This window comes from Moschus berezovskii, chromosome 17 (genome assembly GCF_049115385.1).
Source record: "Moschus berezovskii isolate FMDL1 chromosome 17, NW_MosBer_1.0, whole genome shotgun sequence".
Lineage (NCBI taxonomy): Eukaryota > Metazoa > Chordata > Mammalia > Artiodactyla > Moschidae > Moschus > Moschus berezovskii.
The window spans coordinates 49472647-49533594 of NC_142476.1; the positions used below are offsets into that span (position 1 = coordinate 49472647).

At 44.3% G+C, this 60948-nt stretch overlaps 2 protein-coding genes and 1 long non-coding RNA gene across 6 annotated transcripts; 1 reads left to right on the forward strand and 2 right to left on the reverse strand.

The window, feature by feature from the left end:
• Positions 1–13264: 13264 nt before the first annotated feature.
• On the reverse strand, positions 13265–29160 carry LOC129551088 (uncharacterized). Its single transcript, XR_008684986.2, has 3 exons — positions 29082–29160; positions 16012–16187; positions 13265–13550 (listed from the first exon to the last, which is right to left on the reverse strand). It is a non-coding gene; the product is annotated as an uncharacterized LOC129551088 (long non-coding RNA).
• A 7287-nt stretch (positions 29161–36447) lies between these two features.
• TARDBP (TAR DNA binding protein) lies at positions 36448–51006 on the forward strand. 4 transcript variants are annotated; one of them, XR_008685097.2, is made up of 8 exons: positions 36448–36562; positions 37528–37775; positions 39541–39704; positions 40173–40313; positions 40941–41111; positions 41489–42698; positions 43679–43712; positions 44477–51006. XR_008685097.2 is itself a non-coding variant. In XM_055419553.2 (6 exons), exons 2-6 carry the CDS (start codon positions 37538–37540, stop codon positions 42017–42019), a joined length of 1245 nt encoding a protein of 414 aa, XP_055275528.1. In that variant the 5' UTR covers positions 36448–36562; positions 37528–37537; the 3' UTR covers positions 42020–43412. The 4 variants fall into 4 exon arrangements, 1 of the variants encoding a protein (XP_055275528.1); XR_008685095.2 differs by having other exon boundaries at positions 43433–51006; XR_008685096.2 differs by having other exon boundaries at positions 43679–51006.
• MASP2 (MBL associated serine protease 2) lies at positions 46105–60366 on the reverse strand. The gene is given in 9 exon segments (XM_088845440.1): positions 46105–46871; positions 48097–48171; positions 48673–48938; positions 51227–51309; positions 53123–53241; positions 56616–56763; positions 56837–57033; positions 59113–59244; positions 60013–60366. Coding segments are annotated over 9 exon segments (2061 nt in total). The 5' UTR covers positions 60287–60366.
• Between the last annotated feature and the right edge of the window lie 582 nt (positions 60367–60948).

The window sequence follows — 60948 nt, forward strand, 5'->3', positions numbered from 1 at the left end:
ACTAGACCACTAGTGAAGTCTCAGAAGCCTGGATTTCAGTTTTTCTCGTTCTCCCAGCGAGGGACCGGGAGGCCAAATGCTGGTGGTCACATGACTGGTAGTGCCAGACCTGGGGTTGGACCTGGATCCTCTGACTCAGAGTTCAGCACTTGGTTTAGTAATGAAACCAGCACACACAGCGTGTGCCAGGCCTGCCTTCAGGGATTTGTGTCCATGACATTTAGACGAGGAAACCGAGGTCGAGGGGAAGGAATGGCTTACCTGAGTTCCCACAGCAGTGAGCCAGAGGATTTTACCCCAGCGAGTGAGGCTCTGCCGCCACACCAAATAGAGGTCACTAGAAAAATAGCACGTCGTGGAACTTTCCTGGTGACCCAGCGGTGAAGACTCTGTGCTGCCACTGCAGTGGGCCTGGGTTTGATCCCTGGTCAGGGAAGTAAGATCCTGCTTGCTACATGGCCCAGCCAAAAAGAGAAGTAGCACATCTTTGTTGAACACTTATTCTGAATGTTGTACGTACATCGTCTCATTTTATCTTCTTGGTACCCAAGAAGCAAGATGCTGGCTCAGGGGTCCCCAAGACTAACCTTGCTTTTGACACGAACTTCAAAAGGACTCACAGAACTCAGAAAAGCTGTTACATTCATGGGTCTGATTCATCACAGTGAAAAGATACAGATGGAGATCAGGCAAAGGAAGAACCCAGAACACAGAACACAGAGCAGAACCCAGAACAGATTCTGGTACAAGCATCTAGTCATCTTCTCCTGGTGGAGTCATTCAGACAGAATGACCTCCTTCCAGCAACAATGTGTGACAGTATATCAGGGTGCTGCCAACCAGGAGAGCTCACCCCAACCTTGGGGTCCAGATATTTTACTAGGGATCAGTCACAAAGGCATGGCTGACCACCTGTGTGGCTGACCTTAGTTTTCAGCCCCTCTAGACGCTAAACTGATATCATGAAGTTCAAGGTCCCCTACCATATATCACATAGTTAGCACAGAGTGTCTTGTATGGTCCAAGGCCCCCAGGTAGACACAGAAAGACACTTACTAGGTGAGATAATCCAAGGGCTTAGAATTTATCTCCCAGAAACTGGGGGCAAAGGGCCAAACCTTTCCATGGGCAAATTAGTCCTTTACTGAACATGTGCCCATTTAAAAGGTTTATTGATTTATTTTTGGGTGTGCTAGTGGTTGTGATAAGAGGGCTTCTTATTGTAGTGGCTTCTCTTGTTTCAGAACACGGGCTCTAGGCATGTGGTCTTCAGACATTGCAGCACATGGGCTCAGTAGTTGTGGTGTGCGGGTTTAGTTGCCCCGAGGCATATGGAATCTTCCCGGACCAGGGGTTGAACCCGTGTCCCCTGTGTTGGCAGGCAGATTCTTAACCACTGAACTACCAGGGAAGTCTGAACATGTGCCTATTTTGCACAAGAGGAAATGGAGTCTCAGAGATGTTAAATAACTTGCCCAGGTCACACAGCTATATCCAGGTTCTGAAACCTGACAGTCCAACCCCAGGGTCCCATGTATCTTTATTCTTTCCAGCAGCTTTAATGTCTCTGTTGAGGGAGAAATTAACCCAGGAGATAAGATTTTTCCATCTCCAGATTTCTCCAGTTGTCAGATAAGTCATGTTTAGAGTCTATTTAATTTAAGGTCTCTATCAACTCTATGCATTAGGGAGGCCTGGGCAAGGCTCTATTTGAGGAACTACATTATGTCCAACAAGATTATGCCATCTCATTTGGTATTGTTTTCCATGTGGTTACAGAAAACTGCATGTATTTGGAATGAAAAACATGTATTTAACATTTATTTACAGGCACTGGGCAAGGGATTGGAGTGCTATGGTAAATAAGTTAGACACAATTTATGCCTTTTCATGGAGCTTATGTTTTATGGGTCAGGGAAAAAAGGGAAATAGACAAATCACCAGACCATTACTTTGTCCATCATTCCCTGTCTTCTGGGCAGACTAGGCTGCAGGCAAAACCATTTACTGGAGAGATATTTACTAAGCAGCTACTGTGTGCCAGGTGCTGGCCTTGGGAATAGAGTGTGAACAAGATGGTCAGTCACTGTGCTTCTGAGCTTGTTTTCACTTGAATGAGAGACGAGTTTGTCTGCACCTTTTGTTGTTCAGTCGCTAGGCCGTGTCTGACTCTTTGAGACCCTATTGACTGCAGCACACCAGCCTTCCCTGTCCTTCACTAACTCCTGGAATTTGCTCAAACTCATGTCCATTGACATGGATGGTGAAGCCATCCAACTATCTCATCCTTTGTTGCCCCCTTCCCCTATTGCCCTCAATCTTTCCCAGCATCAAGGTTTTTTCCAGTGAGTTGGCTCTTCCCATCAGGTGGCCAGAGGACTGGAACTTCAGCTTCAGAATCAGTCTTTCCAATGAATATTCAGGGTTGAGTTCGTCTAGGATTGATTGGTTTGATCTCCTTGCTGTCTAAGGGACCCCCAAGAGAGAGTCTTCTCCAGCAACACAATTTGAAAGCATCAGTTCTTCAGCACTTAGCCTTCCTTATGGTCCAACTCTCACATTGCACATGACTACTGGAAAAACCATAGCTTTGACTATACAGACTTTTGTCAGCAAAGTGATGTCTTTGATTTTTAATATGCTGTCTATGTTTGTCATAGTTTTTTCTTCCAAGGAGCAAGCATCTTTTAAATTTTGTGGCTGAAGTCACCATCTGCAGTGATTTTGGAGCCCAAGTAAATAAAATCTGTCACTGTTTCCATTGTTTTCCCATCTATTTGCCATGAAGTTATGGGACTGGATGCCATGATCTTAGTTTTTCGAAAGTTGAGTTTTTAAGTCAACTTTTTCACTCTCCTCTCTCATCTTTATCAAGAGGCTCTTTAGTTCTTCGATTTCTGCCATTAGGTTGGTGTCATCTGCATATCTGAGTTTGTTAATATTTCTCTCTGCAATCTTGATTCCAGCTTGTGATTCAACCAGCTTGGCATTTCATATGATGTAATCTGCATAGAAGGTAAATAAGCAGGGTGACAGTATACAGCCTTGACATACTCCTTTCCCAACTTTGAACCAGTCCGTTGTTCCATGTCTGGTTCTAACTGTTGCTTCTTGACCTGCATACAGATTTCTCAGGAGGCTGGTAAGGTGGTCTGGTATTCCCATCTCTTTAAGAATTTTCCACAGTTTGTTGTGATCCACACAGTCAAATGGAAGAAAAGCCATGACCAACTTAGACAGCATATTAAAAGCAGAGACATTACTTTGCTGACAAAGGTCCATCTAGTCAAAACTATGGTTTTTCCAGTAGTCATGTATGGATGTGAGAGTTGGACCATAAATGACTTATATCCCTTATATATGAAATTAAAAAAAAGAAATGATACAAATGAACTTACGAAACAGAAAGAGATGCACAGACTTACTGTTACTGGGAAGAAGGATAAGGGGAAAGGATAGTTAGGGAGTTGGGGATAATTATAGACACTTGCTGTGTTTAAAATGGATAACCAACAGGGACCTACCGTATAGCACAAGGAACTCTGCTCAATGTTATGTGGCATCCTGGATGGGAGGGGAGTTGGGGGAGAATGGCTACATGTATACGTATGGGTGAGTCCCTTTGCTGTTCACCTGAAACTATCACAGCTTTGTTAATTGGCTATACTCCAATACAAAAGAAAAAGTTCAAAAGAAAAAAAAGATTACTTGTAGGGAATTCCCTGGTGGTTCAGTGGTTAGGACTCAAGGACTTCCATTGCAAGGGACACAGGTTGGATAGCTGATCAGGGAACTAAGATCCCACAAGCTGTGTGGTGCAGCCAAAAAAATAAATAAAAATGACTTACAGGCAAGAACCTAAGGAAGCTTTCTTTAGGGAAATTCAGAAAGTAATCCTGGAGCTAAAAGCCAGAAAGAAGGACTGATTCCAACAGGAAGAGACAGCAGGATACAGTGCAGTGAGAAAGGTCCTGCCTTCTGGTGGGAATGAGAGTGGTTTGACCAGTTTAGGAGCCTGATGTGTGTGTGCGGAGTTAGTCAGTCATGTCCAACTGTTTGCGACCCTATGGACTATTGCCCACCAGCCTCCTTTGTCCATGGAGTTCTCCAGGCAAGAATACTAGAGCGAGTTGCCATTTCCTACTCCAAGTGATTTTTCTGATCCAGAGATCGAACCCGAGTCTCTTGCATCTCCTGCATTGGCAAGCGGATTCTTTACCACTGTGCCACCTGTGGAGCCCCTGGGAGCCTGGTAGGATCCACACATACCTCCACCCTTTGACCTCCAGCAATCCCACTCCAACAGAAGTGCAAACACATAGGCACCAAAAGACACAGAGAAGAAAGCACTGCAGCACTATTACTTCCTAACACCAGAAACTGCTCAGATGCCCGCCAGTCCTAGAGCAGACACAGTGGCTGTTGTTCAGTTGCTCAGTCGTGTCAGACTCTGCAGCCCCACGGACAGCAGCACGCCAGGCTGCCCTGTCTCTCCCCATCTCCCAGAGCCTGCTCAAACTCACGTCCATTGACTTGGTGATGCCATCCAACCGTCTTATCCTCTGTCATCCCCTTCTCCTCCCGCCTTCTTTCTTTCCCAGCATCAGGGTCTTTTCCATTGAGTCGCTCTTCGCAACTGGTGGCCAAAGTATTGGAGCTTCAGCTTCAGCATCAGTCCTTCCAGTGAATTTTCAGGCTTTATTTCGTTCAGGATTGACTGATTTGATCTCCTTGCAGTCCAAGGGACTCTCAAGAGTCTTCTCCAACACCACGGTTCAGTAGCATCAAATTCTTTGGTGCTCAGCTTTCTTTATGGTCCAACTCTCACATCTATACGTGACTACTGGGAAAACCATAACTTTGACTAGATGGACCTTTGTCAGCAAAGTAATGTCTCTGCTTTCTAATATGCTGTCTAGGTTGGTCATAGCTTTTCTTCCAAGGAGCAAGCATCTTTTAATTTCATGGCTGCAGTCACCATCCACAGTGATTTTGAAGCCCAGAAAATGAAGTCTTTCACTGTTTCCATTGTTCCCCCATCTATATGCCATGAAGTAATGAGACCGGATGCTATGATCTTCATTTTTTGAATCTTGAGTTTTAAGCCAGATTTTTAACTCTCCTCCTTCACCTTAATCAAGAGGCTCTTTAGTTCCTCTTCACTTCCTGCCATAAGGGTGGTGTCACCTGCGTATCTGAAGTTATTGATATTGATACAATGGTAAGTTCATCCAATGAACAACTATTGAGTAATGAAAAGGAATGAATTACTGATATGTACAACAGCATGGATGAGTCTCAGAAACATTTTGCTGAGGGTAAGAAGCCACACATAGAAGAGTACATGCTCTTCAATCACAGTGATAGAAGTTCAAACATAGACAAAAGTAGCCCTTGGGTTTGGAAACCTGGAGAGTAGTTACCTACAGGGAGGAAGACAAGAGGAATTAATGAATGAGAAGAAGCCCAAGAAGGGCCACCAAAGAGATGATGATGACGGTGGTATGTTTCTTGTTCTGGATGGTATTTACAGGAGCGCTCACTATGGAACAACGAACGGAGAAGTTATACACTAGAGCTAAAGGGAAAACTGAAATCCTTTGAAATAGATTTCCAAGATTATTAGGTGTCTTTAATGGAAAACTGGGAGTTGTCTAGTGCACACTTCCAGATTATTTGATTCTGTGCACCTTTCATCAAATGATTCTTGTCTGGGACTTCCAGTGGTCCAGTGGCTAAGACTCCATGCTTCCAAAGCAAAGGGGCGGGTTCGATCCTTGGTCCGGGAACTAGATCACACATGCAGCAGCTAAAAATCCCACACACTGCAACTAAGACCTGGTGCAGCCTAATAAATATTTTTTAAAAATGATTCTTGTCTACAAAAATGGGTATATTATGTCCAGTGGAGTTTTGGAGTTAGCAATTTTGTATCTATTAAGCAAAATCATTCCAGCATTCCTGACTACCTATATGTGTGTCTGTTCTTTAGATTCTCCTTTGAGCAGATTAAACTCTCTCCTTAAATGAGTTAAATAAGATCTCTAATACGTGCCTTTTTTTTTTTTTTTTTTTGGCTGCAACCTGCAATATGCAGAATCTTAGTTCCCTGACCAGGAATCAAACCTGTGCCTCCTGCAGTGAAAGCCTTGTGTTCTTATCACTAGACAGCCAGGGAAGTCCCTGCGTGTCCATTTAATATTTGTATGAAAGTCACAATTACACCATTTAAAAAAAATTCTCCTTGAATAAGATCTAAAGGTTTTTTGGCCTATGTATTAGACTTCAATTTTAAAAGTTAAATATATGGGGTGGGAGGTGAAAGGAAGGTTCAAGAGGGAGGGAACATACATATGCCTATGTCTGATTCACTTTGATGTATAGCAGAAACCAACACAATATTGTAAAGCAATTATCCTCCAATTTAAAATAATAAATAAATTATGTGTGTGTGTGTTAGTCACTCAGTTGTGTCTGACTCTTTGCAACGCCATGGACTGTAGCCAGCCAGACTCCTCTGTCCATGGAATTCACTAGGCAAGAATACTGAAGTGAGTAGCCAGTCCCTTCTTCAGGGGATCTTCCTGACCCAGGGATCAAACCCAGTCTCCCACATTGCAGGCAGATTCTTTACTGTCTGAGCCTCCAGGCAAGCCCAAAGTTAAATATAAAAGGGCAGAGCAGGGCGTTGTGATTCCATCTAAGACAGTTGTCATCGAGCCTTGGGATGGGGCCAGGCCAATTGTCAGAACCCACAGCCTCCCTAGAGTGAGTTGGCAAGAATGACAGGGCGATTCCCTGGCCGGGAATCTGAGCTGAGGCTGCAGCCTGAGAGCCAGAGGAGCAGGAGGCTGCCAGCTGCCTAACTTTATTCACCAAATTCACTAGCGACTGGGATCCCCCTCGGAGGAGACAGGCTTCTCCCCACTCTCTGAGTCTTCTGTGTCCTCCGGCTCTCAGTAGGGGCAGGGAGCATTATTATTGTTTGATTAATTCAGAAAACAAAGACCTGGCTGAGGCAACTGGGCTTGAAGTAAGTTTCTCTGTGGGGGAGTAAATCAGAAACTAGCACAGAGAAATAAACCAGGGAAGGAAAAGATTCATCTCTGACATTTAGCACCATCCTCACAGGGGAGTTCCTGCCTCTGCCTTTGCATGAAGGAAAACTACCCAAAGTTGACCTTGCAAGACTGGACGTGGATGGACAGCCACGCCTCCTTCTGTACCCACTCCAATTCTCCTCCTTGAGTTTCTGACCCACTGAAGATTGACAAACAATTAGGAGAAAGATGCAGATTTGCGTTTGCCCCCTCATTTCTGCAACCCAGCTGAGGTGGCCCCTGAATCTGCCTGCCCCAGCTTCAGGGTGGAATGACACCCCATCCTGAAGCTGAGCCCCCTCGCTGGGCATCCGTGAGAAGTGGGTGAGCCCTGGGGACCTCAAGGAGGACAGAGCCCAGGCCTCCTCCTGGCCCACCCTCCTCCACCCACAAAACTGGAAACAGAAGCCCTGCAGTCATCTGCCAACTCCCGCCCCGGGGAAGTGACAACAGCCAGCTACTGTTGACATTCAAGCTGGCCCTTGGAGGCCTCCTTTCCCACTCACAGGAGCTTTTCAAAGTGCTTCTGAAAAGTGGTCTCAGCTGGGAAAGAAGGCAGCAGTCCTGCTGTTGAGACAAATGACATTTTCTCCACATCCTCACCATTCACTCACTTGTGACCAGAGCCCCTGCCATTTGAAGGACTTCCCTGATGGTCCAGTGGATAAGACTCCACATTCCCGATGCAGGGGGCCCAAATTTGATCCCTGGTCAAGGAACTAGGTCCCACATGCCGTAACTAAGAGTTCGCATGCCGCAGTGAAGATCAAAGATCTTGAGTGCCACAACTAAGACCCGGCCCAGCCAAAGAAAAAATTAGTAAATAAAAATAAATATTTATAAAGAGAAAAACTTCTTGAGATCAAGCGTCTCTCGGTCAATATGAACCCTAATTTGTTTTAAGGATCCCCTCTAAGAAAAACGAGGCATGTTCCAGTTTCTCCTTCACAAGACAGAATGACCCAGACATGGTCACACCTCACACAATGGGGCCCCTCTTCCCACTTAGCGGCAAAGTTTCAGAATTCTGATGAAATGTTTGACTTCTGCTCCAAGCAGTGCTCAGCACTCCATGGCCTCCCTGAGTCCCACAGCAGCTGGATGAGACCTTTGGGGACGCCCTGGATAAGTGACACTCATCAGACGACCACTGGGGACCCCTATCATGTCTTCAGGGTCAGCAGTTCTCTCTTGCACTTGACAAATTCACCCAGAAGCAGTTCCAAGCACGTGAATGAAAGGTCAACCTCTCCCTGCCTCCTCCAGTGCAGGACTCAAGGGTCACTCAGAAAGCACAGGTAGGAGTCAGCATCTCCCAACTCCTGTTTTAGTTCTGGGGGCCCCAAGTAAGAGTGGGGATCAGAAAGATGACAATAGATCATCATTCTTTTGTCATCTATGCCTTCTAATAGAAAGGCAAGACCTCAATCTCTGCGTGCAAGAGCAGCCTCTGGAGGGAGGAAAGAAAAGTTTCCTAGACCTTCTTAGGGTCCCTGGGGTCTCAAAATTGAACTGATGAGACACAGAAACAAGAGAAAAGCATACACATTTATTTCATAGAAGTTTTGTAGGACACGGGAGCCTTCATAAGACAATGAAGACCCTAAGAAATGGCTCAAGCTCCAGGAGCTGGTGATGGATAGCAGGGCCCAGTGTGCTACAGTCCATGGGGTCGCAAACAGTTGGAGATGACTGAGCAACTGAACTGAACTGAACTGAAGAAATGGTTCAACCCAAGTGTTTCTGTTTGAGGTTTGAAGAAGAATGGAAAGCCGTGGAAAGATAGGACTAAGGGTATGAATGAGGGTAGTCAGCTGGACACGACTCAGTGACTAAACCACCAAACCACCAGCACAGTTGATTTACAATGTTGTGTTAGTTTCAGGGGTACAATAAAGTGATTCAGTCATACATATACATATGTGCTTATGCCAAGTGCTCAGCCATGTCCGACTCTGTGTGACCACATGGACTGTAGCCCACCAGGCTCCTCTGTCCATGGAATTCTTCAGGCAAGAATGCTGGAGTGGACTGCCATTTCCTCCTCCAGGGATCATCCCAACCCAAGGATCAAACCAGAGTCTCCTGCACCTCCTGTATTGCAGGAGGTCTCATACTGCTGAACCATCGGTGAAGGCTCTCATGTACACATATCCATTCTTTTTCAGATTCTTTTCTCATATAGGTTATCACAGAGGATTGAGTAGAGTTCCCTGTGCTATACAGTCGGTCTTTGTTGGTTATTTATCTTATATATAGTACTGTTCATATGTTCACCCTAAGCTTCTGATTTGTCCCTATTCCCAGCGCTTTGCTAATATTTCCCCTTTGGTAATCGTAAGTTTGTTTTCAGGATCTATAGGAATCCAGTTACTTCTGTTCATCATTTTGGGATTTTTTTAAATGGAGCTGGAAGAAAATTACACCAGTTATATAAAAATTTAAAATTTGAGGGTTCAGGGATAACCAGACCTTTTTTATTCAGTTGGGTCTCTCCCTTTATCCAGCATTTCATTATAATTTTCAAATACACAAAAGTCAGAAGTGTGCAGTGAACACCTATATAGGTACCTACCACCGAGATTCTACTTAGACTGTTGAGCTATTGCACCACCTGTTTTGGACTATTTCTTTTTGACTCATCTCTCTGTTGATCAAATTTTCCTTAATCCCACATTGCTCTGGATTTATCATGAGCCACGTGAGAAAATATGGGGTTGGATGTCAGCCCCCAGTGTAGTGCCCAGCGGCTGCTCATCACTAGAGTCTGTCCATGCACGGATGGAAGGCACTCACAACACCCAACAGAAGCAAACAAGAGCAGAACACACAGCTGGTTAAACCTTTACAGGGACTCTCAAGGGTACCAAGGGGCCTGGAGGCCCTGGCCCTCTTCAGAAGGTCTCACCCAGGAAAGCCAAGGCCAGTGCATCCTCATTTCACTCAAGAGAACCTGTGAGAACCACCCCTGAGATCTTGTTTAAATCTTTTTTTTAAATCGAAGTATAATTTCTTGTTTGTTTTTGCTGCATGGCATGTAGGATTTTAGTTCCCTGGCCAGGGACTGAACCCTGCCCCTGCAGTGAGAGCTCGGAGATCTAACCACTGAACCACCAGCAAAGTCCCTTTTGAAGTATAATTGATTGACAGTGCTTCAGGCATACTGCAAAGTGATTCAGTTTCATATATATCTATAGATATAGATATACGCTTTCAGATTTTTTTCCATGATAGATTATCATGAGATACTGAATATAGTCCCTTGTGCTATACAGTAGGTTCTTGTTATTTATCTATTTTATATATAGTATACAGTAGGTCTGTTGTGTGTCTATTAATCCTAAATTCCCAATTTATCCCTCCCCCCTTTCCCCTTTGGTAACCACAAGTTTGTTTTCTTTTTCACAAGTTTGTTTTCTATGTCTTTGTTTAAACCTGAAAAAGAGAAGAGGAAACAGGAATCGAAAAGCAGGTTTCTTCCCTATTTGACAACCCAAAGTCCATTTCTCCTACATACACATACCCCTACACACAGAGCTACACACTCCTACACACATCCCTATACAAACCCTTACACGCACACCCTTCACACACACACACACATATATACACATGAGGGCTCCTGTGTTGGACATTCTTAGAGAAAGTGGTTTCATTGGGATCTTTTCATTTGCGCTCAAATTTCATTTCTCCATTTGGGAAAAATCACATTTTCAAAATTGCTTTTACTCAATAGATTGTATGCCTCGGGAACTGACTGAATCAAAGTCCCAGTGTGGTTTCACCACAATTTTATTTATTAACACCCTCCCTCCCTTGCAAATAAGAAATTGCGAAATCCTTTTTAAACGAAGGGCTCTTCTACCTACTAAGCCGGTTTTTCAAATGCAGAAACCACTGACCCACTCACTGGTTTCCTTTGATACTTAGAGGTCAAAGGTTAATAAAATATATTAACACCAATTGCCAAGCTTCCAAAGTATTTTAAATTCGCCCATCTCGTGAGATCTGGCACCATCATTACCACTTTATAGATGAGGAAACCAACATTTAACCAACCAATTACAAGGCTTGTTAAAAAGGTACTGATTAGTCAGTTGCAAAACACACACAGCACCCTGGGAACCAGGAAATGAATGGTCAAAGAGCTGTGATAAGAAAACCCAACTTTCTTATTTGCTCTAGTAGAAGTGGTGATTTAATCCATTCTTGAGAGGAGTTCCCTCTCCTGGTGTGCCTGCTCATTCACCTCAGTAATGCCTGACTCTTTACAACACTATGGACTGTAGCCCATCAGGCTCTGCTGTCCATGGGATTCTCCAGGCAAGAATACTGGAGCGGGTAGCTGTGCACTCCTCCAGGGGATATTCCCGACCCAGGGATCAAACCTGCATCTCATTGGCATGCAGGTTCTTTACCACTAGTGCCATGTGGGAACAGAATGAAAATCTTTGATCATCCTTCCCTCCAAGAGGGCAACCAGTTTTTCTGTTGCTAAGAACCATCATTTATCAAGTGATTCCAGAATCAGGCTTGGTTCTAAGACATGGAGCATCCAGTGTGGGAATTCTTACCCAGGGTCCACCCCAAGGGTAAATGTATAGAACTGGGGGTTTCTTCAGCTTGGATGGGAAAGAAAATCACATCTTTATTCCCACTAACTTCTAACTGGAATTTAGCATTTCTATTACAATGAAGACAACAAGCCTCATCATTATTGTGACTCTGTCCACAGTGGAAAACCCAGATATTTTTGTGCAACATGACAGTTGATACAGAGATATCCCGAGATCTTTTACAGATATCACTACTTTTTAAAAATAACAGTGAATTAATCTGCTGCCATTTAAATTCCAGGTGGTACAGTGGTAAAGAATCTGCCTGCCAATGCAGGAGATAGAAGAGACAAGAGTTTGATCCCTGGGTCAGGAAGATCCCTTAGAGTAGGAAATGGCAACTCACTTCCATATCCTTGCCTGGAAAATTCCATGGACAAAAGAGACTGGTGGGCTACAGTCCATGGGATTGCAAACAGTCAGACACAACTGAGTAACTGAGCACACACACACACACACACACACATTTAAATCCTAACCAAGCTATGCTTATTATATCACACATCATACATTATGAGTTTGTGTGTGTGCTCAGTCACTTCAGTCATGTCCAACTGTTTGCAACCCTATGGATTGTAGCCTACCAGGCTCTTCTGTCCATGGGATTCTCCAGTCAAGAATACTTGAGTGGGTTGCCATGCCCTCTTCCAGGGGATTTTCCCAACCAAGGGATTGAACCTGGGTCTCCTGCATTGGAGGCAGATTCTTTACTACTGAGCCACTGGGAAAGCCCCTATATATTAGCTTAGTATCTTGATAACCCAGATAGGAGTTTTGATATCAAGTTTTGTAAACCACCGCTTTTATCGTTTTTATTTGTGGTAAAACCTGGGTAGTAATATAAAATTGACCATCTCAACCATTTTTCGGTGTACAGTTCAAGAGCATCGACTGTTGTTCAGTTGCTCAGTTGTGTCCAACTCTTTGCACCTCCATGGACTACAGCACACCAGGCTTCTCTTTCACTATCCCGGAGTTTGCTCAACTCATGTCCATTGATTTCATTCACAATATTGTGCCAACATCACCACTATCCATCTCCAGAACCCTGTCTTACAAAACTCAAACTCGACACCAATTAAAGAATAACTCCCATTCTCCTCTCCCTCAGCTGCTAGCAATCACCATTCTACTTTCTTTCTAATTTGACTAGCCAGACCTCAAATAGGTGGGATTATACAGTAATCGTCCTTCTGTGATTGGCTTACGTCACTTAGCTTAACATCCTCAAGGTTCATCCATGTTGCAGCATGTGTCACAATTCCCTTCTTTTTTAAGGCTGAATATTCCATTGCATGCATGTACCACATTTTATTACTCATTCATCCATCTATGCAAACTTGGATTGGATATAATTCTTTGTTATATCATGTGTTTTATTATGTGCATTTTAATCTTTTTTAAAGACCTTATTGAATTTATTACAATATGGCTTCTGTTTTATGTTTTTTGGCCGCAAGGCATGTGGGATCTTAGCTCCCAGACCAAGGATTGAATTTGCACCCCCTGCTTTGGAAGGTAAAGTCCTAACCATCACACTGCCAGGGAAGTTCTTTATTATATGCATTTTAAAAAGTTATCTTGAGAGCAGGTTCACTGACTTCATCAACCATCCAAGGGATTCATGTGTAATACATAAAGGGGAAAGAAGCCCAGTGAGACAGACATGAGGGAGTAGACTCAGAGAAGTTGACATTTGCCCAAGGTCACCCAGGAGGGAGTCAAGTCCAGCTTGGTCAGACTTGACCGAGATCAGGTATGACTTCCCTGCACAGCGAATGGCTCTGGTTTCAGTGGATACTTGGTGTTTTTCCAGAGAGGCCCTCCAGGAACACTGTGAAAAGAATGAAGACGTCTTCATCCTAGCACTGAAATTCAAGGTGTAAGTCACCATTGTGGGAGGAAATTCCAGCCCTCTCCTCACTCCCATTTCTCAGGCAGCACTCCTGTGTCGAGGTCTTCACTTGCTTCTGTCCAACTCCTGAGTGAAGACCCCAGGACAGCTGAGACACAAGGGGGCCGCTGATGGCTCCTAAGGTACCCAAACCCACAGATCTGGGACAGTGGGGAGTGTGCACCCCATTAAACCCTTAAGTCTGTGAGCAGACGACTAGGATACCCTCATCCTCACCCAAAAGCTGGAAGAGGGCAGTGATTCCCAAGCTCCTTCCCAAGTCATACTGAAAAACAGTCACACGACTTTAACTCCTAATACAAACTTTAAGGCCCTGTAATTGCTCTAGTTTAGCAAAACTTCCCCCTGAGAAAACTAAATACTGAGACTATTCACACTGGTGTCATAGGAGACCCTCTTGAAAACGCTGAACTCTCTAACATCACCATGATTCTTTTTCTTGTGAGCACTGATGGGGATAATAATAACAGGGTGGAAAGGGGAGGAGGGATAAACTGGGAGATTAGGGCTCACATATACACACTCCTTGGAAGGAGAGTTATGACCAACCTAGATGGCATATTAAAAAGCAGAGACATTACTTTGCCAACAAAGGTCCGTCTAGTCAAGGCTATGGTTTCTCCAGTGGTCATGTATGCATGTGAGAGTTGGACTGTGAAGAAAGCTGACTGCCGAAGAATAGATGCTTTTGAACTGTGGTGCTGGAGAAGACTCTTGAGAGTCCCTTGGACTGCAAGGAGATCCAGCCAGTCTATTTTAAAGGAGATCAGTCCTGGGTGTTCATTGGAAGGACTGATGCTAAAGCTGAAACTGCAATACTTTGGCCACCTCATGCAAAGAGTTGACTCACTGGAAAAGACTCTGATGCTGGGAGGGATTGGGGGTAAGAGGAGAAGGGGACGACAGAGAATGAGATGGCTGGATGGCATCACCGACTCAATGGACATGAGTTTGAGTGAACTCTGGGAGTTGGTGATGGACAGCAAGGCCTGGCGTGCTGTGATTCATGGGGTTGCAAAGAGTTGGACACAACTGAGCGACTGAACTGAACTGATACACACTAACACACTACTGTATATAAATAGATAAGTAATAAGGACCTACTGTACAGCAGAGGGATTTCTACTTTATGCCCTATAATGACCTATATGGAAAAAGATTCTAAAAAAGAGTGGATACAAGTATATATACAATTGATCCACTGCTATACAGCAGAAACTAACACAACATTGTAGATCAACTATACTCTGATAAAAACTAATTTAAAAAATAAATAATAAGTAGCTATTATTGATTGGCACTTTCTGTGTGCCAAGCATGTTAATTCTCCAACAATCATAGGTAGCAGGGGCAACTACTGCCCCTCATTTTACAGAAGAGGAAAGAGAAGCCCAGAGTGGTCAGTAATTTTTAAGAGTCACACAGCTGGTAAGTGACTTGAACTTTGACTCCAGGTGGTTCGCATGAAGCGCATCATGCCAAGATCTGGGAATTGTCTTTCTAAGACACAAGCCTGCAGTTGCAACAAGGGAGGAAGGCATATAAATGTCTGTGAATTTCTTGGTTACACTTTTTTTCACCTTGTGTAGGAGATAAAGTACAGTAAGTAACCTACATGAAAACCTTCAAGTTGCAAACTTTAAAAGATGCAAATGTGCCTCTCTGCCAGGTTCTGTATGCCAGCTGTTGTACGGGTGTTGTTCAGTTGCTCAGTCATGTCAGACTCTTTATGACCCCATGGACTGCAGCCTGCCAGGCTTCCCTGTCTTTCACTATCTCCCAGACCTTGCTCAAACTCATGTCCATTGAGTTGGTGATGTCATCCAGCTATTTCATCCTCTGTCATCCCCTTCTTCTCCTGTCTTCAGTCTTTCCCAGCATCAGGGTCTTTCCTAATGAGTTGGTTCTTCGCATCAGGTGGCCAAAGTATTGGAGCTTCAGCTTCAGCATAAGTCCTTCCAAAGATTGTTCAGGCTTTATTTCCTTTAGGATTGACTGGTTTGATCTCCTTGCAGTCCAAGGGACTCTCAAGAGTCTTCTCCCAAAACCACAATTCAAAAACATCAATTCTTTGGTCCTCAACTTTCTTTATGGTCCAACTCTCACATCCATGCATGACTACTGGAAAAACCATAGCTTTGACTACATGGACCTTTGTCAGCAAAGTAATGTCTCTGCTTTTTAATATGCCGTCTAGGTTGGTCATAGCTTTTCTTCCAAGGAGCAAGTGTCTTTTAATTTCATGGCTGCAGTCACCATCTGCAGTGGTTTTGGAGCCCAAGAAAATAAAGTGTGCCATTGTTTCCCCAGCTATTTGCCATGAAGTGATGGGATCAGATGCCATGATCTTAATTTTTTGAATGTTGAGTTTTAAGCCAACCTTTTCACTCTCCTCTTTCACCTTCATCAAGAGGTTCTTTCATTTCTCTTCACTTTCTGCCATAAAGGTGGTGTCATCTGCATATCTGAGGTTATTGATATTTCTTGCAGCAATCTTGATTCCAGCTTGTGCTTCATCCAGCCTGGCATTTCACATGATGTACTCTGCATACTGTGCTGTAAGATTAAAAGTGTTTTATTTTTTGTGTTTGTTTTTTATGCATGTATTATTTGTCTGAAAAGTATTATAAACCTATTACAGTATGGTACTATATTACCAATTATGTTAATAAGGTACCTAGGCTAAATTTGTTGGACTTATGAACAAATTGGACTTAACGAATGTGCTCTCGGAACAGAACTCCTTCATAAGCAGGGGACTTACCATAGTTTTATTTCAAGAAGCAAATTAACAGCTAAGAGCCCAGATTCTAGGAATATTCAAATTCACTAGATTCCAGAGACGTGCAAATTAAAACAACATTACGACAGAGGGTTTACACTCATCAGAATAGCAAAAGTTATGGAGGTGGAAATGAGAGAGGAGGAATGTTGGCAAAACTGTTCAGAGAGGCAGAAGGCAAAGAGCTCTGAGCCCAGGTGCCACAACCAGTCTGGGGAAGGCACACCCACCTGGGCACTCCTGAGCTGGTTTCCTTATCTGCAAAGGTGATTTTATCTACTTCAAAGAACTGCTGTGACTATTTCCACAGCTAATGACACCCAGTGCTGGGAAGGGCACCTATGCCAAGTAAGGGCTCTGAAAACAGCATAGGCAAGCCTGAGTTCCCAGAAGGCAAGGCCTTTTCTCTTGTCATTGGCTGTATCCTAGTGCCTAGAAGATCCCCTGGAAAAGGGCATAGCAACCCACTCCAGTATTCCCGAATTCCATGGACAGAGGAGCCTGGTGGGCTATAGTCCAAGGGGTTGAAAAGAGTCGGACACAACTGAGAAACTAACACTAACTCAGTTAATATTTGTTGAATAAATGAATGCATTTGCAAATTGTATGGGGAGAAGGTGACACCTCAGCACCACTTGATGGAACATCAAAAAATTGAAAATCTTGAAAACTGGGGCAACACGGAAGGAAAATTAAGTGTCTGGCCATTCCGTGAGCCAGTTGTCTCACTTAGATGTATCTCAAGAGTTCCTTCTCTGGTTCACAAAGGGGGACAAACCAGGGGACAATCCAGGGAACAAGTGAGTCAGTGTGGGAAAGCCACACGATAGAAGATGCTGCAGCAGTTAGAAGCGATCATCCAGGGACTTCCATGATGGCCCATTGGGTAAGACTTTGCCTTCCAATGCAGGGGCTGTGGTGGCTGTGGATCCCTGGTAGGGGAGCTAAGATCCCACATGCTTTGCAACCAGAAAGCCAAATCAAAACAGAAGCACTATTGTAACAAATTCAATAAAGACTTAAAATAAAAAGTGATCATCCAGAGCAGGGCTTGGCAAACCTTCCTGTAAAAGGTCAGATAATAAATCTTGTAGGCTTTTCAGGCCACAGGATCTGTCACCGCCTTAGATGATATGCAAGGCTGTTCCAACAGAACTATTCATGAACTCTCAAATTTGAATTTCGTATAATATTTATGTGTCTCAAAATATTAATTTTCTTTTGAGTTTCCCCACCACCACCAAGTCATTTAAAAATCTCAGCTTGCAGGCTGCTCAAAAACGACTGGGAAATGTGAGACTGGACACTGCAAAACTCTGGAGGAAAACATAGGCAAAACACTCTCTGACATAAATCGTAGCAATATCTTTTGATCCGTCTCCCAGAATAACGGAAATAAAAACTAAAATAAACAAATGGGATCTACTTAAATTCAAAAGATCTTGCCCAACAAAGGAAACAATAAACAAAACACCACTCCACAGATTGGGAGAAAATATTTGCAAACAACGTCACCAACAAGGGATTAGTCCCCCAAATTTACAAACAGTTCATGATGCTTAACAGCATCAAAACAAACAAACCAATCAACAAATGGGCAGAGAACCTAAATAGACATTTCTCCAAAGAAGACATAAATATGGCCATGAGGCACATGAAAAGATGTTTAACATCATTAATCATTCAGTTCAGTTCAGTCGCTCAGTCGTGTCCGACTCTTTGCAACCCCATGAATCACAGCACGCCAGGCCTTCCTGTCCATCACCAACTCCCGGAGTTCACTCAAACTCACGTCCATTGAGTCGGTGATGCCATCCAGCCATCTCATTCTCTGTTGGCCCCTTTTCCTCCCACCCCCAATCCCTCCCAGCATCAGAGTCTTTTCCAGTGAGTCAACTCATTGCATGAGGTGGCCAAAGTATTGGAGTTTCAGCTTTAGCATCAGTCCTTCCAATGAACACCCAGGATTGATCTCCTTTAGAATGGACTGGTTGAATCTCCTTGCATAGAGAAATGCAAATCAAAACTACAATGATATATCACCTCACAACATCTAGAATGGCTATCATCAAAAAATCCACAAACAATAAATGCTGGAGAAGGTGTGCACCCTACACTGCGGATCCAACACTTACACTCTTGGGGGGAATGTAAATTGGTACAGCCCGCTATGGGGAATAGCATGAAGGTACCTTAAAAACCTAAAAATAAAGCTACTACATGACCCTGCAATTCCTCCTGGGCATGTATCCAGAGAAAAACGTGATCCAAAAGTGTACATGTAGCCCAATGTTCACTGCAGCACTGTTTACAACTGACAAGATATGAAAGCAGCCTAAATGTCCATTGACAGAGGAATGGTACATATGCACAATGGAATACTCCTCAGCCATTAAAAAGAATGAAATAATGCCATTTACAGCAACATGGATGGACCTAGAGATTGTCTTACTGAGTGAAGCAAGACAGAGAAGGAGAAATATTGTTTGAAAACCCTCATATGTGGGATCTAAAAAGAAATGATACAAATGGACTTACTCACAGAACAGAAAGAGATCCACACTCTTAGAGAATGAACTTATGGCTGCCAGTGGGAAGGATGGGGTGAACGGATAGTTAGAGAGCTGGGGATGCACATGTACACACTGCTGTATTTGAAATGGATAACCAACAAGGACCTACTGTTTAACACAGGAAACTGCTCAGTGTTGTGTGGCAGCCTGGATGGGAGGGGAGTTTGGGTGGAATGGATACATGTATATGTATGGCTGAGTCCCTTCGCTGTCCACCTGAAACTATTACAATATTGTTAATCAGCCATACCCCAATACAAAATAAAAAGTTTTTAAAATGTTAAAAAAAAAACTGCTGGGGCCCAGATTTTGCCCATGAGCCATCATTTGCTGAGCCCTGTTCTAGATGTGTGTCAACAACATGGATGAATTCCAAAAACACAACCAACAAAGCTGGTAATCTTGGATAGGATGGGGGTTACAGAGAAATGACCATACATCTGAGATTTCCAGAGAAAGACTAGTTTACCCCAGGTTGTCCCAGTAAATAATAGCCCATATCTCACTCTCAAAAGTCACAGATCAAATGATGAATTATATGCACCCTCCCCAGTTAAACCATCATTCTTGTTACATAAATTACAAACAGACATTCAGAACAACCATCAACAGGAGGACACTGGAACCTACCAAAAAAAGATACCCCATGTCCAGAGACAAAAGAGAAACCACAATGAGACGGTTTGATAAGCACCTAGTCTCTTCCTATCTAAAAAAATAAAAAATTAAGCAAGAACAATAATTCTTCAAAAAAACAGACATTCATTCACGTATCCCCCAACATCTAGAAAAGAGGTTGGCAACTTTTTTCCTCATAAATGACCAGATAATAGGTATTTTAGGCCTTGTGCCACGTGACCTATTGATGAAGCCTGAAAACAGAGACAACACAGACATTAAGGTGTGAGGCCAGGTACCGCTAAAACTTCCTGATGGACGTTGAAGTTTGAGGGTCATAATAATTTTCATGTATCAGAAAATTTTATCCTTCTTTGGATTTTTTCCAATCATTTGAATATGTGAAAACACTTTCAGCTCGTGGGTCGTATACAAACTGGCAATTCAAATACAACGGGCTGGGTCTGGCCCAAAGGCTGTAGTTTGTTGCCTATCAGTCTGGAAGAACACCTGGCCCCATGGTAGGTGCTGCAGAAATGTCTATTTTTAGTTGAGTGCACTTACCATCAACAACCATGACTGTCTTACAAGGGCACATGCAGATTTAAGGATTATGCCGAAGCCTTTGACTGTGGGGATCACAATAAACTGTGGAAAATTCCGGAAGAGATGGGAATACCAGACCACCTGACCCGCCTCTTGAGAAACCTGTATGCAGGTCAGGAAGCAACAGTTAGACCTGGACATGGAACAACAGACTGGTTTCAAATAGGAAAAGGAGTACGTCAAGGTTGTATATTTTCACCCTGCTTATTTAACTTATCTGCAGAGTACATCATGAGGAACGCTGGGCTGGAAGAAGCACAGGCTGGAATCAAGATTGCTGGGAGAAATATCAGTAACCTCAGATATGCAGATGACACCACCCTTATGGCAGAAAGTGAAGAGGAACTCAAAAGCCTCTTGATGAAAGTGAAAGAGGAGAGTGAAAAGGTTGGCTTGAAGTTCAACATTCAGAAAACGAAGATCATGGCATCTGGTCCCATCACTTCATGGGAAATAGAGGGGGAAACAGTGGAAACAGTGTCAGACTTTATTTTGGGGGGCTCCAAAATCACTGCAGATGCTGATTGCAGCCATGAATTTAAAAGACACTTACTCCTTGGAAGGAAAGTTATGACCAACCTAGATAGTATATTAAAAAGCAGAGACATTACTTTGCCAACCAAGGTCCATCTAGTCAAGGTTATGGTTTTTCCAGTGGTCATGTATGGATGTGAGAGTTGGACTGTGAAGAAAGCTGATTGCCGAAGAATTGATGCTTTTGAACTGTGGTGCTGGAGAAGACTCTTGAGAGTCCCTTGGACTGCAAGGAGATTCAACCAGTCCATTCTAAAGGAGATCAATCCTGGGTGTTCATTGGAAGGACTGATGCTAAAGCTGAAACTCCAATACTTTGGCCACCTCATGCGAAGAGTTGACTCACTGGAAAAGACTCTGATGCTGGGAGGGATTGGGGGCGGGAGGAGAAGGGGCCAACAGAGAATGAGATGGCTGGATGGCATCACTGACTCGATGGACATGAGTTTGAGTGAACTCCGGGAGTTGGTGATGGACAGGGAGGCCTGGCGTGCTGTGATTCATGGGGTTGCAAAGAGTCGGACACGACTGAGCGACTGAACTGAACTGAAACACCCGAGAGGGCTTCCCTGGTAGCCCAGATGGTAAAGACTCTGCCTGCTGTGCAGCAGACCTGGGTTCGATCCCTAGGTAAGGAAGATCCCCTGGAGAAGGAAATGGCAACCCACTCCAGTATTCTTGCCTGGAGAATCCCATGGACAGAGGAGCCTGGCGGCCTACTGTCCAGGCAGTCTCAGAGTCGACACACAAACGCCTGACTGAGGGTTGAGGAGACACTTAGGAGGAAATAGGGATTGAGAATAAATGAGAAAAATAATGAAATAAGAAAAACTTCACCCAGACTGAGAAAGATGACATTTAATCATGAACTGAGTTGGGTGACAAATGCAACTCCACTTCTGAGGCAAGAAAAAAGGAAAAAAAGAAGAAAAGAAAATCAGGGCTCTGGAGCCAGAGAGCCTCGATTTGAAATTCTGAGGCTGCCCCCACTATCTGGTGACTTTGAGCAAGTTTAACTTCTCAAAGGTTCTTTGGAAAATGGAACTAAATATGGGACCTTCTTCTTAGGGCTGCTGTGAGGACTGCATGAATCCATACAGGAAAGGCTTGGCACAGTGTCTGGTCAATGAACATTATACTGTTATGGCTGTTTTCCATAAAGAACAGAGAGAATCGTATGCCCCAGAGGTACAAATAAGGTGATTGAGCACAGGTGATTAGGGCTTCCCTGGTGGCTCAGATGGTAAAGAATCTGCCTGCAGTGCAGGAGACGAGGGTTCGATCCCTGGGTGGGGAAGAACCCCTGGAGAAGGAAATGGCAACCCACTCCAGTGTTCTTGCCTAGGAAATTCCATGGACAGAGGAGCCTGGCGGACTACAGTTCATGGGGTTGCCAAGAGTTGAGACCACTTAGTGACTAAATAAGAGCAACAAAGAGGTGATTGAGAGAACAGGCTCTAGAGTCAAGAATCCCAGTTTTGCCACATACTGGCTGTGTGACCTTGACCGAGTCCTGTGTGCATTCTGGACCTCAGTTTCCTCAGCTGGGCAACGCTGATAACAGTAGTGCTTACCTCATCGGGTTGAGGTAAAAATTAAATTACTCAAAACATAGCCTAGCACACAAGTGCTCAGGTATGTTAGCATGTTACCACTCTGGACCCACAATTTCTGCCCCCAGGGGAAATTAAGAAAGGAGTCAGAACAATAATCCATGTGACACACTCCAAAAGGTCCAAGGAGCTGGGCTGTGGGCTTTGAGCAAGGAATCAGTGGAGGAAACATCTAACATGAGAGACAAGACCAAAACAAACAAACAGAAAGTAATTATTCTGATGAAACAGACATAATGTTGTGTGTGAGAAAACATCAGAGAAATTATCATTAATAGCTTCAGAGAGTTAAATAAAAAAAATAGTGCCTGCATGAAACAAGAATCATGGCTATAATCAAGGAGATAATAAGGGAATAGGAATGATTTTTTGAAAAATAAAAATATAGTTGCTAAAAAAAATTCAATAGAAAGATTGAAGGTAAAGTTGATGGAGAAATTTTACAGAAAGTAGAACAAAAAGAAAAATTTGAAAAACACAAGAAGAAAAGATTTTTTAGATGATGTGTAATGGAGGTTCGGTAGCTAACTAAAGAATTTTAGAAAGAGAGAACCAAGAAAACCATGGGGAAGAAATTATCAGAGTAAAAATGTAACAAACTTTTCCAGAATTGAAGGAGAATCTGGAAAGAAGCAATTACCTTATGTCCAGAACAATGAATGAAAAACAAGATCTCCAGGAAGACAAAGTAAGTCACCATCTTCAATTTCAGAATACAAGTGGTAAGAGGATTATGAAAGATGTTAGAGAAAATGCAGATTACTTGAATGACCAAGAATACAACGGCCTTCTCAAAACAACAAGAGAAGCTAGAGTGCAGTGGAAAAAAATATCTTCAAAGGGCTGAGAAAAAATAATTTTCAACCTGTTATTCTGTATTCAACCAGACTATCAGTAAAGTTTGAAAGTGGAATAAAGCCATTGTAACGAAGTCCCAGGATGACAGCTGATACAACTCCCAGAAAGCAACTGAGAAATAAGGTTTGAAGACTCCAAAAAATCTAAAAATGAAAGTGATAATTATCTGACAGATTTGACTATAAGGAAAACCTTAAGAACTTCCTATACCTTTTGGAAGGTATAGGGAGATGTAGATGTTCAAAGAGAACAAAACAAGTGAAAAAACAAGGCAATTAATAACTAAAAAAAAAAAAGTTGCCCAGGAAAAGCAACTTCTTGGCTCAGTATTGAATAAAATTTATGTAGTCACAATAAAGAAAATATTATATGTGCATTTAACTAAAATTTGTGATATAACTATATTTTAAAAATGGAGGAAATGATAATGGAGCATATGAGTTAAAAATCCTCACCAATTAAGACTTCCCTGGTGGTCTAGCAGTTCAGAATCCCCATGCCAGTGCAGGGGGACACTCAATCTCTGGTTGGAGAACTAGGATCCCAGGGGCCATGGGGCAATGAGGTCTTGAGCATCACGACTGGAGAGGCGACGCACCTCAACTAAGACCTGACACAGGCAAATAAATAAACAAAAAGGAAAAAAGAGAGAGAAATATATTTTAAAAATCCTCGCTGATCGTAACAGGAAATCAACAGATGATCTCTAAGATAGGTGAATCAAAATATTATATAACAGCTTTATTATTTAAAAAGAAGGAAATCTGTAAGAAGCAACTAAAAGAATGGTTACTTCGAAAGGGTAGGAGGGGATTGAAGAGAACATGGGACTGCAGGCTTCATTACTGATATTTTGGCACTAATTGGCTTTTAACAAAAAGCATTTTAGGGCTTCCTTGGTGGCTCGGTGGTTAAGAATTCACCTGCCAGTGAAGGAGACATTGGCACCCCTGCATTGGCATGAGTTCCATCCCTGATCTGGAAGATCCCACATGCCATGGAGCAACTAAGCTCATGCACCCTGGAACCTGCACTCCACCCAACAGAAGCCACCGCAACCAGAAGCCTGAGCACCGCAAGCAGAGAAAAAGCCTACACAGCAGTGAAGACCCAGCACAGCCAAAAACAAATAAATAACTTAAAAAAAAATTGTTTTAATCTAAGACCTAGGCCAAATAGGGGAGGCAGATCTTAATTCTGGCAGGTTCTAAGAAGATATTTAAATGAAAAGGAAAGTAAGTCATGATGAAAGAAAAACAGCTTGCCTTGGTATTATATTATCTTTCAAAAATGCTTCTGGCAACCAAAGCAGTAATGAGTACACCTAATGCCCGGCTTCTAGTTTCTAAATGTCTCTTCTGACTGAAAGGAGCCAGGGCTCTTTAGAGGAATGGCTGATTCCAGGCTTGGCACAGGGAAAGTATAAGGTGAGCCTGGAACACTTTGTTATGCCAGAAAACAAGAATGTACTCAAAGAGTAATGGGAACACATCAAAAGGACCAAAAGCCAGTTTAAAGGGCTTCCCCAGGCCATAATTAGGACAATTTGATCATTAAAAACACTAATGACTATAATTATTGCAAAACATTGAATAAATAAAATCCAAGAGTTCATGGTAACTACAAAAAAAAAAAAAATTAGTTACCATTGCAGATGACTATTGGTGGTTTAGTTGCTAAGTCGTGTCTGACTCTTGCGACCCCATGAACTGTAACCCACCAGGTTCCTCTGTCCACGGGATTCTCCAGGCAAGAATACTGGTGTGGGTTGCCATTTCCTTCTCCAAAGGATCTTCCCAACCCAGGAATCGAACCAAGGTCTCCTGCATTGTGGGTAATGACTATCTACAGGAGAGGACTATTAGGCCAAACTATTCTGACAATTGACAACAAGTTAAGCATTTAGGGGGAATTGCAGTAATGAAGAAAAGTTCTTCTTTAGAAAACAATGTAGAATAAATTATATATTTAAAATTTTGCCATTCTGCAACCCCTGGTGAAGTAACTGAATCAGGCAAAGATCGTCAGTGGATGTTAAAAACATTAAGTAAAAGGTTGTAGGGAAATGGGATATTTGCCTTATGCCTAAGTATCATCCAGGGATCACTTGCAAATTGCAGAGGGAAAGCATACCTTTTCTGTCGAGGGATCCAGCGGTCACAATCTTAACTAAGGAGTCCAAATTTAGCATCGTTGAAAGTAAGACAATCAGACATTGTGTTCCTGACGGGTGTAATAGGACATACTTGGCTGTACCCACAAAGCAATCTGGCCATTATCTAACCTGAATTTGATCATGACTTTACACCATGGTGCAGGAAAAACAGAGGAGAGAGGAATGCGCTAAGGAATGTCATGAGGAACGAATCAGGTGACTCCAGAATGTATCATGAATCCAGTTGATCCTTGAACAATGCAGGGGTTAGGGATATTGACCCTCCAAAAATTTGACAATCGAAGTATAATTTATAATATGTTCCTCCGTATTTGTGGTTCCCCATCCTCCTATTCAACCAATCAGACAGGGTATTTGGAATCATCTCAGCGTATCTACCTAATTATTAGATTACTTATTATATTTATTTATTAGGGGCTTCCCTGGTGGCTCAGACAATAAAGAATCTGCCTGCAATGTGGGAGACCAGGTTCAGTTCCAGGGTTAAAAAGATGCCCTGGAGAAGGGAATGGCTCCCCACTCCAGTATTCTTGCCCAGAGAAGAATTCCATGGACAGAGGAGCCGAATGGGCTATCGTCCGTGGAGGTTCATGGGGTCACAAAGAATCAGACATGACTGAGCAACTAACACTTTCACTTTTATTAGTTTCAAAAGGGGGGAAATGGTATTTTTATGCTGATGGTATTTACAGTGGAGAATAGCAGGACAAAAAGTACACCACACTGCCTCTATGGCATTCATGCCAAAAATTATTATATTAATGAGAAAATTCCTGAATTTGATAATAGCACAATACTGAGTTATACATATTATTATTATTATTTTATATATCTAGAGAGAGAGAGAGGGAGTGATAAAGCAAATGTGACAAAATTTTATCAGTTGCTGAATCTGGATAAAGTGTACACAGGAGTTCTTTCTACTATTCTTGTAACTCTATCCTAAATTTTAAATTATTTCAGAGAAAAAAAATTTTAGAAAAATCCAAGTTAGACCTGGACCAGTTGGGGAGGCAATTCCTAAAAATATAGGGATTAAGAAAACATTTAAATCTTGATCAAATAAGTTACCTTTATTTAAACACCGTTTATTATGTTGGCATTTCTTTTAGTTTTCAGGAATACTTGTTGACTTCATGGAACTGGCAGGGTTGGGACTCCAAGATAAGGAGGCATTCATGGCCAAGCGACTGAGCTGCAAACTGAAGTCTATTCCCAGACATTCTGGTTCTCAGCCAGTTATCCTTTCTTTCCAGCTGAACTGCCTCATCCTTATGCTGGAAGCCAGCCTCCCAGAAAAGCTACTGTGGAACTCCTCAAGCCCTCAGCATCTGCCCAGCACTGGCACCCACATGCTTTACACTCTTGGAATGTTTTCCAATTATTCTGTTGCCACCCCCGCCTGGATTAGACCACTTCATCCAGGCCATGACTGGGTTATGTGTTTTTACACTATAGTTTTAGCACAGTGCTAAAGGCAGAAGAGCATAAGGCATAAGAGCTCAGAAAATCTTTTCTGATCCATTATTTTCAGAAAGCATTTAATAAATAAATACTCAGAAGATAGGATATGGGTAAGAACAGATACTTTTGGGCCATCTAACAATCTTTGGGCTTAATGTGTAAGGGATATGAACACACAAGCAAACAAACCAAGATAATTTATAAAGCACATTTCAAATAAGTAGAACTTTTTTTCCCTTTTAAAAAAAAATTTTTTTTTTTAAAAATATCGTTGCCTTAGGGCTTCTCTGGTGGCTCAATGGTAAAGAATTGACCTGCCAATGCAGGAGATGCAGGAGACTGGAGTTTGATCCCCAGGTCAGGAAGAACCCCGGGAGTAGGAAATGGCAACCCACTCCAGTATTCTTGCCTGGGAAATCTCATGGACAGAGAAGCCTGGTGGCCTGCAGTCCATGTGGTCACAAAAAAATAAGACATGACTTAGCAACTAAACAATATAGTTGCTTTAACAATATTGTGTTAGTTTCTACTGTTCAGCAAAATGAATCAGCTGTGCATATACAATCCATGAAGTCACAACAAGTTGGACATGACTGAGAAACTAACACTCACTTTTTTTCATACCTGTACATATATCCCTTCCCTTTTGGACTTCTTTACCATTCAGGTCACCACAGTGTATTAAGTAGAATTCCCTGTGCTACACAGTAGGTTCTCATTAGTTATCTATTTTTAACATAAGTATCAATAGTGTAAATGTGTCAATCCCAATGCCCCAACCCCTCCCACCCACCAGTAGAACTTTTTTTTTAATTGAAGTATAGTTGACTCACAATGTTGTGTTAGCTTCAGGTGTAAACAAGCAGAATTTTTGACCTGTTTCAAAAGTGCTGTTTCAGGCTGAAACTCAGAGATGAACTTGGCTAGGAGTGGGAGGACTGCCTCCCTCTGGCCTTATCAATTCTCTTCCTCAAGGAGTTATTTACCTTCCTCAAGATTGTGTTTGCTGGTCTTCCCAGCTGGCCTGAAAACTTCTGGGGAAAGGGACAGCCGTTGTGGTTTTGTCCCTCTGTGAACTTCTCCCGTTTCTGCACACTCAGCTCTGCCCGCTTGCAGCAAGCAGCCCAGGCCCGGAGGAGCCGCCTGTACCCCGTGTCTCAGCCTCAATCTTGCCAGAGAGAGTGGGCCAGGGAGACGGACGGAGCACAGCTTCAGGATCTGACAAACCCTGACAGTGACTTAGGGGTCGGGTGACGTTCTCACACAACTCATACAGCCTCTGGGCTTCAGTTCCTTCTGCTGCAAAATGAGGGAAGTGGGAATTCCCCAGCAATCCAGTGGTTATGGCTCTGAGCTCCCACTGCAGGGGAAATGGATTCAATTCCTGGTTTAGGAACTAAGATCCCATCAAAAAAAACACAAAATGGAGGCAGTAAAACTGACTTCTTGGGCTTCCCTGATAGTCTAGTGATTAAGAATCTGCCTGCCAATGCAGGGGACATGGGTTCAATCACTGGTCCAGGAAGATGCCACAGGCCACAGGGCAACAAAACCCATGTACCACAACTACTAAGCCTGAAATCTAGAGCCTGTGCTCCACAACAAGAGGAGCCACCACAGTAAGACGCCCCCACACAACACAACTAGAGAGTGGCCCCTGCCAGCCACAACTAGGGAAAAGCCTGTGCACAGCACCAGAGACCTAGCACAGTCAGAATAAATTTCATTAGAAAACTGGCTACTCCCCCAGAATGACTCAGTGGATTGTGATGATGAGGCTTCTGTGCTTTATTCGGTGTTTGGAAACCTTAGTGACCATCAGGGGCCTTCTGTCCAGTTTTGTCCCCTGTTTGCAGAGCTATCCCTGGCGGGGGTGGGGCGGGTAAAGTCACTCATTCTTACTGTCTCCACTCCTTCCTTCCTATCTCTCCAAGTTTCGTTGTTGTTCAGTCGCTAAGCATGTCTGACTCTTTGCAATCCCATGAACTGCAGCATGCAAGGCTCCTCTGTCCTCCACTATCCCCTGGAGTTTGCTCAGATTCATGTCCATTGAGTCAGTGATGCCATCCAACCATCTCATCCTCTGTCACCCCCTTCTCCTCTGCCCTCAATCTTTCCCAGTATCAGAGTCTTTTCCAATGAGTCAGCTCTGTGCATCAGGTGGCCCAAGTATTGGAACTTCAGCTTCAGCATCAGTCCTTCCAATGAACATTTAGGGTTGATTACCTTTAGGATTGACTAGTTTGATCTCCTTGCAGTCCAAGGGACTTTTAAGAGTCTTCTCCAGCACCACAATTCAAAAGCACTCACACCTCTCCAAGTTGGTTCAGGTATAATCTGGTCAATATCAACAGCACATATCAGAGATGGATGTGCAGGACAATATTTCTTCCCTGCTCCTGTTAAGTCATCAGTTGTGTCCGACTCTGTGTGACCCCAGAGACAGCAGCCCCCCAGGCTCCTCCGTCCCTGGGATTCTCCAGGCAAGAACGCTGGAGTGGGGTGCCATTTCCTTCTCCAGTGCATGAAAGTGAAAGTGAAGTCGCTCAGTCGTGTCTGACTCTTAGCGACCCCATGGACTGCAGCCTACCAGGCTCCTCCGCCCATGGGATTTCTTCCCTAGGAGGCCTTAAAAAGCAGGAGGCATCCATACTCCAGAGCCAGGCTGCCTGGGTTCAAATCCCAACTCCACCGTGTTCCTGCCCTGTGAACCTCTATGCTTCAGCTTCCTCACCTATAAAACAGGAACAATAACAACAGCAGCTACTCTGTACGGTTATTCCGAGGGTTAGATTCGTCAACACATAATTACAGAGTGCTCTGCTAGTACTGCATTTCATTGACTCTAATACGATGGTACACTAGGAAATTAAGTGTATTGCCAATTAAACTAAGACATATCATCAGTGGAACTGGAACTGAAAATACATATTGATATTATAAATGTGAAACAAAATATATATCTTAAATATAACATCCTTATACGTGAAATCTAAAAAGAAATGATATAAATAAACTTACTAACAAAAAAGAAAAGCTATGACAAACCTAGACAGCATATTAAAAAGCAGAGGCATCACTTTGCTGACAAAGGTCCAGATAGTCAAAGCTATGATTTTCCCAGTAGTCAAGTATAGATATAAGAGTTGGACCATAACAGAAGGCTGAATGCCAAAGAACTGATGCTTTCCAACTGTGGTGCTGAAGAAGACTCTTGAGAGGCCCTTTGATAGCAAGGAGATCAAACCAGTCAATCCCAAAGGATATCAGTACTGAATATTCATTGGAAGGACTGATGCTGAAGCTGAAGCTCCAATACTTTGGCCAGCTGATGCGAACAGCCAACTTATTAGAAAAGACCCTGATGCTGGGAAAGATTGAGGGAAGGAGAACGAGATGACAGAGGATAAGATAGTTGGATGGCTCCAATGGACATGAGTTTAAGCACATTCTGGGAGATGGTGAAGGACAGGGAAGCCTGACATGCCGCAGTCCATGGGGTCCCAAAGAGTCGGACATGACTTAGCAACTGAACAACAACAACTTAAAAACAGAAAGACTCACAGACTTAGGAAATGAACTTATGGTTGCCAGGAGGAAGGGATAGTTAGGGACTCTGGGAAGGTCATGTACACACTACGTATTTAAAATGGATAACCAACAAAGACCTATCGTATAGCTCATGGAACTCTGCTCAATGCTCAATGCCAGCCTGGATGGGAGAGGGGTTTGGGGAGAATGGATACATGTAAATGCAAAAAAAAAAAAAAATAAAAGCTATGCTAAAAAAATATTGATACATGAAACAGACTATTGTTATTAAACATAGCTGGAACATGTAAAGTTTAGTTCAGTTCAGTCACTCTGTTGTGTCCAACTCTTTGCGATCACATGGACTGCAGCAGGCCAGGTTTCTCTGTCCATCACCAACTCCCGGAGCTTGCTCAAACTCAAGTCCATTGAGTCAGTGATGCCATCCAACATTCTTATCCTCTGTCATCCCCTTCTCCTCATGTCTTCAATCTTTCCCAGCATCATGGTCTTTTCCAATGAGTCAATTCTTAGCATCAGGTGGCCAAAGTATTGGAGCTTCAGCATGAGAGTGCTTCCAATGAATATTCAGGACTGATTTCCTTTAGGATGGACTGGTTTGATCTTCTAGCAGTCCAAGGGACTCTCAAGAGTCTTCTCCAACACCACAGTTCAAAACCATCAATTCTTCAGCAATCAGCTTTCTTCATGGTCCAACTCTCATATCCATATATGACCACTGGAAAAACCATAGTTTTGACTAGATGGACCTTTGTCGGCAAAGTAATGTCTCTGCTTTTTAATATGCTGTCTAGGTCAGTCATAGCTTTCCTTCCAAGGAATCAGTTCAGTTCAGTTCAGTCGCTCAGTCATGTCCGACTCTTCGCGACCCCATGAATCACAGCACGTCAGGCCTCCCTGTCCATCACCAACTCCTGGAGTTCACTCAAACTCATGTCCACAGAGTCGGCGATGCCATCCAGCCATCTCATTTTCTGTCGTCCCCTTCTCCTCCCGCCCCCTGGAAGGAAAGTTATGGCCAACCTTGATAGTATATTAAAAAGCAGAGACATTACTTTGCCAACCAAGGTCCGTCTGGTCAAGGCTATGGTTTTTCCAGTGGTCATGTATGGATGTGAGAGTTGGACTGTGAAGAAAGCTGATCACCGAAGAATTGATGCTTTTGAACTGTGGTGTTGGAGAAGACTCTTGAGAGTCCCTTGTATTGCAAGGAGATCCGACCAGTCCATTCTAAAGGAGATCAATCCTGGGTGTTCATTGGAAGGACTGATGCTAAAGCTGAAACTCCAATACTTTGGCCACCTCATGCGATGAGTTGACTCACTGGAAAAGACTTCCAAGGAATAAGCACCTTCTAATTTCATGGCTGCAGTCACCATCCACAGTGATTTTGGAGCCCAAGAAAATAAAGTCTGTCACTCTTTCCATTGTTTCCCCATCTATTTGCCATGAAGTGATGGGCCCAGATGCCATGATCTTACTTTTCTGAATGTTGAGCTTCAAGCCAGCTTTTTTGCTCTCCTCTTTCACTTTCATCAAGAAACTCTTTATTTCCTCTTTGCTTTCTGCCATAAGGGTGGTGTCACCTTCATACCTGAGGTTACAGATATTTCTCCTGGCAATCTTAAATCCAGCTTGTGCTTCATCCAGCCTGGCATTTCACATGATGTACTGTTCATATCAGTTAAAAAAAGCAGGGCAAGACAATATATAGCCTTGACGTACTTCTTTCCCAAGTTGGAACCAGTCCGTCATCCCGTCAAGATGGTGGAGTAGGATGTGCACTGCTCTTCTGCGAGAACTCCAAAATTGCAACAAACTGCTGAACAACCATGGACAGGAGAATGTTGGATCCCACCAAACAAGATACCCCACGTCCAAGGGCAAAGGAGAAGCCCCAGCACGATGGTAGAAGAGGCAAAACTGTGTTTAGAATCAAACCCCATACCCACCAGAGATGCTTGGAGGACTCAAACAAAACCTTGTGCACACCAGGACCCAGGCACCCCACAAGAGACTGATTCAGACCTGCCTTTGTGGTTTGAGTGTCTCCTGTGGAGGCACGGGTCAGCAGTGTCCTGCCGTGGGGACAGGGGCTCTGGCTGCAGCAGACCTGGGAGGCACAGCGTGTGGCATAAGCCCTCTTGGAGGAGGTTGCCGTTAGCCCCACTATAGAGCCACCAAGCAGATGACGCACAAACTGGAGAACAATTATACCAAAAATGGTCTTGCACTGTTGTGAAAATTCTAGGGCCCCCAGCAGATTTCCCAACCTGGGGATCTGGCAAAGGGACTGAGAACCCCCAGGGAATTTGACTTTGAAGGCCAGTGGACTATGATCACGGAACTTCCACAGGACTGGAGAAACAGACTCTTGGAGGGCACAGACAAAACATTGTGCAAACCACGATCCAGGAGAAAGGAGCAATGAACCCCAAAGAGACTGAACCAGACTTGTCTGTGAGTGTCCATGACTCTGGAAGAGGCATGGATTGACAGTGGCCTGCCCTGGGGTCAAGGCACTGAATATAACAATATGCTGACATAAATCCTTTTGAAGGAGGTTGCTACCATTGCTACCATTACCCTTGCTATAGTTTGGCCTCAGGCCAAACTACAGGGATGGAACATAGCCCCACCCATCAACAGAAAATTGGATTAAAGACTTACTTGCCCATCACAGCAAGACCCAAATTTCCCCACAAACAGTGCCTCCCATCAGGAAGCTTCCACAAGCCTCTTATCCTTATCCATCAGAGGGCAGACAGAATGAAAACCACAATCACAGAAAACTAACCAAACTGATCAGAAGGATCACAGCTTTGTCTAACTCAATGAAACTATGAGCCATGCCATGTAGATCCACCCAAGACGGACAGGTCACGGTGGAGAATTCTGACAAAATGTGGTCCGCTAGAGAAGGAAATGGCAAGCCACTTCAGTATTCTTGCCTTGAGAACCCCATGAACAGTATGAAAAGGCAAAAAAGATGTGACACTGAAAGATGAACTCCCCAGCTGGGTAGGTGCCCAATATGCTACTGGAGAAGAGTGGAGAAATAACTCCAGAAAGAATGAAGAAGCTGAGCCAAAGCAAAAACAATGCCCAGTTTTGGATGTGACTGGTGAAGGAAGTAAAGTCAGATGTTGTAAAGAACAATATTGCATAGGAACTTGGAATGTTAGGTCCATGAATCAAGGTAAATTGGAAGTGATCAAACAGGAGATGGCAAGAATGAACATTAACATCTTAGGAATCAGTGAACTAAAATGGACCGGAATGGATGAATTTAATTCAAATGACCATTATATCTACTACTGTGGGCAAGAATCCCTTAGAAGAAATGGAGTAGCCCTCACAGTCAACAAGAGTCCAAAATGCAGTACTTGGGTGCAATCTCAAAAATGACAGAATGATCTCTGTTCGTTTCCAAGGCAAACCACTCAATATCACAGTAATCCAAGTCTATGCCCCAACCAGTAATGCTGAAGAAGCTAAAGTTGAATGGTCCTATGATGACCTAGAGGACCTTCTACAACTAACACCCCAAATAGATGTCCTTTTCATCATATGGGATTGGAATGCAAAAGTAGGAAGCCAAGAGCTACCTGGAGTAACAAGCAAGTTTGGCCTTGGAATACGAAATGAAGCAGGGCAAAGGCTAACAGAGTTTTGTCAAGAGAACGCACTGGTCATAGCAAACATCCTCTTTCAAAAACACAAGAGACGACTCTACACATGGACATCACCAGACGGTCAATACTGAAATCAGATTGGTTATATTCCTTGCAGCCGAAGATGGAGAAGTTCTATATAGTCAGCAAAAACAATACCGGGAGTTGACTGTGGCTCAGCTCATAAACTCCTTATTGCAAAATTCAGACTTGACGAAAGTAGGGAAAGACACTAGACCATTCAGGTATGACCTAAATCAAATCCCTTATGATTATACAGTGGAAGTGACAAACAGATTCAAGGGATTAGATCTGATAGACACAGTGCCTGATGAATTATGGACAGAGGTTCGTAACATTGTACAGGAGGCAGTGATCTAAACCATCCCCAAGAAAAAGAAATGCAAAAAGGCAAAACGGTTGCCTGTGGAGGCCTTACAAATAGCTGAGAAAAGAAGAGAAGTGAAAGGCAAAGGAGAAAAGGAAAGATATACCCATCTAAATGCAGAGTTCCAAAGAATAGCAAAGAGATAAGAAAGTCTTTCTCAGTGATCAATGCAAAGGGATAGAGAGAAACAACAGAATGGAAAAGACTAGAGATCTTGTCAAGAAAATTAGAGATATCAAGGGAATATTTCATGCAAAGATGGACACAATAAAGGACAGAAATGATATGGCCCTAACAGAAGCAGAAGATATTAAGAAGAGGTGGCAAGAATACACAAAAGAACTATACAATAAAGATCTTCAAGACCCAGATAACCACGATGGTGTGATCACTCACCTCAAGCCAGACATCCTGCAGTGCGAGGTCAAGTGAGCCTTAGAAAGCATCACTAGGAACAAAACTAGTGGAGGTGATGGAATTCCAGTTGAGCTATTTCAAATCCTAAAAGAAGATGCTGTGAAAGTTCTGCATTCAATGTGTCAGCAAATTTGGAAAACTCAGCAGTGGCCACAGGACTGGAAAAGGCCAGTTTTCATTCCAATCCCAAAGAAAGGCAATGCCGAAGCATGTTCAAACTACCGCACAATTGCATTCATCTCACTCTGAAGCGACTTAGCAGCAGCAGCAGCACGTTAGCAAAGTAATGCTCAAAATTCGCCAATCTAGGCTTCAACAGTACATGGACTATATTAGCATTAGAGTTATGGGTCAGATGTCAGATTCACCATTTACTACATGGGTAACCTTACTTTAGAGGTTTCCCAATAGTTCAGAGGTAAAGAATCCGCCTGCAATGCAGGAGACGTAGGTTCAATCCCTGGGTCAGGAAGAGTTCCCCGGAAGAAGAAATGGCAACCCACTCCAGTATTCTCACATGAAAAATCCCATGGACAGAGGAGCCTGGCGGGCTATAGTCCATAGGGTGGCAAAGAGTTGGACACGACTGAGCATCTGACCTTACTTATGCAAGATACTGAGCCTCTCTGTGTCTCAGTTTCGTCCCCACCTGTATATCAGGATAACATCAATAGCACCTACCATACAAGACTGTTGGGGTAATTAAATACGTGATGAACTAGGTAGTACCTAGTACACAGTCAGAGAAGGCAATGGCAACCCACTCCAGTACTCTTGCCTGGAAAATCCCACGGGCGGAGGAGCCCGGTAGGTTGCAGTCCATGGGGTCGCTAAGAGTCGGACACGACTGAGCGACTTTACTTTCACTTTTCACTTTCATGCATTGGAGAAGGAAATGGCAACCCGCTCCAGTGTTCTTGCCTGGAGAATCCCAGGGACGGGGAGGCCTGGTGGGCTGCTGTCTATGGGGTCGCACAGAGTCGGACACGACTGCAACGATTTAGCAGCAGCAGCAGCAGTACACAGTAGGCGCTATGATTGCTATTATTTAGAACAAAGTTATTCTCTCCAGGTGTGGAAGTTGACTGCGGGAGAAGAGAGGACGCACCTGGCTGGGCTTTATAGGTTAAAAGTGGCTTGGGCTCAACAGCCCTCTCCCCGGCTCCCGAGGGTCAGGATGGCCCAAGGCCCTTCGCCCCGCCCCGTCCAGCCCCACCCAGCACCGCCCCGCCCCACCCAGCCCTGTCCGGCCCAGCCCCTGCTCTAGTCTCGCGCATTTTAAAAGTGCGCGAGCTCCGGTGGAGACACGGGGCCGGCGGTTGGTCGGACGAAGCCATCTGTTACGGTACGTGGGGGGAGGTAAAAGCCTACCCATCTACATTTTTTCCATTTTTAGCTTTCTGGCCGAGGTACTGGCCTCCTTATAGCCTTCACGTTTACTCGCTGTGCTCAGACTGCGGGGAGGGGAGGGTTCTGCCTCTCTGGGGATAGGGTCGTTGTCTCTGTGCGGCGTCCCCCCCACCTGCGGACGGGAAGCCGGTGGGAGAGGACTATGGCCGGAGGGGGGAGGAGGCGGCCCTAGCGCCATTTTGTGGGAGCGAAGTGGTAGCTGGGCTGCTCTTGGATTCCTCCCTGCTTCAGCCTCCCTTTCGGGCTTCCTAGCAGCGGCCTAGCGGGTGAGTTGCAGATGCTTCTCACTAAAGACGCCCTGTGTGCCTCGGCTCCCGCGATGGGGCGGCCGCTGCCCCGGAAAGGGAGTCGTGGCACCAGGCCTGCTTGGTCCTGCCGGAGCGGACTAGCATGAGAGCGACGTTAGGGCCTGGCGCGGGGTGGCAGCCGGCGCCTGAGCTGGGGTATTGGGCCCACGCAGCCGTGCAGGCCGAGGCAGCAGTTTGGCCTGGCTTCCCGACGCGGGCGTTGCTTTGTGCCTTCGTACTTTTGCATCGGGACGGAGTTTACGGCCTGATGCCCCAGCGGTCCCACCCCGGCCGCGCTTAGAAACTCCTCCCTCGGTTGTCACGCACTGGCTTCTGGGAGGTGGCGGCCCGCGTCGCGAAGGACCTGTCGCCGCTATCCCTGCGGCTCAAGTTTGGAGAGCCTCTGGACACCCCACAATCTGGAACAGGGAGGCGCTTTTCCGTTTTTCTCTTCGGCTGGCTCACTGCTCCTATTCAGTCCTCAAGACTCAGCTTCTGCATCGCGTGCTTAGGGAAGTCACTCTGACACCCCTGTACACACGCACACATCTCAACCAGCGTAGGTTCTCCCCAAACACCCTCAGACTACTTTCCAGTAGTATTTATCACGATTGTAATAAAATAAGTACTTGCTTGCGATCTTTCTCCTGCTTTCCCCCTCCCCCGCTTGCCCCTAGTATGCCTTCTGAGACTAGTTTCACAGTGGCAGCACTTGATGTGTAGTAGGTATTCATCAAATACTTAATGAACTAGCGAGGCATTACATTTTAATAACTATTCTTGCCTTTACTTCCTCGGTTTTCGGGGATAACCAACACCTGTAAGAATCCAAACACTCGAGAATTTTTCTAAAAGTCACAAAACAGTGGTATAAATCAGCGGGATAAGGAAACAGTTACTTTGACCTCAAGTGTTAAGTCATTTGTATCTCTTTTCCCTTTAAGAGAAACAAAGATGTCTGAATATATTCGGGTAACTGAAGATGAGAATGACGAGCCCATTGAAATACCATCGGAAGACGATGGGACAGTGCTTCTGTCCACGGTTACAGCCCAGTTTCCAGGGGCATGTGGGCTGCGCTACCGGAATCCAGTGTCTCAGTGTATGAGAGGTGTCCGCCTGGTAGAAGGAATTCTGCACGCCCCCGATGCTGGCTGGGGGAATCTGGTGTATGTTGTCAACTATCCCAAAGGTTTGTTGTCATTTGGTTTTGCAGTGATGCTAAAGTATAGGTTTGTATCTTGTTCTCAAGCATAGATCATGGTCTCTTCCTGGTGAACCATCTCCTATTGCCCAAGTGTTTCTTTAAAAGTTACTATCAGACAAGTTTGGAAGACCACTAAATGAGTGAAAATTGGAATACAGAACATGTTTTACTATGTGTTTAAATAATCATCCGCACTAATTTTGCTGAACTAATGCCGAATTTAAGAAATTAAGAATGCTTTGCAGTTCTATCAGTCTGTTGAAAATAGAGTCTTCTGAAGTGCCTTAGTATTTTGTTTGTTCTTAATCCTTGCAAGCTACATCATTCATTCAGCTAATCTTACTCCTTTTTTTTTTTTTCCCTTAAATGAACATCAGTTGCAATAGCCCAAATCTTGAATTAGTTAAGTCCTAATTATTTTCGGAGAAGGCAATGGCACTCCACTCTTGCCTGGAAAATCCCAGGGACGGAGGAGCCTGGAAGGCTGCAGTCCATGGGGTCGCTGAGGGTCGGACACAACTGAGCAGCTTCACTTTCACTTTCTTGCATTGGAGAAGGAAATGGCAACCCACTCCAGTGTTCTTGCCTGGAGAATCCCAGGGACGGAGGAGCCTGGTGGGCTGCTGTCTATGAGGTCACACAGAGTCAGACATGACTGAAGTGACTTAGCAGCAATTATAGTTTTAGGTCTGGGCTTATTCTCACTGTGTCTTATCAGTGATGGTTTTAATCTAAAAGGAAGCATGAAGATTTAGAAGTGTGCCAAGGAACTAAGTACATTTTATCAGTAGGTACTTGTGCTAGTTGATAGATCTGTTACTTTTATTATAACTTAATATGGCAACAAAGGTGTACTATTTGGTCAATATTTAAGATGTTGCCTCAAAGTTTTTCATCATGTATCAGGAAAAAAAAATTTTTACTAGAATCAACTTGGTTTCTTGATTCATTGGTTGTAGATAAATATTTACCCAAATTTGAAATGTCATTTAGATAGTAATGTATAGGTTCATAGTTGTAACAAATGTACCACCCTGGTAGGGGATTTTGATAATGGGGTGGGGCTCTGCCTGTGTAGAGGGAAGGGTATATGGGAAATCTGCCTACCTCAAGTTTGCTGTGAACATAACGCTACTCCAAAAATGGTCTTTTGTCCAAATGTCATTGAGTTTCTCTACCCTTCCGAATACTGTTTTGGCTTTTTTTTAATAACCTTAAGTTTCTGTTTGTTTATTATAAAGTTAATGTGAATTTGATGTTGAAAGTTTGGACATGAAACAGAAAAACTGAAATCAACCGTAAAAATATATAACTGGAGATTACAGTTGCTAATTTTTTGGTAGTCAGATTATAGACAGTAAAATAATCAAGCGAATATATTTAATAGGTACATGCTTATTAATAGCCTCATGGTTTTTCAGCCTGTTTTTTTTTCCTTCCTTAATGTATTTTAAAGTGAAAATAAAGGGACTTTTGTTCTGATACATCTCTTGAGAGGGGAGAACATACAGTTGTCATCTTGAGCTGTTACAGAACCAGAGGTTAGGATCCCCAGATTGGCTCCAGAAAAGCAACTGAGCCGCTTATTTAAGCATTATTCTGTCCACGAGAGCTAACATCACTCTTTACCAGAAGTTTCCAGTGTCTTACTGTTCCTAGAATGTTTTTGTTTCTCATTTCTGCATGAAGGGCTTGAAGTGTTTAAAGTGTTAAATGAATGTTCTAAAAGATTTCTGCTCATTTTGTTTAGATAACAAAAGAAAAATGGATGAAACAGATGCTTCATCAGCAGTGAAAGTGAAAAGAGCGGTCCAGAAAACATCTGATTTAATAGTGTTGGGTCTCCCATGGAAAACAACTGAACAGGATCTGAAAGATTACTTCAGTACCTTTGGAGAAGTTCTTATGGTTCAGGTAAGCTTTGATTTCACTTAAGAGTTTTTCAGTGAATGAGTGTCCAGAATTCCTTTTTTTTTTGGTGATGCTACCCCTTCATGCTCAGTAGGTGGTATTTTTAATATTTATTATATGTATGCATAATGGGTGCTGAAAAGAAATTTGGTTTATAGTATTTCCCTTCATGTGTGTACTCTGGGTTGGTTATATGTGTGTGTGCTGCTGCTGCTGCTAAGTCACTTCAGTCGTGTCTGACTCTGTGTGACCCCATAGAGGGCAGCCCACCAGGCTCCCCCGTCCCTGGGATTCTCCAGGCAAGAACACTGGAGTGGGTTGCCATTTCCTTCTCCAATGTGTGAAAGTGAAAAGGGAAAGTGAAGTCGCTCAGTCATGTCTGACTCGTAGTGACCCCATGGACTGCAGCCTACCAGGCTCCTCCGTCCATATGTGTGTAGATTTAGTGAATTTAAATGATTTTTTTTCTAGGTCAAGAAGGATATTAAAACTGGTCATTCAAAAGGGTTTGGCTTTGTTCGCTTCACGGAATATGAAACCCAGGTGAAAGTAATGTCACAACGACATATGATAGATGGACGATGGTGTGACTGTAAACTTCCAAATTCTAAGGTACTTTGCTCTTGTTTTCTCTGTTTTGGCCATTTGTGGTGACAAACTTACTTAGAAGACACTGTAAAATAAAACATTATAGTTGGAAAATGTGGCAGGGTGTGTTCTTGAAATCTTTTGTTAAAAGTCTCAGGACCTTAATGCATGCTGAATATTTTATGTTTGTTTGAAATACTTAGTTTATTGCTCCTCCAAAATAAAACGTTCTTCATTTTATTCTTTCTCTTGTTATTTTTAATGAATTAGCAATTTCTTACATAGTTACATGTTAACAAAGTATGTTGATCTCGTTAGTGTTAACAATTAGAATATGTTGATCTTGTTACAGAAGCCTTACTTATTCCAAGCAAGCAAGACTTGCTTATTTGGAACATTATCCTCTTTGCCAGGACATTTCTGATTCATCAACTTTCCTTAATCCAGATATACTTTCATCAGCTTTAAAATTTAAAGCATTGAAGTCTTACAAGAAGGAGATGTGCTAATACAAAAAAGAAAGAATGTACCTACTTTTTAAGCACTCAGCTAAAGAAAAGGCAGATAGATTGTGTTACATTGTCCACCAGAATGCTGTTTTCTTTGCCTGTAAAATATTTCTAATGGTTTTCTTCCTTTCGATTTGATCAGCAAAGCCCAGATGAGCCTTTGAGAAGCAGAAAGGTGTTTGTTGGGCGTTGTACAGAGGACATGACTGCTGATGAACTGCGGCAGTTCTTTTGCCAGTACGGAGAAGTAGTAGATGTCTTCATCCCCAAACCGTTCAGGGCTTTTGCCTTTGTTACGTTTGCAGATGATCAGGTATTTTTCTCTTAATAACTTTGCCCCAGCTAGTTAGGTAATTTCTGTTGAATGTTGCCCTTCCAGCTAATTACCATCCTTATTAGCTAAGTTCTCTGACCCTGTATTTGGGCCTGAATATTTGTGATAAACCCCTTAGGTATTTTTTTTTAACATGTGACATTTAAGTGGGAGTGTTACACATCCTTTGAAAATGAACGGAAAAATCCCTGCTGCCATTACTAAAGCCAAAGGCTATTTTATGGGTTTAAATGAAATAAGTGCTCCTTGCTGATTTTTTCTCCAGCCTAGATGATGGCTTGAAATCTAAGTTTTATTGCTACTTTGTATGAATCAATGGTTTAATCTCCTCTATTTACATCCCTTATTTTTTATAGGTTGCCCAGTCTCTTTGTGGAGAGGACTTGATCATTAAAGGAATCAGCGTACATATATCCAATGCTGAACCTAAGCACAATAGCAATAGACAGTTAGAAAGAAGTGGAAGATTTGGTGGTAATCCAGGTGGCTTTGGGAATCAGGGTGGATTTGGAAACAGTCGAGGGGGTGGAGCGGGTTTGGGAAACAATCAGGGTAGTAATATGGGTGGAGGGATGAACTTTGGTGCTTTTAGCATTAACCCAGCAATGATGGCTGCAGCCCAGGCTGCTCTGCAGAGCAGCTGGGGTATGATGGGCATGTTAGCTAGTCAGCAGAACCAGTCTGGCCCATCAGGTAATAACCAAAGCCAAGGCAACATGCAGAGGGAGCCAAATCAGGCTTTTGGTTCTGGAAATAACTCTTACAGTGGTTCTAATTCAGGTGCAGCGATTGGTTGGGGATCGGCATCAAATGCAGGGTCAGGCAGTGGTTTTAATGGAGGCTTCGGCTCTAGCATGGATTCTAAATCTTCTGGCTGGGGAATGTAGACATTGGGTTACGGTTAGTTGGTATACTGGTGGGAATTCAAATTTTTCTAAACTCATGGTAAGTATATTGTAAAATAACATATGTAAGAATTTTCAAAATTGGTTTGTTCAGTGTGGAGTATATTCAGCAGTATTTTTGACATTTTTCTTTAGAAAAAGAGGAAGAGCTAAAGGAATTTTATAAGTTTTGTTACATAAAGGGTTGAAATATTGAGTGTTTGAACGTGAACTGCTGTTTGCCTGATTGGTAAACCAACACACTACAATTGATATCAAAGGGTTTCTCCTGTAATATTTTATCCCTGGACTTGTCAAGTGAATTCTTTGCATGTTCAAAATGGAAACCGTTGATTAGAACTACATTCTTTTCTCCTTGTTTTAATTTGAACCCCACCATATGGATTTTTTCCTTAGGAAAATCTCTTTGGAGATCATGGTGTCACAGTGCTTGGTTCTTTTGTTTTTGTTGTTTTTGTTTTAACACTTGTCTCCCTTCATATACAAAAGTACAATATGAAGCCTTCATTTAATCTCTGCAGTTCATCTCATTTCAAATGTTTATGGAAGAAGCACTTCATTGAAAGTAGTGCTGTAAATATTCTGCCATAGGAATACTTCTGTCTACATGCTTTCTCATTCAAGAACTCGCCATCACGCTGCGCAGGCTGCGTCTTTGACGGTGGGTGTCCCATTTTTATCCGCTACTCTTTATTTCATGGAGTCGTATCAACGCTATGAACGCAAGGCTGTGATATGGAACCAGAAGGCTGTTTGAACTTTTGAAACCTTGTGTGGGATTGATGGTGGTGCCGAGGCATGAGAGGCTAGTATGAGCGAGAAAAGGAGAGAGCGCGTGCAGAGACTTGGTGGTGCATAATGGATATTTTTTAACTTGGCGAGATGTGTCTCTCAATCCTGTGGCTTTGGTGAGAGAGTGTGCAGAGAGCAAGGATAGCAAATAACGTACGAATGTTTTTGCATTCAAAGGACATCCACATCTGTTGGAAGACTTTTAAGTGAGTTTTGTTCTTAGATGACCCACGTTAGCTGAATGTGTTAAGTGAAACGATACTTGTATTTCCCCTACCCCTTTGTCAACTGCTGTGAATGCTGTATGGTGTGTGTTCTCTTCTGTTACTGATCTGTAAGTGTGGTAATGTGAACTGAAGCTGTTGGGTTGAGAACATGGACTGAGCTTGTGGTGTGCTTTGCAGGAGTACTTGGAAGCAGAGTTCACCAGTGAGCTCGGGGTGTCTCAAAGCAGGGTGGAAGTTCTCATGTCTGTTAGCTACCCATAAGAATGCTGTTTGCTGCAGTTCTGTGTCCTGTGCTTGGATGCTTTTTATAAGAGTTGTCACTGTTGGAAATTCTTAAATAAAACTGATTTAAATAATATGTGTCTTTGTTTTGCAGCCCTGAATGCAAAGAATTCATAGCAGTTAATTCCCCTTTTTTTGACCCTTTTGAGATGGAACTTTCATAAAGTTTCTTGGCAATAGTTTATTTTGCTTCAAATAAACTTATTTGAAAAGTTGTCTCAAGTCAAATGGATTCATCACCTGTCATGCATTGACACCTGATACCCAGACTTAATTGCTATTTGTTCTTGCATTGTCCAAAGTGAAAAGTTTTTTTTGTTTTTTGTTTTTTCAAATCTAGTTTTTAATAAGTCTGGGTGACCGCACCTAAAATGGTAAGCAGTACCCTCCAGCTTTTTCTTAGTGCCTCTGCGCATTTGGGTGATGTTCTATTTACATGGCCTGTATAAATCTCCATTGGGAAATCATCCTTCTAAAAATATTCTTATTTGAAGGAGTGGGCAAAGCAGTGTTAATTTAAAATGCTTTGTAGCAAAGCCTATCAATTGAAATGAAGGGAATATCATCACCTTTCTAGTTGGGGATTTGAAAAGTGGAATTAATTGCAATAGGGATAAAGTAGAAGAAACCACAAATTATCTTGTGCCTGAAATCCATTAAGAAGCCTGATAGCTTTAAGAACTAGCAGGGTGGGTTGTCTGTCTGTGGAAGTGTTAAGTGAAAGGGGCTTTGTCTTCCAAAGATGGGGAAATAGAATAATGTTGAATAAATCCACAAAACTCAAGACTCTCACGGTGCATTGTTAAGTATGTGAAAGCAATAATATATTGATTCTCTGTTGTACTTAAAATGTAACTAACTTCTGTGAGAGCTCCTTTTCTAGTGGAAGAATGTAACAGGTTTTGTGTTGACAATTTACCTAATGCCCTTATCTAATTAGATTATGATAAATAGGTTTGTCATTTTGCAAGTTATGTGTTTTAAACTTTTATAAATGAAATCGTCTTTTAGGCTTATGGTCGCCACATTGTTTTATTCAGTTTCCTCTGTAAAGGATCTTGCGTTGTTTTAATTTTTTTTTTCTGCATCTAAATTGCATGATTTCCAAACCCTGTACCATCTGAATTTTGCATTTTAGCACTTGCACTATTACTCAGCAGCAGTAACATGGTAACACTTAAAATGGTATTCGGGGACCTCCAAAGACTAAACTGACAAGCCTTCAAGAAGCCCAGGGGTAAGTTAACTTTGTCAATGGCATGGTTTTAATCCCTTATTTACACTTGTGTAAATCTAGTTACCAGTCTTAGAAGGCTTTCAATGTTGAGTAGCCTTCTATTAATATGTTTATGGTACTACATAGCTATGGGTATTTAATTCTACCCTAAAAAAAAAAAATTGAAGTTTAGAAGTAAACTATTTGGCAAAGATTTGTTTTTAAAGTCTTATTTGGTCATCTAAATGCATTCATTCTAAAAACTTTTTTGAACCAGTTGAATAAAAATTTTTGTTGCCACCACAGTTTAGTGTCTGGAGTCTTACTGGAAAAATACAGTTTCTTTTTTTATTTATGTGACAAAGATGCTGGAAAGTGACCTTTAAAAAGTGAGTTTCTAGAAGTTGCACTTTATATGTACAAGAGAAGTTAGTTGAAATCACAGTGAATTTCTACATAATGTGACTCTGGCTAGAATGAGAAATTTTTTTGAGTGTTAGGTATTAAAACTTTTTAGGGAGGCCAACTAAATGAAATTTTTTAAGGTTAGGTCAGGGCTTAAATTTTGTCCTTAGATAAAAGATGTTAAGTGCATAATAATTCAGATGTATGTGATAATTAGAATAATTTTTTTTTGTTGATTACTAGGAGAGTAATTCTTAACTGTGTATATAAGTTCTGTACTCAGCTGTTGTACAATCTGTAATCTATTAAGTGTGCCCAAATATTTCATGTTCATGGTAAGAAAAACACTACATTTATCAATAATACCGCCACTTATTTTTAATGTATTTCATCTTACGGAAATGCCACTTTGATTCAACTGTCTTCTGAATTTGAACATTATTTAGGTTATTTCCAAGAGCTAGGAATATTCTCACAGCTAAGTTAAAATTTTAGCATTGTAATTACCAGGTCAAAGACTATGCATGCTTTTAAGACTTGTGAAATATATTGCCAAATTGTCCTTTAGAAAACCTGTTGTCTTTGACAATGTGAAATAGTGCCGTTCGTGTTCTTTGTTTGGCAGTTTTTTATAATTAAAAAATAATAGTGTTGGTTTTAACATGGAAATCCTTCTATACATAGGCCAAAGTGTTGCTATTTCCAATTTATCTACCCAAGAAAAACATTCAAAGTAACTCCTGAACCAATACTGTTGTAATGTATAACATTCTCAGATCAGTAAGAACAAATACAAAAACAGTTAAAGAACATGAACAGGAGATTTCCAGAAATGTAAATGGATAGTAGAAAAAGACACTGGACTTTGTTAAGTAAAATTTAACTTAACAGATTTAATCCATGGGTTTGATAATGGATTGGCCAAGACAAGTATCACTACAGTGGCTTATGTCCCCTTGAATCAAAGAGTTAAGTAGTGGAAGTGGCTAGTGGACACATGCCTGAAAGGCAGCTCACCTGCAGTCTGGTTCGGTTGGGGTGGAATGGCAGCGCTCCTGTTCATGTTTCTCAGGTCAGTTTGCCGCTAAGATCTTTTACGGGTATTTTTTAAAACAAAGAATCACGTACTGGCTGAAGACGCAAAGTTAAAAATTACTATTAATGATGCTCTTGATCCAGGGAATGTAGTTTATGACTTTGGTATAGACCCCATACTGATCTGGTTCCCCACAATTAATGGAACCCCAGGACACTATTCCTCCCACAAACCACTTCTGGGTCTCATTATCTAGAAACACTAACGCCCCCCCACTGTCACCTCTACAGCTGTCCTTGCCGCCACTTTGCAAGCCAGCACAAAGCATGTTATCAGTTACCCTTCCCTCTGGATAGGACTTCTTTTCGTAGGCAGCAGTACATTTTTGATGGTCAACAACTGGTATGTCAATAAACTTTAGATTTCTGGCAAGAAACCCCGTTTGGGTTAATCCCCATCCAGATGCAGTTCCAATGTCATTTGTCCTCATGAAAGATTCCGCTTCTTTTCTTGGCAAACAAATAGGCATGATGTTGCTGTTGATTACAACTTTGTTCTTCAGTTTAATCAGTGCTATGTCGTTATCGTAACCAGCATCATGAATGTAACTTTCGTGTATAAAAATGGCCTCGGCCCAAGCTTGTGTGTAATTAGGTGATATTCTCTTCAGGGCACCCATTCTAATCTGTAGGGAGGCAGCGTCTTCTCTTTGGTCATATACAGCATGAGCAGCTGTTAGGATCCAGTTGTCGTACAGAAGTGCACCTGCTGCCATAGTTTTACCGAGTAACAGCACTTGCCAAGGAAAATAACCGAGCTTTGCATTTTGTCCTCCATATATACGACCTTCTGTAGTACGGGTGGATATTCCACACACTGGGGAAAGAAGCAGATGTATAGAGCCTTTACAGAAACCTGATGGTGTATTTTCTCCAATTATTACCACTTTGGAGTTATCAATTACTCATGTTTAATGTCAGCCAAAATTGCATCACACGAATTGGTGTTTGTCCACCTGTACAGGCAAGTGGGTATAGTATATATGTTTTACCGCTCAAAATTTTTCAAAGATCTGATAAAACCATTTGGTATTTTTTAGCTCCTCAGAAAATGAGGTGAGTGAAAATATGTAGAAACTAATTTGTTTTGCCAAAGTAACTTGGTCTCAGGACTGGGAACGTGTTTGGTAGGGCTAACAGGAATTGTCTGAGCTGGTGTGAGCAGGAAGTGAAGGTAAATAACCTTTCCATTGCTTCTGTTTTCCTGCTTGTAAAATGGGGTATCTACCATGTAGTTCTTGGAAAGCAGAAACTAGGGTCAGTATCATAGGATTTGCAGACTACTTTAACCTTTGAACATTTAAATGTTTTAAAAATGGGAATGTTACAGTTGTAGCCAGGAACCTTCAGGTGCAGAAATTATCTCTGGTCTAGTTGTTCCTTCCAGACACTAGACTTTACTGTATATTGCTGACTGAATATGCTTATTAATATAGCAGATATGTTTCCTGTTGTGGCAGAATACTGTTACGAAAGCTTAAGAACATTGTGTCAACTGAGAAGACTAAACCCAGTAACAGGGGTAATGGATATATTATTACTTTTCTGATTTTTTTTTTTTTCTTTTTTTTTTAACTATATCTTCAGAGCCAATTCTGGTAAAAACTTTTTCTGAGTACTGTTAAAAGGCAAATTGCATTAATGTTTAAAAACTAGATGTCATTGGAAACAATTGCTTAGGGAAATAATGACGTTATTAGCTTTGGGTTTTATTAGCATTTCTATAGAGAAGAAAAGTAACAGAAGAACTCATGTTTATAAATGTATAAATGGTTCAAGATAATTTTAAGTATCATTTAATTTTTTATGCTTGCCTAGTTGTAAGGTCAAAAATAATCAAATGACTGATGCAGTCAGCTCCTAACAAACCTCTCCACATGGAAAGGGGTAATGAGAACATGTTATTTGGAAATAATAAGTTGGTCTAAGAGCCAAGTGCTGAAGTTACATTTCTGCCTACACAGCTAAAGCGCTACTTACTGTCTCCTACCCAGTTCTACTTTCCATCAATTACAAATCTCTTGTATAAATGTATCCATTACCAGGCTCACAGACTGGGAGTGATTTTTCTCCTTTGGAGCTCGTCCAGAATCCATCAGCCTCACACACATATTTACCTGCAAATCATTGGAAAAACAAAAATGTTTAACTGCATGTAAAAGGTGGTTGTCATTTGCTTGAATACCCCCTTAAAAAATGTTGATTCTTGAGCATCAGTGGGAAATAGAGGTGTCTGAATAACCATTTTACATGATTTCATAAATAGGAGGTCTCTGCATTACCATGTTTGCTTGCAAAGTGGAAACCTTTTAGATGTGTAACTTGAATATGTATCAAGATCTCAAGTGCTTAATGATAAGGTTTTGACTTGTTAAATTAAACCATTTGGAATATATTGTGTGTTTGTGGTAGTCATTTACTAGATAAGATCTGTTTTCAGATTCTTGCAAATTGACATTAAAGTCACTTCAGCTGCAATATTTCACTTAGCAGGTGGGAGACATGCCTTTTAATCTTTTGCCGAGCCTTAGTCAAAAATGTTGGGTAAGTTTATTTTCCGATCATGAGGGCTTTGGTTCCAAATATTACCCACACCCAACTTGGAACAGTTTGCTTACCATCGTTGGTTGTCATTGTGTAGAACTCATTACAGCAGTATTTAACCACAGCCCTGTACGTGGTCACTGCAGGACCCGTGATGTACTCCACCTGGCCACTGGGAAGATTATCAGGAGGGCCACAGTCCACAACTAATAAATAATGGGAGAGGGAAGTCAGTTTGTACTGAATTCTAACATTAAAATGATGTGTGGAGAGTGTGGTGGTGGTTGGCTATGTGGTACTGTAACCTGAAGGCATGTTCAAGGTGGACATCATTTCAACTCTGAAATTGAGCATCACCTTAAGTGTGGTTTTTAAAGCATCACTCCTTCCTATCCCTCACTGAACGGCTAGATTGAAGTGAAGGCCCTGGGCAAGGAGGGTAGGGTGCCTTCCCTAAAGGAAGGGGATTTGAAACCACTTGGACTTCCTTAGCATTCTCACATATAAAAAAAGTGGTTGGCATTTGTTTAGTATCTCCTCATGCGACAACATAGCAATAGAAGAAAACAGTGCGGCATGCAGGCAGCACATACAGTCTGGCTCCATGTCAACTGGTGCGATTTGGCTAGCCTTAAAGGCAGAACTGGAGAAGGCAATGGCAAGCCACTCCAGTACTCTTGCCTAGAAAATCCCATGGATGGAGGAGCCTGGTAGGCTGCAGTCCGTGGGGTCGCTAAGGGTCAGACACCACTGAGCGACTTCACTTTCACTTTTCACTTTCACACATTGGAGAAGGAAATGGCAACCCACTCCAGTGTTCTTGCCTGGAGAACCCCAGGGAAGGGGGAGCCTGGTGCGCTTCTGTCTGGGGTCACACAGAGTCGGACATGACTGAAGTGACGCAGCAGCAGCAGCAGCAAAGGCAGAACAGTACAAAGAAGACTGAAGGGCTCAGCTTGTTAAGATGCTTAGCTTTTTAGAAGACCTCGAAGTCATGCTACCTTGAGTTTAGGTTGGAATTCATACCTGTTTGGACGTTAATGTGAAATAACTAACTGGTTTGTGAGAAAGTGGTATCATTCTAGAAGTCATAGTTTTGTACACAATAAAACAAAAATTGTTGATGGATTTCTGTGGATACTAAAAAATACTTGGTTTTCAGCAACTTAATAGTATATGTGGCTCTGTGCCAAGTGCTTAGTCCACATTGTGTATAATTTCTCCACAGGTAATATGGCCATAACCACAGAAGTGGCAGAATCAGGGCTCACACCCATACCTCTTACTCCAACACTCCCTTTAGTGCCAGCTCTTCTTTACTGTTTTTTTTTTAAACTAAAAATTGGTAGTATATTGGTGGTATATTCTGACAGGAATATAAATTTTAGAGATGAGAATATTTAAATTCCCATAGGAATTTTGTAGAAACCCTTGAACAAGATATGTGAAGACATAGGTACAGAGGTATTAACTACAGCAACATCTGTAATGGTAAAAAACGAAGTAAAGATCACATGGACTGAAAATCATAGGTCTCATGGAATACTAGACTGTCATTAATACTTGAGTTGATGTGGAAAGACACCCCAGCAGTTATGGAGGGGAAGGGTAAACTGTCAGATTGAGAATCCCACTTTGGTTCAAAAGTATGTTATAGTGAAATGCATTAGTATGAGTAGCACAGAAGATAATGATGTGAAGGAGTGGACCCGTGTCCTAGAGGTATCGATAGTTTGAGGATTTGGGCAAGAGAGGTTTTCACTTTTTTTGTTTTGTAAATTTGTCAACTTCCACTAACATTGATGTTTTTGAACTGGGGTTGTTGGAGAAGACTTGAGAGTCCCTTGCACTACAAGGAGATCAGTCCTGAATATTCATTGAAAGGACTAATGCTGAAGCTGAAACTCCAATACTTTGGCCACCTGATGTGAAGAACTAACTCATTGGAAAAGACCCTGATGCTGGGAAAGATTGAAGATGGGAGAAGGGGACGACAGAGGACGAGATGGTTGGATGGCATCAGCAACTCAATGGACGTGACTTTGAGCAAGCTCTGGGAGTTGGTGATGGACAGCAAAGCCTGGCATGCTACAGTCCATGGGGTTGCAAAGAGTCGGACATGGCTGAGTGACTGAACTGAACAAGTAACATGATAATTCACTAGCTACATGACTCAGTTCACAAAATGGTGATGGATAGTGTTATTCCAGTTTGATGTGGATATATGTCTGTGTATATGTATGTGTATATATATACCTACACAGACCACAGTTTTCTGCATCAAATGGGGGCCTGCACATGTTTGCATGTGTGACATATGTAATTGAAGAGATGTACACCAAAATAACAGCGGTTATACTATGATGCAGCAGGATTATGAGTATTACAATGCTGGTAATTTTTCTCTATTCCCTGTCTTTTATGACTATTTTATACTTAGGAAAGTACTTTTGAATACACTAAAGCAAATACTTTTCCTAGTAGCGTGGTCCCATTGTAACTGCTTAAGAGTGCACCTAGACACTGGGTAAGACAAGCAAACTTGGAATTCAAGCCCTGATAAAATCATTTTCTAAAAAGACCAGCAGTAGTAGCAGAAGCAGCTGCAGGCGTTGTGGTCACACATACGTACTGCTGCACTCTGGCATCGGTCGGTCCCAAGATCCGTCTTTCTGACAGACTGCAGCAAACGATTTCAGGGGTAAATTACCCTAAAGAGGAATTGAGAAAATATTAATTTCCTTGTTTTCATCATGAAAGCACTTGTCAAAGCTCTGTCCCACAGTAGCTCTTCTAGTGTTTTGAGAGATGCTCCCAAAGAGGGTGATGAACCCACATGACACACAGCCCAGCTACCTTGATACATGTGTGTGCTTGGTGATGTCATCTATGCATGTGTCTCTTTCTTAAAGATGTTGACCTCTTGCAGCAGTTTTTGTTTTGCTTTCCATTTTAATCCAAGAACATGTCAGATTTCAAGTTCCTGCTGATGCTGCACCATTTCTTTAAGTGCCAAAGGGTGATGGTCAGAAGTCTGGGGAAGGTCAACCTGATCAGGCATGGAATGAATGTGTCTGGATTTTTCTAACCAGCTATTAGCTGGAGGAAAGTCATTTAAAATACTTCCTTAAGCTTCACAAGGGTGTTCTCAATCAGTTCCATTGCTAATATCATTTAGAGGGACATTTTTGACATTGAGGTATTTTTCTAAAACAGACTTTAAATGAAAGAAGGTGGCTTTGGCAGAAGCTTTATGTTTCAAAGGAGAGCAGGATGATTTTTTTTTTTTTCATCAGAGACTGAACCGGAAATACTAAAAAAAGAGACTTCCTGGCAGTCCAGTGGTTATGGTTAGGACTTCAAGCTTTCATTGCCAGGGACTGGGTTCAATCCCTGGTCAGGGAATCACAAGCTAAGAGGCATGGCAAGAAAAAAAAAAATATATATATATATATATAAATCTTTAAAGATGATGGTTGATAAAACTAGATGTTAAATAGATGTTTATTTAAAAAGAAACTAAACAGGTTTGCAGTCAAGGAGCTATGGGAAGAGCCCGCCAAGAAGTTTGCAAATTGAGAAAAGTGTCTCACTTTTTCCCCCTCCACAGGACTGGATTGCATAGCTAGCTATCATTTCAGTGTTATTACTTTTTACTGTTGGGATTCAGTGACAATTTTGAAGAACATAAAGAGGACATGTTAATCTCTTGCCTGTGCACCTAAAGCAACACACTAAGCACTTTTTAAAATTATCCCCCCTTTCCCTTAACTGTGGTCACTGTTGATAACTCTGCAGAATATACTGTTTCCAAGGGCCGTTTAATTTTTTGTGGGCCCGGGAGTTGTTTCATGTAAAGGTCATTTGACGAGGAGGAGGAGTTTGATTTAATGCAAGGTGATAACATCGAGCACAGTGGCAAACATTTCAGCTGCTTTCCCAAGAGCTGCAGTAATGTGTATGAACTGAGAAAAGGTGTTCATTTATACCACCAGCTTTCCCCAAGAGAAAGCTTTTTAAAATAGCAGAGGTCTGGGACTTCCCTGGTGGTTCAATGGTTAAGAATCCTGCTAATGTAAAAGACGTGGGTTCAATCCCTGTTCCGGGAAGATTCCACATGCTGCAGAGCAATTAAGCCCTTCATCCTTGTGCTCAAGAGCCTGTGCTCCACAAGAGAAGCCACCACTATGAGAAACCCACACACAGTAACTAGAGAGTAGCCCCAGCTTGCTGCAAATAGAGAAAGCCTGAGCCGCAAGGAAGAACCAGCACTGCTATAAACAAATTAATTAATTAAATGTTTTTTAAAAATAGAATTCCTAAGAATAGAAATTTTTCTATAGCCATTTCTCTTAGCAAATGTGTCAGTTCTTTGAATTTTATTGTTTAATCACAGAAAAGAAACCACCATGCTGACAACAGCTGTTTTCCCATATTCCTTTCACATACTTGGTGATATAAATATGTATTCATTTAAAAACCATCATGATTGTGGTTGCAGTTAGCAGATTTACATTAACTTACTTGCAGAAGTTCATAACCCGTCTCGCAGAAGACCGAGAAGTGGTCTTTCAGGATGTATTTGGCTTGCACAGGGGAGATGCGGCCATTAGGTGGCGCCAATGGATCAGGGCAAGGCTGAGCTGAGCAAGGAAACGAGACTATGCGTTTGGCTGTGGTCTACAGCAGGCAAGTCTGAATTGAGCAATTAGAAGTTCTTGATTTATAAGTGAAACACTTAACGTGTAGAGAGAGCTTGCCACAAGTGGGATAGAGTTCTTAAGATTTAAATCCAAAGGCAAGATTAAACCCTTCGTTGCTTACTGTACAAATTAGGATTTGTTATCTGGCCTGGGCTTCAGCCAAAGCGATGGAGAGAAAGTCAGGCTTGCAGTAAGGGAGCATGGTCATGGCAAAAGGTGTGTCTGCTCCCCACCAGGGGCCTCACAGACACTGCTGAGGACTGGGGGAGCGTAATGGGGGCAGGGTGGGGGGTGGAAGAGCTGGACCACATGCATTTAAATCACAGGAAAGTCTCAAGTTTCCTCATCCATAAGCGTGATGAGACTGTTTGCTCACCTGCTGGGCTTTGTGAGGCCTGAGTGTGAAGCACGGACGAATGTGCTTTGCTAATAAAGTGTTAGTCGCTCAGTCGTGTCCGACTCTTTGCGACCCCATGGACTGCAGCCCGCCAGGCTCCTCCATCTGTAGGATTTCCCAGGCAAGAATACTGGAGTAGATTGCCATTTCCTTCTCCGGGGGATCTTCCTGACCCAGGAAGTGAACTCAGGTCTCCTGCATTGCAGACGGATTCTTTACCGGCTGAGTCACCAGGGAATAAGCACTAGGCAAGAGGTGGTTGCAGCCAGGGAACCCTCCCAGCAGACCTCGTGGCTCAGAGCCAGACTGGCACCTGGGAAGCCTCTCCTGTCCCTCTTGAGCATGTGCCCACAGGGCTCAGGACTGGCTTCCACTTTGGCCTCCAAACCCTGGCCTGTTGTCACCCCATGGCTTCAGCCCATCCCCCATGGCTGACAATCCCCCAAGGCCACCCTTCAGCCCACGCAGGCCATTTGCCTGTCCCCCACTTCCTCCAGCAGCCGATCTCTGTCTCTGGGTGACTGTCAGTACCAGGCAGGCTCCAGAGTCTCCAGGGACATCCCAGGGCTTTCTGAGGCTGTCTTAATCCCAGGCCAGGGCCCTGCTCATACCCTCCTTCACACACACTGCCAGGCCATGTGCCGGCCTCTTCTCACTCACCAGCCTGGCAAACCTGACTTTTCCCTCCTACTCGCTCTGAAACCAGCACTCCAGGTTTAGAAATTTCATTACTTTGACCCACAGGAAAACAAAAGGCTTTTAAAAAATGAAATGTTTGGGACTTCCCTGGCCATCTAGTGGTTAAGACTTTACCTTCCAACACAGGGGGGTGTGGGTTCGATCCCTGGTCAGGGAGCTAAGATACCATATGCCTCAGAGCCAAAAAAACAAAAACAGAAGCAATATTGTGGCGAATTCAATAAAGACTTTAAAAATGGCCCCATCCAAAAAAAACAAGCTTCCCAAAGTGCCAGTCTCTGTCCTCCTGACCAGGCTCTCATTCTTTCCCACATGTCCAACAGAGGTGGCCCAAAGGTTAATCCTTGTTAATCCAATCTCCTCATTTTAAAAATTAATACCTCCTTCACATACCCCATGCCTTCTACATTAACCCACCAACCCCCACCTTTCCAGGAAGATGTTATCCTTCATTGGATAATTGAGACATTACATCTCAGGAAAGTTACTTTAAGAGGCTCCGTGTCACATGGCCAGGAAGCAGGTGGCACTGTTGCTGGGCAGCCTGACCCTCAGCCTGCACTCTCAGCATGGCTTGAGCTGCAAGTATTTTGCTTTGGAGCTTCTCCAGTTCAGTTACGCGGTCCTTCCAAAAACATCCTGAGAGACCAGTTGGCTGACAGTGTCAACTCTCAGGGGGACAGTCACATCCAGTGGTCAGTGCCCAGAAGATGGGGGGACTTGGACTTGCATCTAAGGAGGTAGTACCAAGAACCATCCAGTGTGTGAGGGTCTGTCATGAGGAAGAGGTGGGGAAAGAGACGTGGAGGGTGGAGGCAGATCAGGGAGGCAGAGTGTAGCCCCAGCTGCAGGTGCCCCGTTCAAACCCTCTGTGACGGGAGCCCCCAGCTCTGCCCACACCGTCACACCCACTGCAGCTTCACACCGAGAAAGATGGAGTCTATGGGCTTTTGCATGTAACAGTTCCCTTGCCCTTGGGACAACACCCTTCCATATTCCTCCCTCTGCCTCTCCCTTCTCCCCTGAAGCAGGTTATAAGACCTTTGTGTGACCGGTGTCTTCCCTACACTCAGAGGGAAGCCTTATCACCGAAGACAAAGGGATGCCAAGAAGAATCCTAACAAACAGGGCTGGCTACATTTGAGTCATTGGAAGGACTGAGGCTGAAGCTGAAGCTCCAATACTCTGGCCACCTGATCCCAAGAACTGACATTGGAAAAGACCCTGATGCTGGACTTTCCCAGGGTAGGAGAAGAAGGGGACGACAGAGGATGAGATGGTTGGATGGCATCACCGACGCTATAGACATGAATTTGAGCAAGCTCCGGGAGTTCATGATGGACAAGGAAGCCTGGCATGCTGCAGTTCATGGGGTCGCAAAGAGTTGGACACGACTGAGTGACCGAACAACAAGTTTCCCCCAGTTCACCACCCTTACTTCATATTGCTCAGCCTGTCACACTCCTCAGGAGACCCAGCACAGAAGTACACAGCTGTCTCTCTGGGTCTTCATTTCCTTAGGAAGGCACCTGTGCCATGTAAAGTGTGGAATGTGCGTGGAGTGTTAGTCACTCAGTTGTGTCCAATTCTTTGTGACCCCACGAACTGTAGCCCACCAGGCTCCTCTGTCCATGGGATTCTCCAGGCAAGAATACCGGAGTGGGTTGCCATTCCCTTCTCCAGGGGCTCTTCCTGACCTAGGAAGTGAACCCAGGTCTTCTGCATTGCAGGCAGATTCATACCATCTGAGCCACTAGGGAAGCGCTGCTGCTGCTGCTAAGTCGCTTCAGTTGTGTCTGACTCTGTGCGACCCCGTAGATGGCAGTCCACCAGGCTCCCCTGTCCCTGGGATTCTCCAGGCAAGAACACTGGAGTGGGTTGCCATTTAAAGTGAAAGTGAAGTTGCTCAGTCGTGTCCGACTCTTCGCGACCCCATGGACTGCAGCCTACTAGGCTCCTCCATCCATGGGATTTTCCAGGCAAGAGTACTGGTGTGGGGTGCTTCTCCTAGGGAAGCCCTAGTGCCACATAAAACTTACATGAAATAAACAAGTATGCTTTTTCCCATTAACCTGTCAGTTTGGTTTTCAGACTCAGCCAGGGACACTGAACAGGTTAAGAAAAACTTTTCCCTTCCCAGTTTCCGGGGCCCAGCCAGGAAGACTTCCATACCAAGTAGTTCCTTGATGCTTCTGGAAGAGCCCCTAGCTGCCCTCACCTGTGCTGTTGTATCGGACCTTCCAGCCCACATGTTCCCCTGACTGATCGGTGGTAAAGGTGATGGTCACAGTATTGCTCTTGGTTTCAATCCTGCCGGGCAATGTCTTCCCACAGAACGGGCCATATTCTGCCTTGTCTGTTTGAATCTGAAAGTGGAGAGATACCCATCACCCCAGGACCTACCAGGCCAGGGTGAGGTGGGGGCCAGGGGAACCAGACCTTGAGGGAGTCATAGGGGCACAGGGTCTCGGGGTGCGTCTCCACGTCAAAGGACTCCACAAAGTCCAAGATGACATGGAATCCCTCCTCCAAGTGGATGCTGTAGGTGCAGCTGGAGAGTCTGGGGTATGGCTGTGGGTATTCAGGGCTGCTGAGCTCCCCAGACTGGGCAGTGAAGACCTGGCCGGAACACAGGGCTGGGGAGAGGGGGCAGGACAGGCAGGGTGAGCCGGGCGCAGCAGCCTGGCTCAGGCTACCGGTCTAGCTCAGACACCACCCCCAGAGGCCCCTCCAGAGATTGGACACCCTACCCAGGGGCTGAAGGGACAGTTTAGGGAGGGGGTTCCTCTGGCTTCCAGGCTTTAGCTGACACGGGTGACACTTGAATGTAAATTCTCCAGGGGCTTCACTCTCACCCCCAGGGAAGATGGGGGCCCTAGGCCAAGGCTTCTGTTGCAGGGATCACTGGGCCAGAGTCCCAATTCCAGGAGTGAGGGGTGTGGGATCTGCCCAGGGGGAAGGAGGCACCAAGAGAAGAGAAGGGACTTTCCTTATTCCCCAGGAATTGGGTGGGGAATGGATGGGAGGAGGGGTATCTCCTTGGGCTGAGGGTCACCCACCCACCCCTGACTCTAGCAACCCCCAAGTTCATCTGCCACGGGACTCCCACCCACCTGTTCCCCCAGGCCAGGCCAGTCCAGCCCAGCCTCCCTTGGGCCCTCCCCCCGCCCACCTTCCCTGGATCAAGACTCTGCCCTGGGGGGCAGTTGAGGGAAGTTCAAGTCCACGTTGATCACAGATGAGTCTGGTGCCCACGTTCCCCACTGAAACAGCTGATTCTGCCTTTGAAGAGGGAAGTTGGCATCACTCATGGGAGGGTCCTGCCCCCCTCCCCCAGGTGGTGGTGGGGGGCACATTTCAGGAAGTAGGAGCCCAGCACTGCCTTTCTTCTTCTACGTGGCTGCTTCCCAGGGTGCAGAGGCAGTCAGCCCCAGATGTGGGGGACCAGATTACCCGTCAGTGAGTTGATGGGCAATCTGTTCCCATCTATCAATACTTCCCTGGCCTCTCTGCTCTGGGTCAGGCTCCCCCCAGCCCAGCACACACAGGACCTGAGTTGCCCTCTGAACAGGAAGTGGACCCAAGGATGCTCTGAGCTCAGTCCTTGAGTTCCTCGTAGGGGAGCAGCAAGAGCTTGGCTGCCCTGTGGGAACTGAGGCAAACCTATGCCCCTCTCTGGACCTTAAGGCCCCACCATCAAAATGAGGGTGGGGGCAGAGCAAGCCCTTCTGGCAAAGGAGCCTGTGGCCCCGTGGAGGGGGCCGCCCCACCAACTGGGGCCCCTCAGACTGAGATGAGGGTGGAAGAGGAGAGAGGCCAGGGAACACATCACGGCCCTCCCCCACTGTCCCCCCAGAGACAGGCAGCAGGTGGAGGTGGAGCCACGTTTATTGTTAGGTCCGAGGGGCGGTCAGTGGGGGCTGCAGGCAGCAGCAGACTTGCCCAACCCAGACGGGAGCTGGAGGGGAGGCTAGAGGCTCTGCTCTGGAAGAGAACAGAGACGGGGAGAGACACAGGGGAGGGAAGGCTGAGCAGGGGAGCAGGGTCGGCTTCGAGGGGTGCGGCTGCTCACTCCCCAGGGCGCCGACTGGTTTTCCAGCCAGGCCTCTGGCAAAGGCGCAGAGAGGCATCCAGGCAGTGGAGGACAAAGGGGTTGGCTGGCTGGGTGCTGAACAGCAGCTTTGAGCAGGCCCTGCCCCCACCCCGAGGTTCCATGAGGGGAAGCTTGTGTGAAGCAGGCCTGGGGCCCTCCACTCCTCCATCCTGGAGCCCCCCACCCCCGGGAGGGCGAGCACTGACTGGCCAGGTACAGATAGAGGGCCTAACATCTTCACCAAGTGAGTGAGCTGAAGAGGATGAGAGTGAGCCAAGGAAAGGGCAGAGGCGGACGAGGAATCGGAGAACACGGATGAATGGATGGATGGGTGGGTGGATGGATGGGTGGGTGGATGGATAGGTGATAGATGGATACATGGATGGATGGATGGATGGACAGGTGGACAGATGGGTAGAGGATGAATGAGTGGATGGTGAGAGGGGACAGAAGACCAAGAAGGGGCCACCAACTAGAAGTGTCTAGAGGGCCAAGGCCAGTGGTCCCTCCAGTTGCCTGGGAAGAGCAACTGTGGCCTTGAGGAGCCAGTGGTATCTTGGGGCAGAGTGGGGGCTGGGCCAGGCATAGTGTCCCCCCTTTTCCCCTTTCTAGCTTGGCTCACCTGAGCAGGTGTGCTTGTTCCTGTGGAGAACATAGCCCGCACGGCAGGAGCAGTAGAAGCCACCCAGGTGGTTGTGGCAGTGGTGGTCACAGGTGGGGGCCTCTCCTGGGGGCACCTGGCACTCGTCAATGTCTGGTGGAGGGCCAGGCAGGCAGGCAGCAGGAAAGGAGAGGGGATATCACTGAGGCCTGGGCTCGGGCTCAGAGGCCCCCAGCCTCACAGCTGCCCTGAGAGGAACCTCCTCGGGAATGAAGATGGCTCGTGCCCAGCCAAGTGCTAGAGGCCAAACAAAGGTCACTTCGCCTTCCTGCAACAGTTGGAGGGAGACCTCAATTTCATCCTTTTTAAACCAATGAAGGTGAAGCATCCTGCTCCACGTAGCCAGGCCAGCGCAGGGAGCAGCCTGCAAGGGAACCTGGTGGGTAGGCCTCTATACAGGTTTCACTGAACTCTTAGAGCAGCTTCAGGACAAACACAGAGAGGTTGAACCACTTGCCCAAGGCCACACAGCAAAGTCCCTGCAAGAGCCAGAATCTGAAATCAAGCATCAAAGTCCACATGCAGATGCAGCACTCAGGCCAGCAGGCTTTCACCTGCCCATCTGCAAATGGGCTCACCTGGCCCTTTCTTCACAGGGGCCCCTGAGGATGTCCCTGGCACAGATGGGGGTTCAGTCTTAGCACCTGGCACAGAAGGGGGGCTTAGTCTAGAGCAGAGGTCATGGCCTGGTAGGGATATTTGCATTGTGATGACGTCAGACCAGGTGTGGACTCTTCTCCTGCTGGTCTGGCAAGAAGCCAGCCTCAGGGACCAGAGTGGGGGTGGGGAGGAGACCAAAGGGAGGACCAGTCTGGCCTGAGACCAAATCACACCCCCACCACCGGCCTCCTCCCTGCTCACCCTCTGCAGAGTAGAAGGCCTCGAAGCCCGTGAATGGCTTCTCGTTGGAGTAGTCGGAGTGGAAGGTGACATCCAGGCTGGAGCCCGGTGAGTAGAAGGTGTCGTTGCCAGGCGCCCGCTCTGTGTCCGTGCTCTCCGAGCCGCACAGCGTGACCAGCTCCTTGGTCCCGGCGCTCAGCTGGGGGGGTCGGAAGTCACGGGGAGCGAAGGCGAGACGCCAGGCCTGACTGCCCTCCCGCCCTCTGAGGCCAGACCCTGCTCCCAGGTGTCCCATCCCCCCGCCTGCCCTGCTGGCACCTTGACAAAGTCATACTCGCACAGGTAGGATGGCTCCAGCTGGAAGTGGGTGAAGTAGAGGCGCAGCCGGTAGCCGGGGGGCGCCGTCAGGGCCCAGCGCTGCTCCTGGTTGTTGGCGTACTTGTCGGGGAAGCCTGGCGATGCCAGGCGCCCGAATACAGGCTTGGGCCACTGCGGCCCCGAGGATGCAGCCGCTGAGCCCCACAGCAGGCCCAGGAAGACCAGCAGCCTGAGGGCAGTGCAGGGCAGGGGCTGTGAGGCCTGCTCTCAGCCCTCGCCCCTGCCAAGGAGGCCCTGGGGCCTTCCACCCACCTCATGATGAGCTCCGTGTCCTCTGACTAAGTGCAGTCTGGAGCCCCAGGGCGCCTCACCTTTGATCTGTTTGTCCAGTGCCTGGCCCTGCCCCCAGTCACCCTGGCCTTCTGGGAACAGACCCCATGACTGCTGCCTGCCCAGATTTCTGGGCAGCGAGCATAGGATGCTCCAGGAGCCAGGGACTAGGTCTGGATGACAGCCAGGCCTGGAACAAATGCTAGCTCTGTCTTCACCCTTGACTTCTGGGGTTCCCCAGCAATGTGTGACTTCTGAGGTCACTCAGAGTCCTGGGGACAATGATCTCGATGGTAGTGGCTTCTAGGT

Bases quoted from the DNA above. Each gene is read 5' to 3' on its own strand.
- TARDBP (XM_055419553.2), top strand. From the start codon at position 37,538: ATGTCTGAATATATTCGGGTAACTGAAGATGAGAATGACGAGCCCATT. The intron at 39,705-40,172 runs GTAAGCTTTGAT...TTTTTTTTCTAG, and splicing joins GAGAAGTTCTTATGGTTCAG to GTCAAGAAGGATATTAAAAC. The intron at 40,314-40,940 runs GTACTTTGCTCT...CGATTTGATCAG, and splicing joins GTAAACTTCCAAATTCTAAG to CAAAGCCCAGATGAGCCTTT.